The sequence below is a fragment of the Salmo trutta genome, chromosome 21 (genome assembly GCF_901001165.1).
Source record: "Salmo trutta chromosome 21, fSalTru1.1, whole genome shotgun sequence".
In the NCBI taxonomy this organism is placed as follows: domain Eukaryota; kingdom Metazoa; phylum Chordata; class Actinopteri; order Salmoniformes; family Salmonidae; genus Salmo; species Salmo trutta.
Genome location: NC_042977.1, coordinates 8,919,682 through 8,981,453, shown reverse-complemented (window position 1 = coordinate 8,981,453; position 61,772 = coordinate 8,919,682). Strand labels below are relative to the sequence as shown.

Sequence of the window (61,772 nt, the reverse complement as noted above, 5' to 3'; positions counted from 1 at the left end):
GTGTTGGAACACGGTAACAGCTTAGTTTTATAACGACAAAATAAAAAACTATACCCCAACCAAATGATGAAAACATCAGTATCCTAAACATCATAAGCGCCAAGTGGCCTTGATAAATAGTGAAACTCAGCACAAAAAGCAATAATGGCATATACAAAACATTGACACCTTCCTAATGTTGTGTGTGTGTGTTTGGTCAGTAAAAAATATTTTTTAAGACTTTTCAATGCAGACAAAAATGCTAAACCTCCCCAGAAAGAACTGTTGCTGTCTAGGGTCTTGAAACATATTACTTCTTAAAAGGGGAAAATGACAAACCTTGTAATTCTTGTTTATTTCAGCTTCATTAAAACGAGCACCTCTACATGTCATTTGGCATGTTATCAATTTGTGTTTAGTCATTCAACGTGTTAAATCATTTGAAGTAAGTATGTAAAAGTATCCATTGCTAAAGTACCACACACTTTCACTATGAAGTGAATTCCAGAAATAGGACTATAAAATAAACCGGATCATCCCCATCCCGCATAATCAATGTATATCATCCTGTCTCCCTCTTTCTCTCTACCTCCCCCCTGCTCCCTCTTTCCCTCCATCATTGTCGCCTGCTCCCTCTTTCCCTCTTCCTTTTGTCTTAACCCGCTCCTCCCTTCAATGACACCTTCCCGCTCTCCCTCCTTCTGCTCTCTTTTTCTCTCTATTGTCTCTCTATCCCCCAGCCAAGACCCCACTCATCCCTAAACCCTCTTATACAACGTCCTAATTCAATCAAAGCCCACATTTGGTTTATGTCTGCTTCAGGGCAATCCAAACACATAGGCATCAAATCAAATCAAATGTATTTATATAGCCCTTCGTACATCAGCTGATATCTCAAAGTGCTGTACAGAAACCCAGCCTAAAACCCCAAAGAGCAAGCAATGCAGGTGAAAGAAGCACGGTGGCTAGGAAAAACTCCCTAGGAAAAACTCCCTAGAAAGGCAAAAACCTAGGAAGAAACCTAGAGAGGAACCAGGCTATGAGGGGTGGCCAGTCCTCTTCTGGCTGTGCCGGGTGGATATTATAACAGAACATGGTCAAGATGTTAAAATGTTCATAAATGACCAGCATGGTCAAATAATAATAATCATAGTAGTTGACGAGGGTGCAACAAGCACGTCCGGTGAACAGGTCAGGGTTCCATAGCCGCAGGCAGAACAGTTGAAACTGGAGCAGCAGCACGGCCAGGTGGACTGGGGACAGCAAGGAGTCATCATGCCAGGTAGTCCTGAGGCATGGTCCTAGGGCTCAGGTCCTCCGAGAGAAAGACAGAAAGAGAGAATTAGAGAGAGCATATTTAAATTCACACAGGACACCGGATAAGACAAGAGAAATACTCCAGATGTAACAGACTGACCCTAGCCCCCCGACACATAAACTACTGCAGCATAAATACTGGAGGCTGAGACAGGAGGGATCAGAAGACACTGTGGCCCCATCCGATGATACCCCCGGACAGGGCCAAACAGGCAGGATATAACCCCACCCACTTTGCCAAAGCACAGCCCCCACACCACTAGAGGGATGTCTCCAACCACCAACTTACCGTCCTAAGACAAGGCCGAGTATAGCCCACAACGATCTCTGCCATGGCACAACCCAGTTCGACCAGTCCCTGTTCTCAATGTGTCTCTGAGCTTGGACACCATTGATGTGTTTTACACATGTTCTTGATCCAGCTTGTTAGTGTAACAGTTTTGCTTCCGTCCCTCTACTTAGTCCAACCTGGGCTCGAACCAGGGACCCTCTGAACACATCGACCACAACCACTCACAAAAGAATATCGACTTTCCGCACCTACCAATGAATGATGGCATATGTCTTGGCCGGGAACCTTGATCGAACTTTGTGGATGTCTTGAACTATGCTACTTTCTCTACCTCTCCCTTTCCCCTCACCCTTCTCTATCTCCCCCCTCCCTCCCTGTTCAAATCTCATATTCTCTTCTCAGCTCACTCTCCATGGAAATGTAATCATACAGCGCCCTCTACTGTAAAATGGGATGTATTGTGGTTATATTGTGTTAAGCAACGCTGAGCAATAATAGACACTACAGTGTCCTTATATTGCTTTATCATGACTTTTTTAATGTGAGCACTGTGTAGAGAAATGTAAATAATCAAATGAATGAATGTTTGGAAACATTTGCCTGTTAACAAAATGATGTGATGTAAGCACTGTTTTGTTCTGGCTATGTGTTATAGGGTCATAATCCAATCACAACTGGTCTTGGGTCATTTTTAGTTACCTCATTCTTTTGCCTGTTAGATTCCAGGGTTAAAGGAAACAAAACTCTTCCCGTGCTGTGAGAAAGTACTCTATGGTTTTACCAGAAACGAAAAGGCTCTGTGCTGAAACGGTGATAGTACAGTCTTTCTCAATAGCGTACAAGCATTTTTCTGGAATAATGTTGTCGATTTTCAAACAGAGTCCAAAAGACACAGAACTCTGGACTTTTTCAAAACAGTAGTTGCCTTCTCAAAACATAAATACAAAAGCTATATTATACTATCAAAATTGGAAATGCATTAATCAGAAGAACATAACTATCGGCAAAAAGATTAATGCAAGCAGGTAGTCTGTCTTTAGAAAATCCCACTAGATCAATACATTTTCTTTGCATGAACTAAATTATGATGATCAAAACTGGAAGTACAACTATCCAAAGTTGCAGAATTATGGGAAATTACTCTCCTTTTATTCAAATAAAATATTATTAAAATAAGCACATTGTGTGAAGGATTCATTCATCGGTATCATCACAATCCAATTCCATGTATTCAATACAAAGTTTGGTTTGCTCATAGTTTTGTAGACTTTCCATTGGCGCACAGAAACACAATCCACAATAGCAATAAGGAAAGGTAAATACAATGGGAGAACACAACTGATATGAATGTATAGGCATAAATCCACTCCAAAGAAAATCTCTATAATGGAAGGTCACAATGTTGGAGATGATGATTTAGGACTTCATATTCTGTGAACAAAACACTTAACAGTAAATTTGTATTACTAATGACATTTTTATTTCAATTTTAGAAGAATCATTGCTGTTCTGCTATAGATACAGTACATTTCAACACAGATCTAAAAATGTACACAATTGATAAACTGTTAACGCTCTTAACTATATCCCTACCTTTCGTTTTCCAATGGTATGTAGCCTAAGGGGATGAGCATTCACTGTGTAATGCTGATCGCCTTTATTATTAATTACCGGAAACTCAGTCATAAGTTTTGGCATATCTCAGGGGGTCCCCTGTGCAATGCACCAAAAGCAATGGTGTAATTGAACAGCATTATTGCCTGGTTAAAAAAAAAGCCTCATCATGCCTCATCATAATAGACAAAAACACCATCATCCCAATAGTTAGAATTAGAGGTTGACTGATTAATTAGGGCCGATTTCAAGTTTTCATAACAATCGGTCATCTGCATTTGTGGACGCCGATTATGGCCGATTACATTGCACTCCACGAGGAGACTGGGTGGCAGGCTGACCACCTGTTACGCGAGTGCAGCAAGGAGCCAAGGTAAGGTGCTTGCTAGCATTAAACTTATCTTATAAAAAACAATCAATCTTAACATAATCACTAGTTAACTACACATGGTTGATGAAATTATTAGTTTAACTAGCTTGTCCTGCGTTGCAAATGATCAATGCGGTGCCTGTTAATTTATCATCAAATCACAGACTACTTTGCCAAACGGGTGATGATTTAACAAGCGCATTTGCGAAAAAAGCACTGTCGTTGCACCAATGTACCTGACCATAAACATCAATGCCTTTCTTAAAATCAATACACAAGTATATTTTTTTAAACCTGCAAATTTAGTTTAAAGAAATTCATGTTAGCAGGCAATATTAACTAGGGAAATTGTGTCACTTCTCTTGCGTTCTGTGCAAGCAGAGTCGGGGTATATGCAGCAGTTTGGGCCGCCTGGCTTGTTGCGAACTGTGTGAAGACCATTTCTTCCTAACAAAGACCGTAATTAATTTGCTAGAATTGTACATAATTATGACATAACATTGAAGGTTGTGCAGTGTAACAGGAATATTTAGACTTATGGATGCCACCCGTTCGATAAAATAGAAAACGGTTCTGTATTTCACTGAAAGAATAAACGTTTTGTTTTTTCGAAATGATAGTTTACGGATTTGACCATATTAATGACCTAAGGCTCGTATTTCTGTGTATTTATTATATTATAATTAAGTCTATGATTTGATATTTGATAGAGCAGTCTGACTGAGCGGTGGTAGGCAGCAGCAGGCTCGTAAGCATTCATTCGAACAGAAATTTCCTGTGTTTGCCTGCAGCTCTTCGCAATGCTTGAAGCACAGCGCTGTTTATGACTTCAAGCCTATCAACTCCCGAGATTAGATTTTTATTTATGTATTAAGTTAAAATAAAAGTGTTCATTCAGTATTGCTGTAATTGTCATTATTACAAATATATATATATATAAAAATCGGCCGATTAATCGGTAGCGGCTTTTTTTTGGTCCTCCAATAATCGGTATCGGCATTGAAAAATCTAAATCGGTCGACCTCTAGTTATAGAATGGTCCATTGACAATGGAAAATGCCACTTGTTTCTGAGAGCGCTATATACAGCTGACCATAATGGCACAGATACAAAGATGAGGCCTCTTTATATCTCTATGGTGTCAATTGTTTAGATTGTGACAGTTTCGGATTGGACAAATTCTACTTATTTTTTACTGTAATTAATCCCCGTAGCTAGCATATGGCTGGGTAGCTTTCATTTGGACAAATGTACAGTACATCCCAGCAAACATATATTTTAGTCCCAAAACCATACTTTACATATTTCTTGAAATATTAGATGTTCGGTATTGACACTTCTTAAAAATACATGAAGATTTACCAACTTGCTTATTCACTTTCTCAAATGTTTGCAGACAGACTACTCACCATGTGGCCATGCTGGAGAGGGGTGGAATCTCTTTGCCTTATTATATTTGTCGGGGTGTGGCATAAGGCACACACATTCTGGTCTTTTAATGTGTGTTTCGGTAGTGACATCAAAGTTGGAACAGCATTTTTTTTAGAAAGATGTTTAAAAATAAACTAAATGACTAATTATATCAGTATCTTTCAATGTAATAATAGAACAACTCAAGATGTTCTATAGAAATAATAATGTTGAAAAAAATTACAATAATCATTCCTCTTTATTTTCAAAAGCTTAAATTAAGCACTTGTAGGGGGGTACATCCATCAAGAGACAATGATATTTGATATTAATACACCATATCATATTATTATATCACTCATCATTAAGATATTCACAAGCCACAGCAACTTTCATGTCTGTTTTATTTCACCTAAGATTGGGGAGTTCAGCAGAATTGGTACTGGTACCTATTGGTACTGCAAGACATTATTAAAAAAATCTGTCCTGGCCAAATATAGTCGTACTACTCAGATGTCTAGGTTGCCTACGTCACCACCAGACAGTGACCACTGATAAGTTTATGCACAGTAGGCTAATAGTTGATGTAGAACTCAGAGTGAGTCAACCTCTGTAATAGACTTGACATCTGCGTGGTAGGCTATTGGCTAAAAGTTTCTTTACGCTACCCTTTCATCATGACCGTGCATTTGCTCATCTTTTGTCTTTAAACCGTCGGCTGCATCTGACGTAGGTTATACGTTGTCCTCCGGGTTTCCTATGGATCGCGGAACATTGGCGTTTTGATCCCAACAGCTGTGCAGCGTCTCTCGCGTTTGTCTCGGCTGGACGAACAGCGCGGTACCGCATTACCTCATTCATGGCCGTCCCGCCACTTACCCCTGCAGTTTAACTTTTGCGTGCACGCTGCTTGCACTAGGACTCTCTCTTTCTCTCTCCCTCCCCCCTCCCTGATATTACGTCCGCTAGTGAAGACGCGGAGACGAGCTGTACAAATTAGGAGCACATTCTAACGTCCTTGCGTAGCCTAGCCTTGGAAGACAGGGTGTTCTGAATGACCGTCGGTGGACGAGAATAGAAGAGGGGGGGAAAAAAACACTCACTATGCCTCATTTTTGCGTAATTTGTCCTGGAGACTGTGCCCTTCCGGCGTTTTGAAGCTGGTGAACCTAGAGAGCGGCTACTCTGAGTCGAGGTGGCTATACGCTATGCTACCTCACCCAGTGTTGTGATAGTGTGTCCGGATTGCTTGGATTGAGGAAGGCTCCCACCAACCCAAATCAATGAGGATTCTGAGGCCATTCCTTCAGAAAGGAGCGCATATGCTGCAGTGTTTCTGTGGAGAACGATCGAAGTCGACCACAATTACCGCCGGTGAGACATAGCCTCTACCCTTGCATGCTTTCACTCTTGGGCGATGATAAAAAAGAGGGGGGAAACAATTTCATTGGCCACCCGAGTGTGTGAGTAACATCTTCCGAGTCTGCGGTATAACAGGCTCCCCTTGCACTTGCCTCTGTCCCGAGTTTTGCCTCTCGCCCGCCGAAGCGCGGCGCAGTGACGGCAGTGCGCGGGACTCGTCATCCCAACACTACTGTAGAAAGACCCATTTGTGTTCCAAGTCCTCATACAATCTAACACACCTCAGACATGTGGTCTTGTTCATCAGCTTTATGTGAGATACCTGGCATTTATAGAGCTATTTGGAAATGCTATTTTAGGAAGGAGTAATTTACAGCACTGCATATTAAGCAGGCCACCAGGACAGCCAATAGGCGACAAAACGGGTTCACGTCTTAAACTTACGTGGCCTGGAATGTAATTTCATACATTTCATAACACTAGACAGCAACCCAGAGCTTTCAATACGTTTAGGTTTAAGCACCATAGACAACGACTCATATCTTTCTATGTATGCTTGCGTTTCAACACCATGGACAGCATACATAGTGGCAGTCTTGAACTCAGTTTTGCTGGGAGTAGATTCCCCTGCTTTTACCATTTCACTCAATATTTATGTTTCAGCACCATGGACAGCATACATATTCATAGTCTTTGTTAGTGAAAGATGCCAGCATCGGTTCACCCAGTTAGGCTTGAAGACCCCTGGCAAGTCCTGCAGTCCCCTCTGCAACGCTGCTCTCCGCAATGATCCAACTCACTTCCTTCATCAATGACACGAAACACTATTAATATTCCTCATCCCGATCTGATCAAATCCAGTTTCTGTTCAATTGAAACAAAGGCAACACCATCCCTTCACACCTCCGTCTCATCTCATCACATAGGACCTCAAGTCGTTTCAGTTCTAGCGCTGCTCAGATTCAGGGCAGAGACAATTAGAAACTCCATTAAGCACAGTTGATTCCTGGGGGGGGGTAGTTGGACCAAAAGCAGCATCCACACTGGGATCAACTGAATAGAGAAGCACAGTCACTGACTATCCTATACAGCAATTTTGAAGAAGTTAAAGTGAACTTATTAGACTTGTAATTATACGTATACAACAAGAGTCAAATCGTGGCTAAAACGGCATATGATTATGACTGTTTTGTTATAGTATTCTAGTGTCAATTTTAAGACATCACAGATGAGTGGTAAAAAGGACTTAGCGGCTTAAATAGTGAAGATACCCTTTAAGAAGTTGAGTGAAGGGAACTACAACAATCTCCTTCAAAGCTAATTCACCATTTCATTTTGATTGTAATATCATTGATTTGAGACAGATATGCCCCTATAGAGAAAGCAGTATAGGTACTAGACTCCCTGTCTTTTTCAGACAAGATGAGTTACACTTAAGCTTATTGGTGAAACGGTGCCTTATACAGATGTCATGAAATTACACTGTTCCATATGCTTACTTTGTTTTAGGTTTCACGATGAGCATTTTCCATTCTTCCATGTGACAGGAAATGGTATCTTCAGCAACTTGGAAATCTTACTGAAACAACTTGGAAAAATGAACTAAACTCAGCAAAAAAAGAAACGTCCTCTCACTGTCAACTGTGTTTATTTTCAGCAAACTTAACATGTGTAAATATTTATATGAACATAACAAGATTCAACAACTGAGACTTAAACTGAACAAGTTCCACAGACATGTGACTAACAGAAATGGAATAATGTGTCCCTGAACAAAGGGGGGGGGGGGTTAAAATCAAAAGTAACAGTCAGTATCTGGTGTGGCCATCAGCCGCATTAAGTACTGCAGTACACCAGATTTGCCAGTTCTTGCTGTGAGATGTTACCCCACTCTTCCACCAAGGCACCTGCAAGTTCCCGGACATTTCTGGGGGGAATGGCCCTAGCCCTCACCCTCCAATCCAAAAGGTCCCAGACGTGCTCTATGGGATTGAGATCCGAGCTCTTCGCTGGCCATGGCAGAACACTGACATTCCTGTCTTGCAGGAAATCACGCACAGAACGAGCAGTATGGCTGGTGGCATTGTCATGCTGGAGGGTCATGTCAGGATGAGCCTGCAGGAAGGGTACCACATGAGGGAGGAGGATGTCTTCCCTGTAACGCACAGCGTTGAGATTGCCTGTAATGACAACAAGCTCAGTCGGATCATGCTGTGACACACCGCCCCAGACCATGACGGACCCTCCATCTCCAAATCGATCCTGCTCCAGAGTACAGGCCTCGGTGTAATGCTCATTCCTTCAACGATAAATGCGAAGCGTCTCACAGTACGGACATTGCAATTTATTGCCCTGGCCACATCTGCAGTCCTCATGCCTCCTTGCAGCATGTCTAAGACACGTTCACGCAGATGAGCAGGGACCCTGGGCATATTTCTTTTGGTGTTTTACAGTCAGTAGAAAGGCCTCTTTAGTGTCCTACGTTTTCATAACTGTGACCTTAATTGCCTAACGTCTGTAAGGTGTTAGTGTCAGAAAGACCGTTCCACAGGTGCATGTTCATTAATTGTTTATGGTTCATTGAACAAGCATGGGAAACAGTGTTTAAACCCTTTACAATGAAGATCTGTGAAGTTATTTGGATTTTTACAAATTATCTTTGAAAGACAGGGTCCTGAAAAAGGACGTTTCTTTTTTTGCTGAGTTTAGCTAAGTCAATTTTTATTAGACAATGGTGCATGACTGAGATTTTGCAGACTAAACTAGATTTTCTAAAACTAGCCTACTATTGCAGGTTTCTGACTGTATGCAATGCAGATTATTCTTGGGGTTAGCTTTGTTCCCACTTGTTTCCCAATTGTTTCACCACTTCTGTTTGAGAATGTTAGGGGAGGGTTCATTCCTGGCCTCGGTACAACTCTGTGCGGTCATGCCACTCCTTTCCACTCATTGTCATTTGGCATGACAAGGAGTCGACATGATAGCACAGACAGATCTGGGACCAGGCTAGTTCATTAAATAGATACAAGGTACAAATCTGTATGATGTGTATTGTTAGGTTATTCTTTTTCAGAGTAAATATCTCACGGACACTATAGAAGCTTTAACCAAGTTTAACCATTCCCCAAAGGTTCTGTACAGCTGAAAACAGACAGCAAAAGATTTCAGACTTCACAGTTTATATGCATCCTACTTAAGACACTCCCCTTTCTCTCCAATCCTTACATTTTATGGCTCGACAGGAAGCTAATAAAGAGGGTAACAGGATTCCAAACATGTATTACTTTCTTAAGAGAGTCTGTCCTCACCTCCTGACCTCAACCCCTCTTTCATCTAATACACAGATGTCCATCTGTCTCTCCTGTATCAACACATCGCTCTCCTCTCATCCATCAAACACATTCCAAAGCCTTCTGTCTTTCTTCAGAGAACCATTCACTTCTAACATAACGCCCAGTCTCTTTTACTTCCTGTCATTCATTTACTACCTCAATGATCAACGTTTAGCACATTCCAACAGTATAATGCAAATGACCATTTGTGTCAATGAAATATCTATAGTAGTCCCACGAACCATCATTTCAATTTACAATGAAGTAGAAGTACAATGAAGCAGTTAAAACCAAGTGCCCTGTTTTACTAAGTGATTTCACCTGTGCAAAGTTTGCACCTGTTTTTGTTTCCATGTTTGTTATTATGTGCAGTTCAATAGGTGTAAAAGACGGAGGCTCATGATCAATCAGAAAAACAACCGGTATGAAGAGAAGTCTTTCAGTTTTGTTTTGGTGAAGAAATTCTTGAGTTTACTACTAATATATGACCCTTCTTATCGGCAGCTCAGCAGGTCGAGCTCTTGAGAAAAAAAAGAAACCCTCAAAAATATTGGTTATGCCAAACTGTATCAGACACGCATGTGTCCTGTCCATAACAGAGCAATGCGTTATTCTTTTAGGTCCACAAGTTTGTGCCTATATTGGCGTTAACTGGGGACATGGGCTCGGAAGCATGTGAGGTGAGATGGAAGGTGTGTATGGTGATAGACTGTTGGCTATGCCAATTGTCAGAACAGCCAGCAAAGTTTTTCAATGGATCTATCCATAGGGGGAGCCTCTGCAACCAAAATGTCTGACCTTTTCCAACAGTCTGACTGAACATTTGCACGAAAACCAAATTTAGGGACCCTTACAAAAAAACATGAAAAAAATCACGTGTTTTTATTTTATTTTCACGAGTCAGATAAACGATTGCGCCATATAATAACACTATTACTCAATTATACTATTACTCCCCACCACAGTTTAAGTTAAAAGCTGGGGGATGGGGCTGGAGAAATGCAACTAGTCTCAAATCTATAGACTACGCTATCGATGCAAGGACTGACCATTCATGATATCAAAATGATAGTTTTAGGGCTGGATTCAATCCGTACCACTGAAGTATTGCGAATCTTCAGCCCTACGGATTGAATAGAGCCCTTAACCATATTTTTAGGCTAAACAATGGTTGTTTACATTTACTTTGTTTACAAACATTGAAGTAAAACAAGCTTATATTTTTGGTTCTGATTGGGTACAACAGTTTAAATAAGCTCATGAGGCATTTATAACGTTCTTCAAGAATCAAATTGATGTAACAACTAAGGATTACCCGTTTAACAGGCAGTGACCTTCATACAGCAGAACTATGTTGCCATTTGAGATTGATCCATTATCCTGCCCCCCCAAAAATATATTCTGTTCTGTGAATGTCCCGCAAAATTGTTCCGTCCCACATTTGGGCTTTTTAGATGTGGTCACCCTAATTCCACTGGTGGAGAGATTGTTACGGTAATATGTTGACACCATCTTTTCACAGAGAATAACAGTATTTCAACCCCACAAAGTGGGGTTTTGCAACTGCAAATTAGATTTTCACATGATTGTTTTTCATATATGAACTTGCAATTCCACATGTGAAAGTGAGATTTTCACATGTTCATGTTTTTTTCACATGTAAATCTACATATCCAATTTTCATGTGAAATTATATATATATATATATTTATTTATTTTTTCCTTTGGTACTTTTTACCTCTTTTTCGTTTATATTCAATTGGTAGTTACAGTCTTGTCCCATCACTTAAACTCCCGTACGGACTCAGGAGAGAGCTATGTGTCCTCTGAAACATGACCCCGCCAAGCCACACTGCTTCTTGACACACTGCTCGCTTAACCAGCTGCAATGCGCCCAGCCCGCCACAAGGAGTCGCTAGAGCGCAATGGGACAACACCCTGGTCTGTAGTGACACCTCCAGCACTGCGATGCAGTGCCTTTGACTCCTGTGCCACTCAGGAGGCCCCTTACATGTGAATGTTTTTAACATGTGAAACTGCAAATTTCACATGTGAAACTGCAATTCAGATGGGAGGTGGAAACATGTTATTCTCCTGCAATATGAAAATAAATGGGTGGAGGAGATTAATCATAAACCCAAATTGAGAACCTTTTGTTTGATTAACTTTTTACTGCAGTAGACTAAATCAGGGTCACAGAGTGATTCTTGGTAGTCTTAAACAAATCTACTTTGAAACAAAAGTGTACACCTCACACACATGGTTATGGGCTTAAAGAAATAAGACACCTGTACCATGTCAGATATAGAGTATTCAATTTTGAGTTTGCATTCCAATATTACACTTCACAGATGACTGAAATATAACAAAACCGTTTGACATAGATTGTCAAACGGTATTGACCGGATTCTCGGCTGTTTAATTAATAATGTTTAATATTTATTAAAATATAAAAAATATTATTAACATTCCACCCATGAGGCCACTAGGTCATTTGACTGCAGGAAGGGGCTTTGAGTGAATTTGTGCTTGCGATTATATATTATGTACAACCTACCTAAAAGCAAGATATCGCTATGTGCACAGGTAAGATCAGCGTATTGAAACAGGTCAGTATTGTGGTGAAAATGGAAGAGGAAAGACTATGTAATTATTGTGACTTCGAAGAGATAGAGAATTAAATAAATGTTATCCTCTATTGAACTTTCAAATACGATATGCGCTTGCTCTTATTCCAGAAAGCCCACCAGATATACCCTGGTATTATGTGGCTGAGCGATGAGGAGAAACTGAAATGTTTTCAGAATTTTTAGTTAAAGCCTGGAATTAAAGAAAAGCGGTGACCTATAATTAAAGTATAAAAATATTTTTCTTCAGACATATAGCAAAGTGCACATACTGTATGCGTGTAGGTAAAATATCTCTCACACTTGAATCTTTTATTTGTGCCAGACCGGGTTTAAATGCCTTCCTTTGAATTTTTCTGTATTTTTTTTATCCGTGTTTTATTTTAATTGTATTTCTTTCTTTTTTTTTTACTGCTTTAGGGTTATTATTATTGCTTGGATAACCTTATTTACTATAATGTATTGATTTTTTTTCATTATTTATGTGGTGCGCACTGCACAGAACCCCAGAAGAATTATCACTGTGAATCACTGTAATGTTTGTTGATGTGTCAATTAAACCCGTTTGGGATGGGTTGCCAACTGGCAATTTGACACAAAAATGGTCATTCATTCATTCCAAGAGGGACTAAAATGCAAAGGGTGGCACTAAGTGTAAAGACAGATCATATTTTATTGTAAAGTGTAACTAAAGGTGCATTCTGTGATCTGTTCCCCTCTGTAAATAACAGGTTGATACATGCACACAGTTGCAAACTTTTTGTAAATCTGGCCCCAGGTTCTTTGCTACGTCATCCCTTACAGAATCATTTTTGTGAACAGTATTATACTGGTTTTAAAAGGTGGATATGCCTGTTAATATCATACACACTTTAAAACCTAATAGCTAAATGACTTTATATTTGTGGTCACTCTGATGTCATTCATGAAAATGAAAGCAGAGTAGTAACTGGGTTTCATTTAACTTCCCATCTAATTTTTTTGTGACCAATTTTTTAAATTTTCTGTACATTTTCAGGGAGTACAGAGAAAGGCAGTATAGAGCATTATTCACATCGATCCTCCCCATTTCCCTCTCCTCATTGTCCTTTACCACAATTTTAGTCCCAGCATATTATAAATCATATAACAGTTACAAATGGGCTGGAAGCACATTTTCAATGGTGGAAAAGTACGACAGCAAATACTGGAGGACAACATTTAGGCATCCTTTTGATAATCAAACTAAACAAGTCGGATGAGGGATTTGAAACCTTTCACTTTCCCGCCCAGCAACATTGTGTCTATTGACTGACATTATTACCATCTCCAATGATAACACAAATTCCTCATTAGAATTTCACCGGGGCATTCGGGAACAGAATCAATAGTAAAAGATGATAGCAACAAGTATGTAGGTTGCCAGAGATTTGACCCCATCATGGCCTGCTTTATGTCAGAAGTTAACCTCATCGCATGCATACTTGGAATATCCAAACGCTTGTGTGTGTGTGTGTGTGTGTGTGTGTGTGTGTGTGTGTGTGTGTGTGTGTGTGTGTGTGTGTGTGTGTGTGTGTGTGCATGCTCTATTTCTACTTTAATTAACTTTAAAAAGAGGGCTTGAGATGTGTCTTTGTCATTGTATTTCCTTTACTTTTTGAGAGTAAGGACAAAATCTTGACTAGTACACAAGTATAAATGTCTATAAGCAAAACGTTGAGTATTTTTATAAAGGCAAGGCATCTACGGGTAACTGCTATAATAAAGGAAACACCAACATAAAGTGGCTTAATAGGGCATTGGGCCACCGCGAGCTGCCAGATCAGCTCCAATGCACCTTGGCATAGATTCTACAAGTGTCTGGAACTCTATTGGAGGGATGCGATACCATTATCCTACAAGAAATTCCATAATTTGGTGTTTTGTTGATGGTGGTGGAAAATGTTGTCTCAGGCTCTGCTCCAGAATCTGCCATAAGTGTTCAATTGGGTTGAGATCCGGTGACTGACACACACACACACACACACACACCCACACCCTTTAAACAGCCTCCTTATGCTCCTTTGAGACCCTCTCTTTCAAAGTCACTGAGATCTCTTTTTCTAGCGATGTTAGAAAAAATAATGGGCAACTGGGCATTTTTATACATGACCCTGAGTATGATGGGAAGTTAATTGCTTACTTTGTATCCCTCATTTACTCAAGTATGCCCTTTATTTTGGCAGTTACCTGTATCTACTCTGACCTTTCACATAATAGGCGGCAGGTAGCCTAGCGGTTAGAGTGTTGGACTAGTAACCGAAAGGTTGCAAGAACACATCCCCGAGCTGACAAAATAAAAAATCTGTTGTTCTGCCCCTGAACAAGGCAGTTAACCCACTGTTCCTAGGCCGTCATTGAAAATAAGAATTTGTTCTTAACTGACTTACCTAGTTATATAAAGATACAAAATGGAGTTCAATGCCATGGTGCTAAAACATGTGTACTTTATTTCCCGAGGGCACTAAAACTGACATTCCATAATACTGCATTATGTTTATGGAATGGGGGAGAGGGTTGCAACTATATATTCCAATGCCAATAGAGTACACAACGTAACACAATCTAAGATGCACTTATTACTATATCATGAAAAAGTTCAGTATCACACTTCCTCCTTGTGTCATGGTCACATTTCCAGTACAGTAAATACTTTTATATACAGAAAAAACAAATGCAGTATGCTCTAACGACAAGTCAACTGAAATTGAGCACTAAAATACTTGACGCATGACAAAGACGCAATGTCCACAAGATGGCGGTAGATATAAGGAAATCTGTAGTGTTCTTCTTGGAACGCAGTGGCCTGCTGGTGGCACTGCACCGCAGGGTTGACAGGCTCACAGCTGGTGAACAAGATCACTTTGGCCACGTTGTTGTAAATGTTTCAATATTTTCAGAATTTGAAAGAATCTATTAAGTCTAATTTTGTTGGTGATATGAGTTTCCTGTCTAGTAAAACGAGAATCACTCTACAACAGTCTGAATGCTGATTAAAGGCCCAGTGCAGTCAAAAAAACGTGAAATCCTATGTTTTATATGTATTTTTTCCACACTAGGAGGTTGGAATAATACTGTGTAATTGTGAAAATTATGATAATGCCTTTTTATTGTAAACTCTGTTTGAAAATATGGCCTGAAATGTCAAACTGTTTTGATGTGATGGAGTTTTGGCCTGCCTGGTGACATCACCAGGCATTATACATTTGTTAATAGACCAATAAGAGAGTTCCAAACCTCTCTGCCAATAACAGCTCGTTTTCAGTTTTCCCCTCTCCACTCAGACCGATCCCAGACAGTAATAACAACATTTTTGCTTGAGAAATTGATCTTTGCTAAGAAGCAATTTTTGTTTCTTTTTGACCATTTTTATAGAAAAATGTTCACAGTAATATACTTAATTGTTACCCAGAAATTATTTGAAATTGAGGTAAAAACAGCTGCATTGGACCTTTAAGCTTTGTTGAGACAAAAATTACTTCATTTTGTTGATCAACAAATAAAGGAGCATTTGTATCCCACTGGGCAAAAACTGGTTGAATCAACGTTGTTTCCACGTCATTTCAACCCTAAAAATCTTTGATGTCGTTGAATAAACGTGGAAAACTAACTGTAAGAGCATTTCATGTTTTTTTTCACCCAACTTTTAACCTAAATCCAATGACATGGTGATACATTTATTTGATTTTACGTTGAATTCATGTTAGTTGACAACTCAACCAAATGGTAAATCAAAACTAGACATTGGAACTGACGTCTCTGCCCAGTGGGATTTGAACAGTGACAACTACACAGAAAGTATTTACTAACATTTACATACACATATACTGATATTCTATGATATATGTTGATTCATGTCTACAATATGACAAATTATGAAGTAGAAAAACATAAAACATAAAAAAAACAGGAATGACAACAACAAAATATCACTCCCTTGACTCTGATGGGAGACATTTCAGGTTATTGATAGTATAAAATAATGAAGTTCAATGCTATACAGTAAATATATTACCTATAGGGGTATATACTATAGAGCAAACAAAAACAAGAATAGGTCATGTAATAGAGACTGTTTAATGTTGACATTTCAGCACAATAATACAGATTGAATAGAGTTAAACAATGATAACATCCACAAAATGAAAACAAATGTTGAGGGGTTTCTCAACTACTTGTGTTACAGTAAATAGCACCACACACAAGAAGACATTGTGTGGGGACAGATGGAATGAGGCAGTAGGCATCTTGAGGAGAGAGAACTTACATATAATGTACAATTCACTTTGCGTAAAGTAGTTACCCATTAGAGAAAAGCTTATTTTTTAAATATTTTTTAAAATCTTATTGTGACAATGACATATGTCCCATTTGGGCCTGGTCTTTATTCGGCATCACAGTGGAGCCACCATAGAGAGCTATTCTATTTGTATTCTGTAAGAGATTATATATAATTTAATTATGTGGGAGCCACTTCCCCTTTCCAAGAATTCTCCATAATACCCATGAACCCCTTCTCCACGGAACGGTGTGTCAGAGAATTATGTGGGGTGACAGACAGTGGATGCATCCTTCAGTAAATGGCATCCTAATCCCTACATATTGCACTACTTTTGACCAAAGCCCTATAGGCCCTGGTCCAAAGTAGTGCACTATTAGGGAAATAGGGTGCCATTCAGGGCGACAAACAGTAAAAATGAATAATGAAGTCATTTGGGATTTGCTACTGATTATATTTTCTGGTAGTAATTAAATATCAGTTTCGACATATGCGCTTGGACCACCCCACCTAACAATATGCATGAACACTTTGGCACTAACTCACACGGCAAACAGACACACACACACACACACACACACACACACACACACACACACACACACACACACACACAAACCCCTTTCACCGCCCCAGACTTATAAGCTATGGATCCCAAGTGGCCCCTAGGTTGACAATTGTGTCTCTTACTTTGAAACTTACTTGAGAAGACAGGGGGTAGAGTCAAGACAAGGAGCGAGGGAGGAGCTTCCTCAATCATTGATTCCGTTTTCAGAGAAGAGATGTCAAACCCAGACAAAGTTTCCCCCTGAATGTTTCATGCCAACTCTCTGTGGCAGGGAGGCAAGAGGTTTTCCATGTACTGTACGACTCACGTCATTCTCCCTCCCACCCTCTGTGCCACTGTCGTGTGTGTGCTACATGTGGACACGCACGTCATGTAGGACACGGCACCAGAAAAAAAGAACACACAAACAAACACACACACACACACACACACCGCCGTTCATCAGTTAATGCAACAGAGGTCAGGAGTTGGCACTTTCATTGAGAGGGCCTGCCACTGCCAGAACACTTTAACACTGGCAGACTTGATATAACACTTGTTATAACGTGTCGTGACACCCTTGTAATGTAATGACACTGTAATAACGCATGGAACAGAAAATATTACTCTCACCAAATTAAAATGCACATAAAGTCACTGTATTTCATGTGATCCATGTGTGTGTGTGTATATGTCTGTCATTTATTTATGTTGTGTTGTCGCTGCCTTATCAATATGTGCTTTATTTCTACCAGTATATGCATTGCATTGTGCGCTGGGATTCGTATAGGGTGATGTTGCATAAACTCTTTAGCCATCACGTGTCCATTGACACTTCGAAACTAATGTGAGACCCAATTAAATATGGACGTACTTGAATACTGCAGTATACAAAACAATACGATATAAAACTGCTGTTTGCGAAATGAACTCATAAACCAATGGAATTTGAATGGTACAGTGTGAAAACCATTGGGCCAAGTTGTCTCTGTAGCATTAGATGATATGACATTCTTCACTGCTCCATTTCAAACTGAAGAAAGACTCTAGTCCCATTGTCCCATGAAAAAAATGTGGTGCCGACATGCTTCTCAAATTCGTGGACAGTTTGGGGTTGGCCGGGTGTAGGGACGACCACAGCACACCGTTATTTTGGAGATCCGCGCTGACCCTCTCTCTCTTACGCATACACGTACTCTCTCTCTCTCTCTAACAGGCACGTGTACAGACACACACTCTCCCTTGCTCCGCTGCCCCTCCTGCCTCTAGCTCTCTCCGTGCTCCTCTCATTTTTTTTCCGTGCCCCAGAGAATTCCTCATCCAAACCTCAATCACGTATGATTGCGTAGAGTGAAAGAGAGATCGAAAGGTGAGCCCATCCACGCTTGCCTGTCGGCGAGAGCACGCGCCACACATCCATACGGAACGCATTGGAAATACTCCTTTTGGCTACACCGATGGTTTTGTAGGCAATAAGAAAAAAAAGGCGTTTTGGGAAATCTTTATAGCCTACCTACGGACAAATAATAACAACAAAACGCATATTTGTTTTCTCACATCGTAAAAGCCCAATCATCATGTTGCTGCTGCATTCTCGCAGACCATTATCTTTCCCCGACAGTGCTCGCGGGGTCTGCTACTGGTAGAGCGGCTGGCGCGTTGGCACAAATGCCCGTAGTCCCCGGGAGCAAGTGGGGCAGCCAAATAGACAGTCGCCTAGCTCTCGTCGCCTCTCCATTCGGCGTTGTATTTGGCTTAATACGTTGAAAAGTTACGAGGCGTTGCATTAGCGCAGCGGTTGACGAAATTGTTTACAGTGAAGTTTAAGGTGTCTCGAATGCACTGTGGTGCTGGATATTTTGCCACTTACCGACTTTCCGTGCAAATGAGGATTGCACAGAGGGAGACGGTCGATCTTGTCAGACTTGGCGCCATTCATCTGGAATACCTGGGACTCAATTGTGTGCACGCACGCACGCTCCGACCACACACAAACTTATTTACCACTGTTGTAAAAATTTTTTTTGAATAGCCTACATTTTGTAGCCATGATTTTATCCGTGCGTAAATTGGCGGCATATGTTTTATGAGTCAATGGCATTTGACGCTTTCCCTGCAAGGAATTTGTTACTGTAGGCTGGTATTGTTCCCCAAGATGCAGTATGAAGCCCGATGATGCGCGGGACTTGGTGGAATTTGTAAAGGGGATCGGAATGACATTTGAGTAAACCCCCGTGGACCGTAAATTCGATTTTCTCCACAGGGTTCTTTTTTTGCACCAAACAGTCGCACACAACTCGACATCTGTCCAACGATTCTGGGCTCGGTTTCGGTTCGGCTCGCCCGCGAGGGAGATGGCCGCAATCGCCAGCTCCTTGATCCGACAGAAACGCCAGGCGAGGGAGTCAAACAGTGACCGGGTCTCCACTACTAAACGGCGCCCCAGCCCCAGCAAAGACCCACGTTCCATATGCGAGCGGCATTTCTTGGGGGTCTTCAGCAAAGTCCGTTTCTGCAGTGGCAAGAAAAGACCAGCCGCTCGGCGGCGACCAGGTCAGTGCTGTAGTTTTGTGTGCAGCGGTTCCCCTTGTCACTCGACCGAGCCGAGCTAAGGCATTACCGCAGTCGAAAGCTCCAGCTAGCCCGTCCAAAAGGCTGCAGGTAGATTTATCCGCGGTGCCTGACAATGCGATGCGAAAATTCCACCTGTTCCATAGCTCACATAGCTCTGTCGAGAACCACCGCAAGACACAACAGTTTACCCACATCCTGCCGTATCAGCCTCAATGTAAAACTATGTATATGTTGTGGCGTTACCAATATGTATGTTATATTGCTGTGGTCAGAATGATCGTTTATCTTGGCACCATTATTGCCATCCTATCATATAGTCAAATGCTGTGCATTTCTATTAGAAGGCAAGGCTAATATTGGTTTACATATATTTTTAATCCTGATTATAATTTTTTTTACATCTCCCTTGCCGAGTAGAATAATTCTACCTTAAAGAATTCAATAATGAATACAAATTGAGACTTAGTGAAGATAAGTTGCACCGCAGTGCACCAAGGCTTTTGAGATGAAATGTTTAATGGTAAATGTTTCTTGCAGTGGGGATGTTTATTGCAGTTTAGTGAGGTAGCTATAGTGATTAAGAGGCTACCCAGCCGTATTGATGGACACAGGCTCCGTTCCTACTATGCTAAGGGATCATTCTTCCCATCCTCCTGGTGCACAGATAAAGAGGAACGGGCAAATCATTCCTCTCCTTATCGAACCAAAGGCTGTCATGTGATGTACAGCAGGTGCACCATCCCCACAGCCAGACAGGGAGACAGACAGACAGGCCAAAACCACAGACAGACAGACAGACAGACAGACAGACAGACAGACAGACAGACAGACAGACAGACAGACAGACAGACAGGCAGGCAGGCAGGCAGGCAGGCAGGCAGGCAGGCAGGCAGACCAGAACCAAATACAGACTGACAGACAGAACAAAACCACAGACAGACAGAAGAGAAACACAGATGGACAGACAGACCTGAATCACAGACAAACCAAAACCACAGACAGAGAGACCAGAACCATAGACAAACTGACTGACCAAAACCACAGACAGACAGGCCAAAACCACAGACAGACGGACCAGAATCACAGACAGAACAGGACCGTAGACAGACAGACAGAACAGGACCACAGACAGACAGACAGAACAGGTCTATAGACCGATAGACAGACAGAACAGGACTATAGACCGATAGACAGAACAGGACTATAGACCGACAGACAGACATAACAGGACCATAGACAGACAGACAGACAGACATAACAGGACCATAGACAGACAGACAGACATAACAGGACCATAGACAGACAGACCCGAACTGGACCATAGACAGACAGACAGACAGCACATGTCCTTTACCTCATATCCCTATACTGCTATAATGATTTTAGCATTATGACAAACAGCCAATGCTGGAGGAATTTGTCTGTTAAAAGAATCTTGTTTTTCCTTTTATCCCCCGTAAGATGCACCCTCCAAACCTCCACAGGTGTCCCGTAAGGGCGGCAGGCTAGGTCAGTAGCTCAGCCTCCATCCGTGTGTGCTGTGTTTTTTCCCCGTCTCACCCCCCGCCCCATCTCGCGCCCATGTCGATACCCCTGTTGCGAGGGAGGGGAGGTGGGTGGGGGATAGCTTATAGCACCTGTCTGGTGCCGGTGACCCCTCTGCTGATTTTGTTTGACACTATGCTTTCAATTTTGCTTTTTGTATTTGTCTTTATTCCTTGTAACGCTCTCTTCCAGTTAGTCTCTTTTGTCCTTGGCTACTCTCTCCCTCCTCTCGTTTTTTTTTTTGTCTCAGTCTTTCAGCTCGTATGTGTCCGATCAGTTTTCTTCGTTTTCCTCCTTCAGTGTGTCTTTGTTTGTGTTTAACATGTATGTCACATGTGGAGTATTGCTGTGTGACTGGGTGACGGTCTGTTTATTTGTGTGCATCGACCTGCTGTGTTTTCTCTGTCTAACTTGTCGACGATAGTAGTTGAGGTGATCATTCACCATTTCATGGTCATAACGCCATTTGTCAACATACCCAAATGTCCCCGTGTATGTCTCTGCATCGATACACGTAAAGTTGTGCAATTTTGAATGGCTCCAGTCAGCATTCATACACACAGGCACATTCTCCCATACTAGGCATATACCAAGTGCAAAAACAGGTCATTTGCTCCTTCACTGTCCACCCGTCTCTCTCAAACTCATACTTAAACACTCCCTCGCCCTCTATTTCTTCCTCCTCTCACACATACCAGCATACTTCACTTGCACGTAAACGCACCCACACACACACGCACGCACACACAACACAACGCACAACACGCACGTTCATTCTGTTTCCCGCCCCTCTGAATGGAGCTGACGTGCTCTGCTGTCAGTGATTACTTAGCCCTTTATTTACAGAAGTGCAGTTATCACATGTGATTTAGTGAGGTCCCCCCCAGCTAGCCCCCACTCTCTCTGCCCTACCCATGATGGATGATGGCGGGCCTGTCCCAGAGATTGATGGCTCCACCCCCCCCCCCTCCCCAAGGGAAGGGAGTTGTGGGTTGATGGACAGAATAGTGTACAGCTGAGGCGACATGAACCTCCACTGCTGCGAGGTCAGCTTGCAGGCCAACCCTGGGCTCAACTACAGTATGGATCGAATGCCACTAATCTGCTCCAGGACCAGCTCTGGAGGCCTACAGATCCACTGTGGACACTAGCCATGATTCTGATGCTACACCGTCAGCCCTATCTGAACCCGTCCACACGTTCACGCTACACCTCTAAAGATCTGATCTTGACCAATGAATGGTTTGTTTAATTTAAAGACCAAGAAAATTCAATTGAATAATGAACTTGCATCCAAACACAATTTTGTTTGTTTAGCTCAGGCAAAGTGAAGGGTTCATTTTTTTCCAGATTGCGACTTTCCATTCACTCTCAGTTTGATGATGAAGGTTATTTTAAACTTTCACAGATTATACGATGGTTGATCCAGTTGGATCACAACTGCCTTAACTTCAACCGTGCTTCAAATGAACCTTTGCATGACTCCATAAGCAGCATCACTTCCACAATATACAGAGCCTTTGAGACATATTCAGCCCCCTTGACTTTTTCCACATTTAGTTAGGTCACAGCCTTATTCTAAAATCGATTAAATTGTTTTTTCCCCTCATCAATCTACACACAATAGCCAATAATGACAAAGCAAATACAGGCTTTTAGAAATGTATGCTAATTTATAATAAAAAAAAGGATAAAAAGGAAATAAAAAGGATATAGCACATTTACATAAGTCTTCAGACTCAGTACTTTGTTGAATCACCTTCGGCAGCGATTACAACCTTGAGTCTTCTTGGGTATGACACTAGAAGCTTGGCACACCTGTATATAGAGAGTTTGTTACATTCTTCTCTGCAGATACTCTCAAGCGCTGTCAGGTTTGATGAACAGCTATTTTCAGGTCTCTCCAGAGATGTTCGACCGGGTTCAAGTCCGGGCTCTGGCTGGCCCACTCAAGGATTTTCAGAGACTTGTCCCGAAGCCACTTCTGCATTGTCTTGGCTTTGTGCTTAGGGTCGTTGTCCCGTTGGAAGATGAACCTTCGCCCCAGTCTGAGGTCCTGAGTGCTCTGGAGCAGGTTTTCATTAAGGACCTCTGTATTTTGCTCTGTTCATCTTTGCCTTGATCCTGACTAGTCTCCCAGTCCCTGCCACTGAAAAACATCCCCACAGCATGATGCTGCCACCACCATGCTTCACCGTAGGGATGGTGCCAGGTTTCCTCCAGATGTAACGCTTGGCATTCACATCAAATAGTTCAATCTTGTTTTCATTAGACCAGAGAACATTGTTTCTCATGGTCTTAGAGTCTTTAGGTGCCATTGGCAAACTCCAAGCGGGCTGTCATGTGCCTTTTATTGAGGAGTGGCTTCCGTCTGGTCACTCTACCATAAAGGCCTGATTGGTGGAGTGCTGCAGAGATGGTTGTCCTACTGGAAGGTTCCCCCATTTCCACAGAGGAACTCTAGAGCTCCATCAGAGTGACCATTGGGTTCTCGGTCACCTCCCTGACCAAGGCCCTTCTCCCCCGATTTCTCAGTTTGGCCAGGGGGGCAGCTCTGGGAAGAGTCTTGGTGGTTCCAAACTTCTTCCATTTAAGAATGATGGAGGCCACTCTGTTCTTGGGGACCTTCGATGATGCAGACATTTTTTTGGTAGCCTTCCCCAGATCTGTGCCTCGACACAATCCCGTCTCGGCGCTCTAGGGACAATTCCTTTCACCTCATGGCTTGGTTTTTGCACGGACATGCACTGTCAACTGTGAGACCTTATATAGACAGGTGTGTGCCTTTCCAAATCATGTCCAATCAATTGAATTTACCACAGGTGGACTCCAATCAAGTTGTAGAATCATCTCAAGGATGAACAGTGGAAATAGGATTCACATGAGCTCCATTTTGTGTATCATACCAATGGGTCTGAATACTTATGTAAATAAGTATATATTTTTTTATAAATTAACAAACATTTTTCAAAGTCTGTTTTATCTTTGTCATTATGGGGTATTGTGTGTAGATTGCTGAAGATTTTTATTTCTTTAATAAATTTTAGACTAAGGCTGTAACGTAACAAAATGTGGAAAAAGTCAACGGGTCTGAGTACTTTCCGAAGGCACTGTAGGTGCTCCTTTCATTCCTCTGCTGTTCAATCCAAATCTTACACGTGCTTTCATAAAGGCCAAATATTGAACGACCAAAAATCCCAAATGCAAGATAGTTTTTACTCAGAATCTATTTTCACTGCTAAGTGCTACTGGTGATGAGCTCCATCGAAATGAAACTATCCACACAATCAAAATAACGGCATGTGAATCATTCCTGAGAGTTCGCAGATTATTATTTCTCACAACGTGATCTTCTAGCACCCCCACCTCTTTCCCAACGATAAACAGTCTCATTCACACATACATTTTTTTTCTTGCCTTGGGAGAGAAGACTCCCATAGCCTTGGGCTAAAACTCCGTATCCACCTGCTCCCTCACAAGTGTTGATTGCTGCAACCTGAGCCCAGCGCTAGCTCGGCTCTCCTCCAAATATCATCAGCACCACCAAGTTGGAAGGTAACTCAGAGTTATTTATAGATGGTATAACATTTTGGGCCGACTCTCCTCAGGATATAACCATAGCCTTTGATTGGGGATCAGTTGTGGTGTTGAAAGCCCTAAACGGCACAATCAACATACAGTTGTGGATTTTTGTTACTCAAACCCACATTATGAAGTCCCGGCTCACCAATGTTACCAGGCCCTTTTAGGAGCAAACAGTTACTTAGGGCAGAACACCAGTTTGAGATGATTGTTGCTCAACTGTTGTTTTTGCACAAATATCCCAAATATCAGTTCATTATTTACGCAAAAGTTCAGTTAAGCACATAAAAGGTTAAAAGGTAAGGAACGGTGACAATCTGAATATTCCCACAAGGCAATCATCTGATTAAAAATTGTGAAGAACAGTCAAATCTCAACCCTCAAAACCCCAAAACATAGGCCAGTTGCTGTTGCACCATAATATACTGTATTACATTTGAGATTATATCATTACCTTCAAGAACCACTCATTAACATCACCAGTCTACAAGAGTGCAGTAGATTTACATCATTTTTACAGATGCATCCGGATTCGAAGGGTCAGTTTGTCAGATAGATGTTAGGAGATACCTTAGCTAGCAATTTGGCAGTAAAACAAGGTAACAGTTAAGATGCATAGGTTACTGTCGTGACTACGAGGCCCACCCATTGATTCTCTTGAATTTTCTTGTTCTACGCCAAGTCAATTCTAACCCCTGACCCCAATCTGGTACCCAGGCTTTTTACCGTTAACCACATCCCCAACATCTGTTTTACTAGTTTGTCAATGTGAGCAGTAGTGGCGAGGTGTGAAGTGATAGGGGTGTGGTCTGATGTGCCCCTGGGGGGTGGGGCGTGGTGGGGGTCTGTCCTTTGTTTCAGAGCCGCAGCTGAAAGGCATCGTGACACGATTGTTCAGCCAGCAGGGCTTCTACCTGCAGATGCAGCCGGACGGCTCTATCGATGGCAGCAAGGACGAGAACAGCGACTACAGTGAGTAATTGGGTTCGGCACTACGACTCCCAGCATGCCGCATGGCGACCACTAGTCACTGGCCCAATTCCAATTTCTTAAAAGTGTGTTCTTCCTTTCTTGACAGAATACTGGCTAGACATGATTTGACAGGTGAACGCAAGGGCTCCACCACATAGCTTTCACCTGTCTAGTCATTTCTAATCAGTGATTACTTTAAGGAAGGAAGGAAGGATGCACTTTTAAAGACTCTGAACTGGGATACTCACGTTACCCCATTTAGTATGACTTCCTTTATGGTATTGTATGATCAAAGCAACAGCAACAGTCAATTTGGCCTGCTACATTTACATTTACATTTAAGTCATTTAGCAGACGCTCTTATCCAGAGCTTAGTATTACTGTGAAACAAAATGTGTGTGCAGTTTTGTTATAGTTAAGTGCCACCATCTACTGCCAAGATATATAACTATGTAAAATACACCAGCTGCGAACAATCAGTTGGGTCGAACTTTTAAACAATGTCTTGCAGATTAGCAATTTGCATATATCATTTTTTGCCTCTTGTGACAGTTTTAGACAATATTACACATCAGTGTAATATTGAGAAATAAACAGCCTAGAGTTTGTGTCAAATCCATTATAATATTGATTGAAAAGAAAAACTATTTGGATTAAAATTTGCATGTCCAACTGAGAACACTTAAATCTGTTTTTTTATATCAAATGGAAGCACCTCCCGGCACCTAGCAAAACATCCCTTGTGTGCCACTGTGTGGATGTAAGGGCCACATTAACCAGGTTTCCATTCAACCTTTTTATGCAAGTCAAGCACTTTGGATAAAGAATGTCAAAACGCCTGATGGAAACAGAAAATGTGTCAGTAAACGTTCCAATTGTCGACAAAACAAAATATGCTAGACAAGGTTAGGATCTTTTTGCCGGTAAAATGAATTATGCGAGAAATGTCGGTAGAAATGCTTTTATGGACAAATATTTATATAATAAGCACATATATCGAAGTAAACTTGGATTCACGCGGTGACGTGTGGTCCTCCCACTACAACTTGTCGGGAAAGCATGCAGTTTATTAGGCTACAGATTAAATAAGTTATAGTTATAATGAACTTCTCAGGGTGGGGAAAGTGCAAGGTGGTGAGCTTGATGCTCCTTTCCAATAAATATCGAGGGTTTTATTCTGGTCACATCATCATCGATGTTTAGCTGCCGTTTGACAAATTCAAATAATTTTGCTATTTTGTCCATAATTATCTCATAATATAGGCTATACCCACACTGTATCTGTGAGCTGTTGGCTAGAGCACAAGTGAAATACCAGAGTGGGCACACGCTATATAACTCAACATTTGTGGTGAGAAAACCATCAGTAGAGTTGAAAATGCGATGAAAACCCATTTAACTTGCATTTTTTGATTCAATGCATGGGAATTTAACCGCAAAAGGTATTTATATGTGCATTACATCATCACGCACAGCCTTTTATCCGCAACAAGTCAAATTCATGGTAAACCCATCTGGTGGGAAATTGCGCATATTGTTTTAATGCAAATTTTAGAATATTCGCATGAAAATCTGTTGCCAATTGGATGGAAACCTAGTTAGTGTTTTGATTTATTCAGGTCTAAAGCCTGTGATTATCACAACTGCACTTTCGCTGTGGATGTTCATGGCGGGGAATAAATCCAATCGAAGGAACTTCATTCTCAGGAGAAATCTGGTCCAAAGGATCATTCCACGAGTCAATTCCTTCCACTTTTACAGTGGTCGCTCTCTCCAAATCAGTTTACCATGCACCGAAGCAGTAATCTTTACAGTGTCTCCCTAGGAACCTTGTCACAGTGAAGAAACAGCTTTCCCTAAAGGAGTCACCCTGGAGGAAAGTTTCTCAGGGGGTAACAGTCTCTGCATTGTGAACAATCCCTCAGGAATAGGGTAAGCCCCAGGATCAGTATTTATGTCGGACGAACAACAGCTTCCTAGGGGCCAGTGGCGCTACTCAAGGATTACTTTGCCCTCTAGGAACCGTAGTTGAGAGAATGCCAAGAGTGTGCAAAGCTGTCATAAAGGCAAAGGGTGGCTACTTTGAAGAATCTAAAATATATTTGTTTAACGGTTTTTTGGTTACTACATGATTCCATATGTGTTATTTCATAGTTTTGATGTCTTCACTGTTATTCCACAATTTAGAAAATAGTAAAAATAAAGAAAAACCCTTGAATGAGTAGGTGTGTCCAAACTTTTCACTGGTACTCTATATATATATATATATACATACATACATACATACACTACCTTCAAAAGTTTGGGGTCACTTAAAAATGTCCATGTTTTTGAAAGAAAAGCAAAAAATGTTGTACATTTAAAATACAATCAAATTGATCAGAAATACAGTGTAGACATGGTTAATGTAGTAAATGACTAATTTAGCTGGAAACGGCTACATTTTTAATGGAATATCTACATAGGCGTACAGAGGTCCATTATCAGCAACCATCACTCCTGTGTTCCAATGTCACGTTGTGTTAGCTAATCCAAGTTCATCATTTTAAAAGGCTACTTGATCATTAGAAAACCCTTTTTCAATTATGTTAGCACAGTTGAAAACTGTTGTTCTGATTAAAGAAGCAATAAAACTGGCCTTCTTTAGACTAGTTGAATATCTGGAGCATCAGCATTTGTGGGTTCGATTACAGGCTCAAAATGGCCAGAAACAAAGAACTTTCTTCTGAAACTCGTCAGTCTATTCATGTTCTGAGAAATGAAGGCTATTCCATGCAAGAAATTGCCAAGAAACTGAAGATCTCGTACAACATTGTGTACTACTCCCTTCACAGAACAGCGCAAACTGGATCTAACCAGAATAGAAAGAGGAGTGGGAGGCCCCGGTGCACAACTGAGCAAGAGGACAAGTACATTAGAGTGTCTAGTTTGAGAAACAGACGCCTCACAAGTCCTCAACTGGCAGCTCCATTAAATAGCACCTGCAAAACACCAGTCCCAACGTCAACAGTGAAGAGGCAACTCCGGGATGCTGGCATCAATTTTATGTTATTTTAATGTACAAAAAAAATGTGCTTATGTTTCGAAAACAGGGACATTTCTAAGTGACCCCAAACTTTAGAACGGTAGTGTATATAACAATTTTATCAATTGTGTAATTGCGTGAGATGATAGCATTTTGCAAACCATCTCCCCCCATCGCCCCAAGATGAATGGTTCTGACCACAAAAGTTATTCTTCACTACACGCTCCACTGCTTTGATTGGTGTAACGTTAGCTAGAAAAAAGTGTCTATCCAGATATTGAAAAGGCACATGCAAAAGAACATTCAAGGAACTTATAGGACAAGAACTGTGACTTTCTTTCCTCTCTGGAGCAGGGCTCTGCTGAAAGGAGTGATAACTGGAGTGGTGTTAAGTGTTGAGGATTTCGCAGTGTCTGTGACACCCGCCGTTTGGTGCGACGCAGACCCAGTGGAGAGTGTGGTGAAACAGAGAAGACACTATCTGTACTACTGAGTTCAGATAAAGTTAAGTTAGGATGGGTCAGTTATCCCGTGAGAGCTTTTGTCTCGAATCCATGACGTTGTTGTGTCAAGCTTATAGTCATGTGGCAGCAGTGTGTATGAGGGAGTTTCCTAGATGTGAGAAAAGTTGTGTGTGTAAACTGTAGCGGTTCCCATGGTGCTGGAGATCAGAGTTGTCCAGTGAGAGAAAGGCAGGTTGAGGATTCCAGGATCAGAGTAGTACAGAAGGTGTCTTATGATGAGGCAGTGAAGAGAGTAGTAGAGAAAGATGGGTCCAGGGTGAGGGATCTTAAGAGGCTACCTGTGAGTAGACCGAGGCCAATAGAGAGTGATAGGAATAACGTGCTTCAGTAAGGTTGTTTTTTTGGCATTCATGGCCACGGTTGTCAATTGTACCGCAGGACTGGAACGTAAATCACAGAGGATAGATGTTGTGGTGGAAGCTGCAGAGAAGTACTTGGGTGTACGCAGTGGCGATTTTAGCAGATAAATCTTGGTGGGGCAAAAAAAAATATGTGGGATGCGTGCCAGCATAGCCACTACACAACACAACACTAAACAATACATTAATTGCACTATAACGGTGACAAACGGTTAGGGCCTACATAAAGCTGTCCCAACAGCAGAGTCCCAACAGCTGTCCCAACACCTTACCACTGCTACACCTAGCGGAGCCTTGTCTGGCAGCGAAACAGTTCATTCATCCTTATTTACTGCCTTTAAAAAAACATAGCTGATATGGCAGACTTGCTTAAACAAATGTGGTTTCTACTGACAATTGAGATGTACAAACTATGGCATAAGGGGACGACAAGCGGATAAGAGGCAAACTGTAATTTCGATGAAGACATTAATGAGCGAGTGATGACGGACGTAGTCAGTATAACTATTTGTTCAGCACTTTTGAAATGTACAGGGACAGAATTCAGAACATGGGCCGTTCTTCCAGTGTACTCCCTGTACACCAATCAGAACCATAGGATAAATAAAGGGGGCATATAAGCAGACAATGAAAGCTCATTTTCGATGATTACATTTCTCTAAAACAGGTTATAGGCTACATGTGCACCACCAAGTTAGAACAGTAGGCGAAATTAAGAGGTGAAAATAAACCAAATTATTAGAGTGAACCAGTTTGGGTCTTTGCGTGTCAAAAAAGATACACGTCAAATAACACTGATTCCTTCCAAACCACTCATTGTTGAATATGCGATTTCCAATTTGTTGTGTAATGTTTATGTCCGATGGCCGATGAGCACCGATACATTTTATCTATTATTTCTCGTCATTATTTCTCTTCATTTGACAAGGATTAAAAAGGATTTGCCAGTAGATTGTCGACTTGATTCATGATGATGACTGCTAGCTAAGATTTTGAAAGTAAGATGTTGACATGATCAGCTACTGTACATATAACGTGATTTGATGTAATTTTATCTGTGGCCAATGACCTTGAGCCTTCTTGGCTTCTTGGCTCAAGGGCTCTTCTAATGTAACTCTATGGCAGGACCCAAAGGGTATAAATGTTCAATGTTACCCTTACTAAGGACTTAGACTTGAGAGCCAGTTTCTCATGAGAGCCAGTTTCATAGTGCTTGATGGTTTTTGCGACTGCACTTAAATAAACTTTCATAGTTCTTGAAACTTTCCGTATTGACTGACCTTCATGTCTTAAAGTAATGATGGACTCTTTGCTTATTTGAGCTGTTCTTGCCATAATATGGACTTGGTCTTTTACCAAATAGAGCTATCTTCTGTTTTCCACCACTACCAAACGTATTAAGGAAAGAAATTCCACAAATGAACTTTTAACAAGGCACACTTGTTAATTTAAATGCATTCCAGGTGACTACCTCGTGAAGCTGGTTGAGAGAATGCCAAGAGTGTGCAAAGCTGTCATCAAGGCAAAGGGTGGCTATTTGAAGAATCTCAAATATGTTTTGATTTGTTTAACACTTTTTTGGTTACTACATGATTCCATGTGTTATTTCATAGTTTTGATGTCTTCACTATTATTCTACAATGTAGAAAATAGTACAAATAAAGAAAAACACTTGCATCTCGAGTGGCACTGTGGTTTTAGGCACTGCATCGCAGTGCTATCTGTGCCAATAGAGATCCTAGTTCGAATCCAGGCTCTGTCGCAGCCGGCCGTGACTGGGAGACCCATGGGGCCGTGCACAATTGGCCCAATGTCGTCCGGGTTACAGGCTGACTACGCCGTGCGCTCGCATTGCAAAATACATTTAGAAATCTATATTATTCAATTATTACACTGCTCGCGCGCGTCAACGAGCGTCTGAGTTGCCAAGGGCTAAAATAGAAGTCAGTTCTATTTGTGACGCAGATCGCGCTGCAAGTCCTGCCTCTCCCATCTCCTCATTGGTTTATAGAAGCAGGTACCCACGTGCCATCTCCTCATTGGTTATACCCACGTAGGTGACTGAAAGACAAACAAGATCGGTGGTGGTAATGCACCTAATTTCTGAAAGTTGCCAATCGCAATATAAAGTCCAGAGAAGATAAAGCCTGGAAGGAGGAGAGATGACTAGAAATGATTTGGTTGACCGTTTTATGTGTGGATTAATTGTCAGAGTAGAGGACCTTGTGCATTTCAGGTAAAATAACAACTCAATGTTTATATCCCAGGACAAATTAGCTAGCAACAGCAAGCTAGCTAAATAGGACAAATTAGCTAGCAAGTGCAAGCTAGCTAGCTAAATTGCCATAAATGTTTAATGCTTTTCGACCTGTCCCCAAATTAATGTTATTGTTTTAGAGTTTGTTTTGATATTTTAACCTACGTGTCGTGATCACCTTTGGTGAGGGGGGATAAAATACATTTATGCACGATGGTGCACGATGGCGCATGCGTGCAGCCGGTTTGGGTTCCGTGTTAGGGGAGGGTTTGGCCGGCAGGGATGTTCTTGTCCCCTCGCGCACTATCGACTCCTTTGGCTTGCCAGGAGCAATGCACGTTGACGCGGTCGCCAGGTGTACGGTGTTTCCTCCGACACATTGGTGCGGCTGGCTTCCGGGTTAAGTGGGCATTGTGTCATGAAGCAGTGCGGCTTGGCTGGGTTGTGTTTTGGAGGACGCACGGCTCTCGACCTTCGCCTCTCCCGAGTCTGTACGGAACTTGCAGCGATGGGACAAGACTGTAACAACCAATTGGATACCACGAAATTGGGGAGAAAAAGGGGGTACATTTTTTAAAATAATAATAGAAAGAAATAGAAAAACCCTTGAATTAGTAGGTGTTCTAAAACTTTTGACTGGTTGTGTATATATTTTATTTTTTATTGTATTTGCCCTACCTGCCCTGAATGATGGGTCTCCACAGGGTGTACGAGATTTTACTGCAGAAAATATGTTTTGAACGACAGTGTCCCGTCCTCCCAGGCTGCTGGCCTGGAGTAGGATCAGATAGGGCCAAAGTAGTGGAATAGTGGTGAGGTTTCAATGGTTGCAGGGATAGTTGGTAATTTTGCACAAAGTGTAATGAATTCATACTTAAGCAATAAGGCCCGAGGAGGTGTGGTATATTGGCAATATAGCACGGCTAAGTGCTGTTCTTACGCACGACGCAACACGGACGTGGACACAGCCCTTAGCCATGGTATATTGGCCATACAGTATATCACAAACCCCCGAGGTGTCTTATTGCTATTATAAACTGGTTACCAACGTAATTAGAGCAGTAAACGTAAATGTTTTTTCATACCCGTGGTATACGGTCTGATATACCACAGCCAATCAACATTTAGTGCTCAAACCACCCCGTTTATAATACAGAATAGTAGGCTGATACACAGCCAATATAGTAGGTGGCAGCCTGCACCTATAACATCTGTTTGCGGATTGCCATAATACCAAAGAAGAAGAAGGAACTTTCAGTTAGTTATGTGTCATTTGTGGCGTGCATGATCATGAGCAAAGTCATTGTAGCCTATCATTTGTAAGAACCATGAGTCATGAGCACGGGCTGACTTGGCTTTGCTGTACCGCAGCTGTACCGCGGTCCATTACAATGTAGAAAAACGCATATCAGCTATCTTTCCATATTACCAGCGCTTCATTTTATTATTTATACCTATTTCTATGCTAGATTCGTGGCCGTAATGAAGATGACAAAACTTTGGAGAAAACAATAGATGGCGAAGTCAAAGATAGGACAGTGGTTGCCATCTGTGGCAATGTTCTCCCTAAATCAATGCTTATGACAAATCCAGCTCCAGAACCATCCATAGAGCCAGCTGGCTAATCTTTTGAATACGGTGTAGTACATTTTTTTATATCCAACAACAGATAACATTAGCTAGCTACATAAGGTTAGCAAAATAGCTAATTAGCTATCTAGATAAGGTTAGCATGCTAGCTTGCCCTATTAGTTGATGTTCATCAACTCCACTGGTAAATTACCACACCTAATTCTTGAATGTGTATAAGTAGCCTTCGTCATTCTTCGGAGGTGGAACCTAAACATGCATTTCATCTCTAGGACAGGAAATTATGTTGAAATAGTGGCGACAACTTCCTCTGGGGGGTCCTTTAAATGAGTTATTGGGAACAGAACTGTTGCAGTGTTCTAGGAGTGATGCTGCACTGAAAAGGGTTTTCCGTGAATTTGACAGCAAGTTATAGGCAGCTCAGTGGCATGTAAAATTATGTGTTTCATATTACAGTACACCTACTGTAATATAAATACAGTATCAAAGCAAGTACTGTGTGATGACACACAGTACAACACCATAGAATTGACTGTATTTTATGGTAAAAATAATCAGAATTAATTAATGAAATTCATTGAGAGGAGGGGTTTGCATTTCACTGTAGTTTACTGTAATTAGCGCCCAGATAAGTAGATCAGCATCAAACTACTTCAGTTTGGAAAGTTTCCCCAAAAAATCTTTTGGGAAGTGAGTTGTATCAAATCCTAGATTCCGTTGCTTGCCGTTGTGTCCTTGAGCAAGGTACCTAACCCCCCACAACAACAGCTCCCTGTGTGGCCACACCTCTTCAAAACATACATATATATGCGTGTCTATTTTTAAGCGGAAGTTAAATTTCAGTTGGACCTTGTGTGCAATTGACCAATAAAGTGATCTTAATGAATATTTTGTGTTTTATATCACTTACACTTCTAGAGGCCTTAACAAAAGCTTCCAAACTGGCAGCAACTACAGGGCAAAACAGACAAAAAGGCCATGACAAAATGCTCAACCATTTGAGACTTGCTGCCACTCCAATGTGTCCCCTATATATTTTACAATTGATGGGGCTCTAAAACCACATAGGAATAAATACCTCTTACAAAGCAAGTTTATTTGGAATTTAGTAACATACTGTACCTTTTTTTACAGTAACTTACAGGTCACTTGCTTCCAGTATTTTTTTTTTGTGTACCATTCGAAATACAGCAATTCTTTCCCCACCCACAGCATTATCCCACAATGCACCATAATTTACAGTATGCTGCAGTAAAACATTTCTGAGTATTTTACTGTTGATAATACCCCAAATTACCGTATAAATGACCGTTTTCCATTACAGTGTGGTTTGGGTCAGTGGTATCTGGGAAATCTTCTCAATACCCAGTAATGCTGGCCCAGGGATGGAGGAGTGCAGTAAACTGCAGTAAATAATTCAGTATATAGAACTAAAAATACCTCCTTCTCCATTTGTACCAAATTAATAATTCCCTCTGCAAGAAGCTTCATGCTCAGAGACAGACTGAAGACGACACAGAGAGGAAAGGAGAGGAAAAACCTGGCCTAGCTGGCTCATGATGTCTTAATGCTATCATTTCTGTTTAAGAAGTTATTGTATAACCAGATTGCAACCAACTGCACTGTTGTTCATCTGAAGTGCTTTTACTGATTGGAATGATTGAAAATTGCACTTTGGTTCATTCAACCTTCTATTCAATTTTTCTGAAATCAAATTATGATTTTGTCAGATCAATGTGATTTGTTTTATTGAATGAACACTTCTAAGTTGCTTTCAACACCTTGCGCATGTGCGTTGAATATAGGTGGGGGCAATGTAGTGGCGGCAGCCTATCAGAGGAGTTGGAGGCATGGCTAATTTGGAGTGCGGCTTTCAGGTTGTTATTTTATACTAAAGAGCCTGATAAGGTTTCTGTGTTAAGGTAGCCTTTGCTTGGTTATGATATTGTACTTGCTAAATGTGAAGGTCTTCTGTAAATAATATTATATTTTATTATTACAATTTTTCAAGTTGTTGAATAAACTTAGTTTACAGGGAATGTATTTCATTCCAAAGTAAAAACAAGATGGTTTGTATTTACATGAAATATTAGTCTGTGTTTGTTATTTATTAGGTTTAACCAAAGGGGAAAAGTTGAACTTGAAATATAGGTTTGTTAATAATCAAATCTAACTGTTGACATTGAATCATAAAATTGGTTTCAACAAATGTAGTGTCTTTCAATTGGGAAAGACAAACTCATTTACTAGTAACCAATTGAGGTATTTTTGGATGGGTCATTTTTTACATTGTGGTCTCTTTCAAAACCAGGTAAAGATGCATTTTTGCCATGATGAAATCAAATTATTCAAATTGTCATTGTAAAGACGTCATATTTTGGTTGTTATCTGGTTAGATATCCAGATTACAACCAGATAAAAACTGCTTGCTAAAAACCTTTCCCTAGACAACCACTATACAACGTGACCATGATGTCTGTTTTTCCCATTGGGGGAAGGATAGAACATTTTGGAATACAGTAAAAGAGAGCTGGAGAACTGTTGAGCAATAGTTACTAATAGGCATGTAGGGAAGGGAGGGAGGAGGTTGAGAGATGAGAGATCGAGAGGGAGAGAAATGGAAAGTGAATGCTTGGCATTCAGGACCTATGGATCTGTGTGATGGATTATTAGAATAATAGATTACCTCCACCCTTGAACTGCTCGACCTCCTGACCTCTGCTACATTATGTGATGCCGAGATGGCAGGAATAATTTACTTTCAGGAGTCGGTTTGGTTGTATTTTTGGCATCAGCGGAAAAAACTCTAACTGCATACTAGGTGTGATGGTGAAACCAAACAGACATTTCAATTACATTTCTTTGGCCTCTAATTTTCCTCCAATAAAGAATGATCCATGCTTATTCTTTAGGCAGCAAGCTGAAGGCAAATCTGACAAGGATAAACTGTTGATTTCAGAGAACAGGAGGAATGCATGCACAAATACAAAACATTTTGTTTAATTATCCAAAATTAGGCATTTTGTTTGTAAATGTCATGATATTTGTTGGTGGGTTGATAAAGCTGGTTTAGGGTAAAGGAGACTGCAGTTACAGTACTGAGTGGGCGTCTAATTGGTTATATGATTGACTGGTAGGTTAGTACACAATTGCAAGAGAGTGCTGGAAACCACCATTAAATTCATTAACATCTGTGTTCAATTTTGAGTCAGCAACCCGACACTAATTTCATCGCGTATTCGGTTGATCGCTCCTCTATAAGTACCTGCACAAATTGAGGCTCATGAAGACATCGCTGGTTATGGAATACCAACTCTATATACAGTGCTAGTTCTTCGCCTGCTCTATCATCTCCATGGCTAATGCTCTTGTTTAGCATTAGCTGTTAGTGTAGCTGAGAGAGCCTTCTCTATCTGTCCCAGTAAGCCCCCCACTTCCTCCCACCAAATTTCACCCAAAGGATGTCTCTTAGGATTATAGGAACTGCCCTTCCCATTTGCACAGCCCAGCACTTTCTAAACTGTCCCGGAGTTGTATTATCTACCGAGCCCATATTAGAGCATCAAACAGGCTTACCTTCCCTTTTGGATTCGCCTTGGCCGATTACAGCTCCTTCAGAGGGCTGACATTCCTAGGAGTTGGTGTTCTTGAGTCACTTTGACACATTTGTCTGCCCTTTTGATGAATGAATATTTCTGGAAATCTTTTTACACTCGCATATGGCAGATTAGGCCAGCTTTAGCTGTTGTCTGTCAGCTTGGTTTTGTCATCAAAGCAACAGAGGTCTCCGTCAGAAAGTGCAACCGAGTGATGGATGAATGAAAGAGAGAGCAAGAAAATGGAAAAGAAAGGAAACTATGAGATGCTGGACAACCCCGCCACATTGGGCCCAGAGTACAGTAGCTGAAAGATCCAACAAAGCCTTTTCAGTGTAAGTGTACCTCCTGCCTGGAGATCCTCAGGGGACAATTTATACTATAGCTAGGCGAAAGCGGCATGTCGATTTTTATTGAGTGAAATTGAACCTGCTGGGCGGACAGACGTGTGTTGGCACCTCTCTAATCCCTGTGAGCTTTATCTGAGCTTTATCTGATTCCGTCACCACTTAACAATCTTCTTAGTGCTCGTGCTGTATCCCTAACCACTCGACATGGAAATCCACCACTAGAGGAAGTCCACTTTAGGAAAGAGTCCACCTGAGAGAGGGATGTCCACGTTTTGTCATATATTTGCTCTCAGGGAACACTTCAAAAGGAGTGCCCACTTCAGAGGGAATTCTGCCTCAGAAGGAAAATACACGCTGTATAACTGCAATGTCAGCCACTGTTCAAAAACCCCACTTTAAGAGGTGTCATACAGCAACATCAGTTAGGTCACACTGGTGTCAGAAGTGGGATACATCTCCTGGGTAATTCAGTTATAATTGCGCACAGCAGGCCGTTCACAGGAAAAAGTTAAATACTAAAAGTGCAAGGTCAAAAGGTCTCAGATGAGTAATATCTGTATTTTCTCTCTCTCGCTCTCTCTCTCTCAATCTCTCTCTCTCAGCCCTCTTTAATCTAATTCCTGTGGGTCTGAGGGTGGTGGCCATCCAAGGGGTGAAGGCCGGCCTCTACATTGGAATGAACGGAGAAGGATTCCTCTACAGCTCAGTAAGAGCCACCGCCTCTCACAGGCGTGTGTATGTGTGTTTGTGCGTGTTTGTTTATGAGTCCATGCGTGTCTTTTTGTGTGTGTATGAATACATGCTAATGTTGTGCAGTGTGCATGCGTATGTTTTTGTATTTGTTGTTCTTGTTTTGATTTGTAAAATGTTTTCCTTCATTGTACCACATTGGTACACATTGGCCACATTCATTCTACATTCATACGTATTTCAATTTCTGTATTTTTGTGTGGAGCTGTGTAAAACACTTGTTTTATTGTGCAATAATTGCTACCTTGTTCAATGTTTCTTTCTAGTACCGTGCATGCACTTAATGCAAAAACGGGTTTCACTTTATAAAAAAATACTAACTGCCCCTAAAATCAAACTTCTCGTTTTGACAACTGCCTATGTGGCATCGATATGTGTCAGAAACATTTATTCTTGTGTCAAATTTATTTATTTAAAAAAGGTTTTTATTATTATAATTTTTTCTCACCAATTTTGTGATATCCAACTGGTACAGTCTTGTCCCATCACTGCAACTCCCGTACGGACTCGGGAGAGGCGAAGGTCGAGAGCCATGCGTCCTCTGAAACACGACCCTGCCAAGCTGCACTGCTTCTTGACACACTGCTCTCTTAACCCGGAAGCCTGCCGCACCAATGAGTCGGAGGAAACACCGTCCAACTGGCGACCGTGTCAGCGTGCATGCTGACGTGCAGCGTGCATGCCCGGCCCGCCACAGGAGTCGCTAGAGTGCGATGGGACAAGGAAATCCTGGCCGGCCAAACCCTCCCCTAACCCAGACAATGCTGGGCCAATTGTGCGCTGCCTCATGGGTCTCCTGGTCGCGGCCAGATCTGTAGTGACGCCTCTAGTACTGCGATGCAGTGTCCTTAGACCGCTGCGCTACTCAGGAAGCCCTCGTCTCAAAATTGACTACAAAGTGTAAATAGGATAGATTTGGTTATGAAGTCAGTCTCATCCAAAACAGAGTTTGTAAGTGAGTTGGTCACGACTTACTGGAGGGTTGAAGTTGAAAGTTTACATACACCTCAGCCAAATACATTTAAACTCAGCTTTTCACAATTCCTAACATTTAATCTAAGTAAAAATTCCCTGTCTTAGGTCAGTTAGGATCACCACTTTATTTTAAGAATGTGAAATGTCAGAATAATAGTAGAGAGAATGATTTATTTCTGATTTTATTTCTTTCATCACATTCCCAGTGGGCAAGAAGTTTGCATACACTCAATTAGTATTTGGTAGCTTTGCCTTTAAATTGTGTAACTTGGGTCAAACGTTTTGGGTAGCCTTCCACAAGCTTCCCACAATAAGTTCGGGGAATTTTGGGCCCATTCCTCCTGACAGAGCTAGTGTAACTAAGTCAGGTTTGTAGGCATCCTTGCTCGCACACGCTTTTTCAGTTCTTCCCACAGATTTTCTATGGGATTGAGGTTAGGACTTTGTGATGGCCACTCCAATACCTTGACTTTGTTGTCCTTAAGCCACAACTTTAGAAGTATGCTTGGGGTCATTGTCCATTTGGAAGACCCATTTGCGACCAAGCTTTAACTTCCTGACTGATGTCTTGAGATGTTGCTTCAATATATCCACATAATTCCCCCCCTCATGATGCCATCTATTTTGGGAAGTGCACCAGTCCCTCCTGCAGCAAATCACCCCCACAACATGATGCTGCCACCCCCGTGCTTCACGGTTGGGATGGTGTTCTTCGGCTTGCAAGCCTCCCCCTTTTTCCTCCAAACATAATGATGGTCATTATGGCCAAACAGTTCTATTTTTGTTTCATCAGACCAGAGGACATTTCTCCAAAAAGTACGATCTTTGTCCCCATGTGCAGTTGCAAACCGTAGTCTGGCTTTTTTTTTATGGTGGTTTTGGAGCAGTGTCATCTTCCTTGCTGAGCGGCCTTTCAGGTTATGTCGATATAGGACTCATTTTACTGTGGATACAGATACTTTTGTACCCGTTTCCTCCAGCATCTTCACAAGGTCCTTTGCTGTTGATCTGGGATTGATTTGCACTTTTCTCACCTATCTCTAGGAGACAGAATGCGTCTCCTTCCTGAGCGGTATGACGACTGCGTGGTCCTATGGTGTTTATACTTGTGTACTATTGTTTGTACAGATGAACGTGGTACCTTCAGGCATTTGGAAATTGCTCCCAAGGATGAACCAGACTTGTGGAGGTCTACAATTGTTTTTCTGAGGTCTTGGCTAATTTCTTTTGATTTTCCCATGATGTCAAGCAAAGAGGCACTGACTGAGTTTGAAGGTAGGCCTTGAAATACATACACAGGTACACCTCCAATTGACTCAAATGATGTCAATTAGCCTCTCAGAAGCTTCTAAAGCCATGGCATAATTTTCTGGCATTTTTCAAGCTGTTTAAAGGCACAGTCAATTTAGTGTATGTAAACTTCTGACCCACTGGAATTGTGATACAGTGAATTATAAGTGAGTAATCTGTCTGTAAACAATTGCTGGAAAAATTAATTGTGTCATGCACAAGGTCCTAACCGACTTGCCAAAACTATAGTTTGTTAACAAGAAAGCTGTGGAGTGGTTGAAAAACGAGTTGTAATGACTCCAACCTAAGTGTATGTGAACTTCCGACTTCAACTGTGCATGCCCACTTTTGCCGATGAGGCCCAATTGCCCAGAGAAAACACATTGTGGTCTTTCTCCAGCTGCCATGTGGACATTTGTTTCCAAGTTTGCATATGGGTGCCACACACGCACATTTCACTCGGCAAATTGGAGGGACAATTACCTTCCATAAAGTTGATGCAAACTTCCAATGCATTTCAACAATCTTGCCAAATGGCCAGGAATGGATGACCTCCGACACGGTCACTTCTGCCGCATGTCAACCGTGAAACCACTGGTGTTGGTGAGTACTTTAGCAAAGTAGATAGCTGGTACTAGCTAGTAGCGACGTTTGGTTATACAACATTATTTGATAACGCTAGCGAGCCAGACTAGCTATGACACCACAGATGAAAGAGGAATGATACTGTACTGTAGCTAGCTAAATACATAAAGCTAACGTGTAATGTAGCTTGTCAGAGGAAGATGGGCAGCTCACGTTAGCTAGCTACCTTGCTAACAACAGCTAACTGTAGCCCATTGGCATTTAGGGTCAATACAGGGCAGGCACTTGGATACTAGCTAATCAGAGGATATAACAAGCTTGCTTTCAGTAATGTTTTAACTCGAACTGGCTAGTTAACGTTAGCTGGCTGGCCAACTCATTTCAACTCAGGCAAAGATTTTGATAACTTACCCAGATTTGCAAGAGTTAGCTAGCTAGCATTTGGGGTCTTTGTCTGCTAACCCAAAACAACATGCCTGTTCTCATAAAAGTTGATTGTGGATTTTCTAGGGCAAAAATAAATATAGCTATGGCTCTGTCAGCAAGCATTCAGAAAAGTACACAGTTGGTTGCATATTAACTGTCAGCATCACCGGCCTTAATCTATTTTGTCGTGACAGCCCCTCTATTAGCATATAAATTACTTCCAAACTAAAGTAAGTTATTTTTCTCGCTAAATGTTTATTGATGATATTTTATTTCATTCACAGGCTACGTACAAAACCTACCATATCAGGAGCTGTTACAGAAGGCTGAGGCAGTGACCACACACCAGTCAAAGACTCCAGCCACTCAAGTCATAGACCGTTCTCTCTGCTACCACACGGCAAGCGGTACCAAAGGCTCCATAACAGCTTCTACGCTTAAGACTGCTGAACCTGTACCCCCGTACATTGACTCGGTACCGGTACCCCCTGTATATAGCCTCATTATTGTTTTTATAATTATTTTTCTTCACTTTAGTTTATTTAGTAAATATTTTCTTAACTCTATTTAATCAACTGCATTGTTGGTTAATTAAGGGCTTGTAAGTAAGGTCTACACATGTTTTATTCACCGCATGTGACAAATAAAATTTGATTTGATTTGTGTACAGTATGTTGTAAGGAGGTGCCCCCTTCCACTGTGTCAATGGACTACTCCTGGGCCTGAGTGAGTAATGTCAACCAGTCAACGCCAAGCTGGCACGTGTCCCTTGTGAATTGGCTGTGTTCAATCGTGTTTGGCTTCCATGACTGTATGGTGACAGACTTTCTCTCTCCCTCCCTCTGTGATATACGAGCTGGGTCAGATATAGGAGCCTAAGTCAGGCTCCTTTATGACAAGTATCTGTGACAAGAGGGACCTGGAGCAGATCTACGCTGCCATGGACATCAGGTATTGGCAAACACCTCAGAAGGGACAAAAGTCGATAAGTAATAAGATAGTACATCACAAGTATTTAGTAATATCACTCTTTCAATACATGTCACTCATCAACTCATCCTTGTTTTACTACAGATGGAGGACAGAAGAGATGCTTTTGAAATGGAGTCCTCAGGTTGATACTGATGTCTGAATGGGAGAGACATAGATGTTGCACCCAGCATTCAAATTATACAAGATATCTATTACTTGTTGTGGTCTTTTGTTATTATTGAATCGGACTGTACTATCAATGGGGGGGGGGGACCATACAAAAACTTATAATATTTGCACGTTGTTATATTAGCAGAACACTGCTTCTACAGTGTTATGTGAAGTAGGGTTTATTCTACATGGAACTGTTACACTCGAAGGTTATCTACGTAAGTGGCTCTGGATAAGAGCGTCTGCTAAATGACTAAAATATCAAATGTAAATGTAATAAGTTCAGCAATTGCACTCTTCTAATATTAGTGATTAGGCTACTAACCTGGAGGAAGCTTTGAATTGGTCAGTAGCCTACAGAGTGGTATGAGAAGTGCGACATCCTCCACATCGGCCTGTAGTTATTGAACTCGGCCTGCTGGACCCATGGGTTGAAGCAAACTCTTGTCATATCCAGGACGGAGTGTCATGCACTCCACTTCTCCTGTCCCCTGACTGCACCTGTCCAAAACTTCTAAAACATGACATAGATGGAAGGGACTTCATCACCCACTGGAGACTTGAGGACAGAACCTCACCCAGACAGCTGTACATGTCAGATTTGGACAAATAGACAAATAGAATGCCATTCTAGTTCTGGTTAGACCGCTGAAGTTGTACAATACATAAACATTTTTTTATTTGCTAGGTAAGTGTAGGCATACTGTCTTTATCAGCACAGCAATATGATATTTACAGCATAAAAAGTTTTGTCTATGTAACACGAACACACATCATTTTTTGTTGTTGATAAATGTATCTACACTCAAGCTTGGCGATATTTGTACGAAGTTGACGTGTAGCCTACACCTGTTGGGATATTAGTAGATCTAACAGCGGGCATAAGGAGAGACAAGATGAGAAAAACTGCCAGTTAAAGAACTAGTGTTGTAGGAGAGCTGAGCTGACTCAAGACCGGGCATTGAACTCACAGTTGACACCATTTCCACAGTAACATGTCTTTACATGAAGTGATGAAACATTGAAACTAAGTTGCAAGCTATTTTGGTAGCAAGGTGTTGTAGAACAATTGTCTTATGAAACGCATACCAGACACTGGCTCTTGCTATCTTGCATTAACTGATTTCACAGAGAAATATCAGCTAGATAGGCTAGACAGCTACAGCTATCCCCAAGCTATACTAGCTAGCTGCTGTCAGTTTGGCTAAACATAAGGTCAGCACAGGCTTTAGCCTACACATAGAACTGAATTAGCTGACCACCTTGAGATGACAAGTCAGTCAGGAGGGAAGAAGTCCTTCACTTCAACATTTCGTTCTCTCCATAACAAAGCTAGCTTAGTTTACCTCACTGTACTCACTACTGCCTTGTTGCAAAGACACACCCAAGAAACACCCACATCAAACCACACCCACAAGACAACTCTCGTTTGGCTTCAGTCATGGCCGCTAACATTTATTAATGACCAAACTTCAAAACAAGGCCAAATCAGGAAGTTCAGTCGTTCTTTAAATTTAGGATGAGACAATGTTTTTGTGGGACTCAATTGTGGGTGGGGGGGTTGGGGTGCGTGTTTGTGTGCGTGATAGCTGTTCTCATTGGTGACGAATGCATGCCTCTGCACTGACGGGAGAGGCTTGAGCACGTTTGTGGGAATGTGGTGCAGCAGAGAGAGAGAGAGAGAGAGAGGAGGATCTCAGATTGGTTACGTAACGGACAGCAGCACAACTTTCTAATCCTGTTAAAGACTATGTACGGGGAGAAGAGGGGTATGTGGTCCCCCAGGAGTGTCTGACTGCTGAGGGACTTGTGGTGCGGCTGTAATGGTCATCTGATCACTGCTCAGCCGTGACGAGTCTGTCAGAGAGGGTAGCTCGGCTTTAGACGTCTCAACAAGTTCACAGAAATACACATACACAAACGTATGCCTGCACGTACACACACATATCCACACAAATTTATATAAATACATAATTGGAGATACGAATGCTAAAATATTTATAATCACATGATGCTAGTACACCCACATACAGATACATAAATTCACCAATAATTTTACAAATATACTCACACAATCACAGATACACCATATATATACAGAGACAAATAAATGACCACATACACACCAACCAGTACAAACACATTTAAACTTAAAAGATACAGATCACAGATTATTGTGTACATCACATGTGCGTTACATTACAGTTGAATTAAACAGTAATTTAACAAACGTGAACTCAATGCAAAGCTAATTTAAAGAGTTTGTGACAGTGGAACCGCATTTCTATCGTCAGTCAGGTTATAACATTCAATTACCATCATCTTGGGAGCCAGACAGACTTTAACCCCAGTGTCAAACAGCAGCTTTTAAGGCTCTGCTACACAATCCTTCATCATCACTTTTATAGGCCGGAGCACACATCTTTCCCCTTTCACAAAGAGGATAAGGAATCTGTCAGAAGCCATAAAGGCTTTTACAGTAGTGGCTGAAAGACCCATTTTAATTAAACAGAGAGCAGCCATATACAGTGGCCCATCTCTCCAGACATGCATCATGGGAAATTAGCATGACGTGGCAGAACGCAGATCACAGAGGCCTCGGCAAAACAGCCGAACCGGACAGTTAACCCGTGCTGCCCTCAAACCAAGACTGCTAATAATTTATAGGCTGTGTTTCAACATGTCAATTTCAAATTCAAAACAGTTTGAATTGAGGTGTGTTCTGCCTCCTCATGAATTGACGTAGAAGTAGCCCATTTCACTGTTGTGGACAAATTTTGTTTGAGGCTTTACTAAGCCGGACCAACTCCTCTTTTCGAGGAGAGCCCAAACACTTTCACAGTGTTTCCGCAGATCAAGTATGCAGACATTTGTGCAGTCTAGCACAAACTCTTTCCCCCTAGCATATTTTATGGCTGCCGCTCACATTGCCTTCATTGCTGTTTTCCTTATAAATAATAACTTTGGACATGTGTGCGTTCCTAAGTGCCTTATTTTCTGTTGTGTTGTCATTTCTAGTGGAGCATACTGTATGTATGTATAGAGCATAATGTATTTACAGTTTTCTTCACGTTTTCAAGAATTGGGTGACAAGTCATGCATTCCGATTCTTGCATAGATTTTAATGGACACATACAATGTGTGTAAAATACTTTTTGGCAAGTTGTACTGATTATGATGAGCTAATGCTAAGCTACACTACATGACCAAAAGTATGTGGACACCTGCTCGTCGAAAATCTCATTCCAAGATCATACTCATTAATATGGAGTTGGTCTCCCGTTTGCTGCTATAACAGCCTCCACTCTTCTGGGAAGGCTTTCCACCAGATGTCGGAGGGACTTGCTTCCATTCAGCCACAAAAGCATTAGTGAGGTCGGGCACTGATGTTGGGTTATTAGGCCTGGCTCACAGTCAGCGTTCCAATTCATACCAAGGTGTTCGGTGGGGTTGAGGTCAGGGCTTTGTGCAGGCCAGTCAACTTATTTCACAGCAATCTCGACAAACCATTTCTGTATGGACCTTGCTTTGTGCATGGGGCATTGTCATGCTTGAAACAAGAAAGGGCCTTCCCCAAACTGTTGCCACAAAGTTGGAAGCACAGAATCGTCTAGAATGTCATTGTATGCTGTAGCGTTAAGATTTCCCTTCACTGAAACTAAGGGGCCCAAACCATGAAAAACAGCCCCAGACCATTATTCCTCCTCCATCAAACTTTACAGTTGACACTATGCATTGGGGCAGGTAGCTTTCTCCTGGCATCTGCCAAACCCAGATTCGTCCATCGGACTGCCAGATGGTGAAGCGTGATTCATCACTCCAGAGAGTGCGTTCCACTACTCCAGAGTCCAATGTCGGCGAGCCTTACACCGCTCTAGCCAAAGCTTGGCTTCCACATTGTCACAGGCGTCGTAGGGTAGAGACCAAGACGCAGCGGGAAAATGTACACTCATCTTCTTTTTTTATTGGTGAAGAAGGAAAACACGTATACAAAACACAAACAAACTGGACAGTCTTGTCAGGCAAACAGCTAAACAAGAACAATCTCCCACCAAAAACCCATGGAAAACAAACTCCTAATTATAGGACCCTCAATCAGAGGCAACAATAACCAGCTGCCTCCAATTGAAGGTCCAACCCCAATTAACTAAACATAGAAATACAAAAGACTAGATAGAACATAGAAATATATTAACATAGAACAATGACTAACAAACCCCGGACTAATAAATCAAATACCCCTCTACCTAAACACATACACAAAACACACCCTGAACCACATAAAACAAACACCCCTTGCCACGTCCTGACCAAACTACAATAACAAATAACCCCTATACTGGTCAGGACGTGACACACATGGTGATCTTAGGCTTGTGTGCAGCTGCTCGGCCATGGAAACCCATTTCATGAAACTCCCGACGAACAGTTATTGTGCTGACGTATCTTCCAGAGGCAGTTTGGAACTCTGTAGTGAGTGCTACAGTGCAATAATCATTTAGTTCAGTTACCTTCGCTTTCTTGAGCCACCGTTCTTCTACACCTGCATTGCTTGCTGTTTGGGGTTTTAGGCTGGGTTTCTGTACAGCACTTTGAGATATCAGCTGATGTAAGAAGGGCTGTATAAATACATTTTATTTAGATTTTTTTTTTGTACAGGAACAATGGTGGACATCTTTAAGCAAGTGGGGACAGCAGACTGGGACAGGGAGAGATTGAATATGTCCGTAAACAATCCAGCCATCTGGTCTGCGCATGCTCTGGGGATGTGGCTAGGGATGTCGTCTGGGCCGGCAGACTTGCGAGGGTTAACACGCTTAAATGCCTTACTCATGTCAGCCATGGAGAACGAGCTCACTGTCCTCGGGAGAGGCGCTGGCCCACATTGGCAGCACTGTGTTTTCCTCGAAGCGGGTGGAGAAGGTGTTTAGCTTGTCCAGTAGAAAGATATCGGTGTCCACGACGTGGTTCGATTTCCCTTTATAATCCGTGATTGTCTAGAGTCCCTAACACAATCTCATGTCTGAGCCGTTGAATTGTGACTCCACTGTGTCGCTGTACTGAAGTTTTGCCTGTTTGATTACCTTACGAGGGCATAACTGGACTGTTCATACTCAACCATATTAGCAGTCACCTTTCCGTGGTTAAATGCAGTGGTTCGCGCTTTCAGTTTTTTGTGAATGCTGGCATCAATCCATGTTTTTTTGGTTTGGAAAAACATCCCATATACACTTCCTGATGAACTCAGTTACCGTGTCAGTGTTTGTGTTAGTGTTATTCTCAAAGGCAACCTGGAACATATCCCAGTCCGGAATTATCAAAACAGTCTTGAAGCATGGATTCCGATTGGTGAAACATTTACATTTTACATTTAAGTCATTGAGCAGACGCTCTTATCCAGAGCGACTTACAAATTGGTGCATTCACCTTATGATATCCAGTGGAGACCAGCATTGAACAGTCCTTACCATGGGTACATCCTGTTTGAGTTTCTCCCTATAGGAAGTGAGGAGCAGAATGGAGGCGTGATCTGATTTGCCAAAGGGAGAGTGGGGGAGGGCCTTGTAGCCGTCCCAAAAGGGATAGTAGCAATGTTTTTCATGTGTGAATAGCACAGGCAATGTGTTGGTAAAACTGCTGTAGCGTTTCCCTCAAATTTCCTTTGTTAACTTCACTGGGGTATGGGGCAGCATTCGGAATTTTGGATGAAAAGCGTGCGCAAATTAAACTGCCTGCTACTCAGGCCCAGAAGCTAGGATATGCATATAATTGAAATATTATTGATTATTTATGACAAAAACAACCTGAGGATTGATTTTAAACATCGTTTGACATGTTTCTACGAACTTTATTTTACTTTTTTGACTTTTCGTCTGGATGTTGAGAGCGCGCTTTGGGCCTTTGGATTACTGAACTAAACGCGACAATTTCAACTGAGGTTTTTGGACATAAAGAGGGACATTATCGAACAAAACAAACATTTATTGTGTAACATGAAGTCTTGTAAGTGCCATCTGATGAAGATCATCAAAGGTTAGTGATTAATTTAATCGCTATTTCTGATTTTTGTGAGCCCTCTCCTTGGCTGGAAAATGGCTGTATGGTTTTCTGTGACTAGGCGCTGACCTAACATAATCGTATGGTGTGCTTTCGCCGTAAAGCCTTTTTGAAATCGGACACTGTGGTTGGATTAACAAGAAGTTTATCTATAAAATGGTGTCTAATACTTGTATGTTAGAGGAATTTTAATTATGGGATTTCTGTTGTTTTGAATTTGGCGCCCTGCAATTTCACTGGCTGTTGTCGAGGTGGGACGCTACCGTCCCACTTATACCAGAGAGGTTAAACTCTCCAGCTACAATAAATGCGGTCTCAGGATATGTGGTTTCCAGTTTGCATAAAGTTCAGTGAAGTTCTTTGAGGGCTGTCGTAGTATCCAAAAGTTATTTCCGGCTGTATGTAATAATGCCAAAACCTTCTGATCTAATAATATGAGAAGTAACACAAAACATATATATTTAATGCAAAGTTGCTTAGGAGCCAGGAACGAGGCGACCATGTCTATCGGCGCCATCTTGTTCAGGTGAATAAAAATTCCAAGTGTTGGATATCCCTAACTCCGGCTGGATTCCAACAGGAATTACACAAATACTTTGCAAGCTAGCATAATGTGACATGCAAGTAGGGTTTCAAAATTCCGTTTGGAATATTCCTGGAAATCCTTCAACCAGGATTTTTGAGAAAATCTGGGAATTTTAGGAAAGTCTATTCAGAGATTATTTTGAGAAGATGGGAAACTCCATTGGATTCGTTTTGAGGTTGCTAGGCCTCAAACTAAGGCCTTATAAGACACATAATGTATTTTCATAAAGAGTTTCATTATAATGAAAAACTAATTTCACAGTGACTATTATAATTTTGAGTAATGACTACAAAATCACTTTAAGTAACTGTACTCGGGTATATAAGTGCAAAGTGGTTTCCTCAAGGTTTGTCTAATGACACCACATTGGGGTTTACAATGTAGTCAACTTGACCTCTGATTGGCATTAGGCATGCTGCTCATGCTACCACGAATGAGATACTTACATGCACTCACATCACTCTTTTTTTTTTATGGTCCCCCCCCCCTGTGCTCCGGACCATAGGGACTAGTGGTAAGAAGATTCAGTGTTTCTTTGGTTCTTTGGCCTGTGAACTTGGAGAAGAGCTGGGTGTGAGTGTGAGTTAAAGAATTGTGGATGAAAGTGGGAGTTGGTGATCCGCACTGATCTGTGGGAAAGGGTGTTGAGTGATCGGTGTGATGTTGCTTGATGGTGTTAAGGTCAGTGTTGAAGAGGGTATCTTGGAAAGTTAAATGTTTTCAGTTGAGCAATTATATTCTAAGGTTGGATATTGTCCTGGAGATCATTTCTGGTCCCCAAATGTATTGTTAAGTGTAACAACATCATTTTTGTGGGCTTACATGTTGTGTTTTCAGAGCTTGGCTAAAAAGAAAGTGACATCTGTGGTTTTATACAAGCTTAAGTTGGTAATTGGTAACACCTCATGGAAGGCAATTAAGTTAACCCCCTGGCCAGAGGCTTGCATTTTTCAGAGCAAGTAAAATACACTGAGTGTACAAAACATTGTGAACACATGCTCTTTCCATGACATAGACTGACCAGGTGAATCCAGGTGGAAGCTATGATCCCTTATTGTCACTTGTTAAATCCACTTCAGTCAGTGTAGATGAAGGGGAGGAGACAGGTTAAAGAATGATTTTTAAGTCTTGAAACATTTGAGACATGGATTGTGTATGTGTAGCATTCAGAGGGTGAATGGGCAAGACAAAATATTTAAGTGCTTTTGAACGGGGGATGGTAGCAGGTGCTGGGTTTTTCCGTCAAGAATGGTTCACCACCCAAAGGACATCCAGCCAACTTGACACAGCTGTGAGAAGTCAACATGAGCCAGCATCCCTTTCAACACCTTGTAGAGTCCATGCCCCGACGAATTGAGGCTGTTCAGAGGGCAATGGGGGGGGGGGGGGTGTAGCTCAATATTAGGAAGTTACTCTTAATGTTTTGTACACTCAGTGTTTGCCATTGTGTATGTGCCAAACTCACTACCATGCGAGTGGGATGTTATCCTGATTTCTTTTTAAATATAGCAATTTTCTTTTTTTAGGGAAATGTTTGGGTAATAGTGGTACTTGCTGCAATGCTCAAGAAAACCGGTTCCACCTAAGACCATAAATGACATCATGTCAGCTGTTCAACAAAGACAGCAGGTGGCACAATTTTTGGTTTGATTCTTTGCATTCATCCCAGGTAAATATCACCACGTTTCGGTTTCGTTTCGATTATTAAACAATAATCACCGTTTTCAATTTTTGTGTTTTTTTTATTGTGACTTTTTCATTGAATGCACTATGCATTATGTGGGTTGAATGCTGTAACAACACAGAATAAAACAATACAAGGACAAAAATACAATGAATGGTAGTGACTGCCTAGTACTGCTAGTTTTATTTCATTACTTTATGATTTAATTCCAAGACATCTCATCTCTATAGAGATGCTGCCTATACTGTCTGACAAAATCACTATTTACGAGATCTAAGTAAATAAGGCATACTTGAGTGATGAATATCAACTATCAATCACTTAGATCCTGTATTTTCAGGTAGAGATACCTCGCGAAGCAAATGCTTTCTATCCCTGTCGATCGCGCGTTCTCTCTTCTCTGTTTGCTCTGTCTGCTCCGCACTGTTCCTATAATTGTCTCTACTTTTGGATATTTTTGATAGTGAATTTTATCAGATCTTCAACCAAAACCTAACATTAGATAAAGGGAACACGAGTGAACAAATAACACAACCGTTACATACTTATTTCATTTATTTCATAAACAAAGTTATGCAACACCCACTACCCCTGTGTGAAAAAGTAATTGCCCCCTTACAGTCAATAACTGGTTGTGCCACCTTTAGCTGCAATGACTCCAACCAAACACTTCCTGTAGTTGTTGATCAGTCTCTCACGTTGCTGTGGAGGAATATTGGCCCACTCTTCCATGCAGAACTGCTGTAACTCAGCGACATTTGTGGGTTTTCAAGCATGAACTGCTTGTTTCAAGTCCTGCCGCAACATCTCAGTTGAGATAAGGTTTGGACTTTGACTAGGCCATTCCAAAACTTCAAATTGGTTGCTTTTTAGCCATTTTCATGTAGACTTGATTGTGTTTTGGATCATTGTCTTGCTGCATGACCCAGCTGCGCATCAGCTTACAGACGGATGACATGACATTCTCCCGTAGAATTATCTGATACAGAGCAGAATTCATGATTCCTTCTATTAAGCAAGTCATCCAGGTCCTGAGGCAGCAAAGCATCCCCAAACCATCACACTACCACCACCATGCTTGACCGTTTGTATGAGGTTCTTACTGTGGAATGCAGTGTTTGGTTTTCGCCAGACATAATGAGACCCATGTCATCTAAAAAGTTATACTTTTGAATCATCTGTCCATAGAGCATTCTTCCAAGAGTCTTGATGATCATCCAGGTGCTTTTTTGACAAACTTGAGTCAACTTTTTGGACGAAATGGGTCCCATAATGCCTGGTGAAAACCAAACACTGCATTCCACAGTAAGAACCTCAATCCAACGGTCAAGCATGGTGCTATATTAGGTTTTGGTTGAAGATCTGATAACATTCAGTATAAAAAATATGCAAAAATCAGAAAGGGGGCAAATACTTTTTCACGGCAATGTAGCTGAGTGCTCCACACAGACCGGACAAGTAGATAGGAGCACAATGGATTATGGTCATTGTAGTTAAACTATGTTGAATATTGGCCTCTTACAAACTACAACTCCCTACTACATCGCACAGTTCAGGTTTGATCTGATTTATCTCTATAGAAAAACGGCACATTGAGCTCACAGAAGAAAAAAAACGGAGCAAAGTGGAATTAAAATCATTGAACTGAAGTCGGTCAATTAGTTGTTTAAAAACCGGTTAATCACTCAGCACTATAAAACGGCCACCATATTTCAACTTTTTCAACAGAAATCAACAAACTTAGGACGTTCGCTTTTTGTGTGTTATTTTGAGTACTGTATATGTTGAAGTATTGAGATTATTGACTATCAGTCAGTACAGTGTGGATGTGAGATTACGTAGTTCAGATGTTGAGTACTGTAGATGTTGAGTACTGTAGCTAGTCTTGGTGTCCTACAGTCTATGGACTTGGAATCCAGAACGATGATCAACAGTGCTGATGTTGGTTTGGTTTGAAGGGTGATGCCGATGTTGAGAGCTGGGATGTGTGGGGGGTTCATCTCCAGTGAGGAGATCTCCATTATTTATAACACTCACTGTGACCTACTTTGCAGCACAGCAGTAACCACTCGCTCGCTGTATTTCAAAAAGCATCTATCTTTAACTAAGGGACAGGGGGGCGCGTACTCACTTACACTCTCAAGCAACATACATGCGCACATGAAAGTGAAGCCTTATAAACGCAAAGCCTCACATAAAGCGTACAGTTTATGTGCAACCTATCACTCGAGCACTCATACATACAATTAGGCAACTCACACACACACATTTACACACACACACACAGACTGCTGATAATCCCGCCCTGCATCTGCCCTCTCTCCTGTTGTACCTGGCCTTCTAAATGGTGTCTAAATTGTTCCCGTTGGTTCTCTCAGTCACCCACTGACTTTATTGCTTCTTATTTATGCCTGTGCCGCCGGAGACAAAAAAATTGTGCCGCAGTAAAACCATAAAGTGGAGGCTGTGGGGAGGAAGTGACCGAAGGGAGGAGAGGAGGGGAAGGCAGGACTCCAGATTTTCTTTTTAGGGATGGGGCCACCACACCGCAAATGAGAAAATATCATTTTTTTGCGAGGGAGTGCTGTGCAGTGCCTCTGTTCTCCAACCAAAGACGGATGTGAGTATGTGGAATGGAGAGGATTACTGTGAAGGTGCAAGCTCTGCAGTCTGATAAAGCGATAAGACTGTGTTGCGGCTACTAATGAGATGTAGCCTGGTGGCCTTCTGTTAGAGAGAGAACACTGGAACAGAACTATTCATTTCATTGTCTCTCAGAGGGAGCCCCATAAAAATTGTCCTTACTGTAAAGTCTGAGAGTGTGTGTGTGTGTGTGTGTGTGTGTGTGTGTGTGTGTGTGTGTGTGTGTGTGTGTGTGTGTGTGTGTGTGTGTGTGTGTGTGTGTGTGTGTGTGTGTGTGTGTGCTTGTGTCTGTTTTCGTCTGTGTGTGTGCATATGTGCGTTTTCTGTGTGTCCGTTTTCATGTGTGTCTGTGTCTGTCTGTTTGTGGGTGTGTGTGTTTGGTCATTAACTGTGTAATATATGTCCTCTTTGTGGGTTCTGTGTCGTTCCCACACTCCCAATGTCACTGAGGTAGCTGTCTAGACTAGAGTGGTACAGCCCCGAGCTGGAATAGTAATGATACCGAGTAGAGGGGATTCAGACCCACAGAACAACAAATCTCGATTCAGATTCAATTGAAGGGCCTTTATGTTCTGATGTCGTTTCAATTGCTGTATGGTTTCAACACGAGAAGGGGAATTCTAAAGCCTGAGGAAAGGTATGGGCTAGTCAGGCAACGCAGGATTTTATATTGGTGAGTCAACTGGATTCACTCTCTTGTCAGTTTACACTGAACTGGATTCACTCTTAGGCTGGGAATCAATCTGTTTGTGCGTTGATTGAGATATACAGCGTTTCCTGTGAATGCGATCTCTGTGAACACTGCTGTTAAAAGGCACATTGACAACAACGCGCTGTTGGATCGCATCCCAGCCTTAATCTATTTACACTGAACTGCATTCAATTTCAGTCTGTTTAACTGAACTGGATTCACTCTCAGTCTTTCCACAAACTACTTTACATTCTCTACCCTTACTGTGCGCTTGGTCTACCATGTTTGCACCACACGCTGTGCGTATATCTACGCATCAGTCTGACTATTGTTTACATACGGTATATGTTGATGCTCCGCATGTACAGACCCCTCGGTCTTGTTTGTATACTCTGTGTCCATTCTGTGTCCATCTGCTCTATTTCTATCTCTCGTCTGTCTGTCCTGTCTATGTGCTCTACACTCTTTGAAGTAAAGGAGCCTGGAAGAACCATTTGTGGTTCTAAACATTGCCACACTGGAGGAACCTTTCCAGTTCAACCCCCATGTAAAGGTTCAAACCGGAACCTTTTTTATGATGGAAGGGTTCAATTTTGAACCTTTTAAATAATATATTGTAGAGGTGGCAGCCTATCAGAAGATTGGAGGCATGGCTTATTGTTGGCGTGGCTTTTCAGCTAGTTCTTTTGGCCACCCGTTACAGTAAATGTAATTCTTGTTCCTCATGTTAAGTTTGTACACTGCAGCTTTCAATTTCCTTGAATATTTACACATATTACATGTTTGAACATAATGTTAACATTGCTGATATACATATGGTAATAAAGTGGTAACTATTTACATTTTGGGATTTGAAGCTGCAAAACTGTCAGTGTTCAACTTTAACATGTGATAACAATACAACAGAACAGGAAGGACATTTACTCCCACCGGTGGCCTAAAAAGATCTAGCTGAAAGCCACGCACCTACTAAGCCATGCCTCCAGTCCAGGGTTTCTTCTGGAATGGTTCCTTGAATGACTCCAGGGTTCCTTGAGGATCTCTAGGGTTCATCGAATCACCACTAATTCTTAGAGTGTATATCTGCTCTTCATGCATTTACCAGTTGTTTGCTCTCCACTGTTTCTCCACTGGGCTCCAGGCTGGTCCACCCAGCTTGCCCCAGTGCCCCGTAATGGAGGCGCGTGAGAGCCCCCTCATGTGCCCAGTTTCACTAACAAGTTCTTTCCTTCTCCTTCAGAATTGGGGCTGAATATAAATGAGCGTCCTTTTAATCAGTTTAAACTCTCCAAGCACAGCTTGTTACTCAGAAAAATGGCGGGGTGTTTTTTTTTCTTCCCCTCCTCGGTGAGCTAGTAACAGCTTCTCTTCATTATGCATTCCTGGCAGAGGAGCCAACTTTTAGCACGGCACAAGACCTGTTTACATGTGTGTTAATGCAAATGTGGGTTCTTATCTTTTTGTTTATACCTGTTTTTTCCCCCACAAACTGGTGCACAATGTACGCTCATGTCCTTACAATCTCACACCTCTTATCACCATCCCATTCACAACATACAAGATAACAAACACCATACACACCTCGATCATTCCCCCATCGAAGCCTCCTACGTACCGTATAACCTTCCCTGCTATGCTACAGGAATAATAGACATTAATAGAGCGATGTCCTTGTGGCCAAGTTTGGAGGGGATTTCAGAATATGTCAGTGTGGTTGACAAAGGGAGGGGTGGTTCGGGGGTGTGGGAGCAAGGTGTGAGGGGACCTTGGCATAGATGGGGAAAAAGGGAGATGGAGGTGGAGGAACCCTGGCTGAGTTGCCCACCGTGGGACAGGAAGGATGTGACCCCGCGACCTCCCACGTAGAGAGGCGTCTGCTTTCTGACAGAGTGTCATCAGGTCCAGATAAAACCGACCACTCCAACTCCCCACTGCGGCTTGTCCACAGTCACACGCCTGCTGACCGGCTTACACGCCCCACACGTACCGAGAGTCCTTCAGACTGCCGCCGCGTGTCAAACACCGCCAGGTGTTATAAACGAGCACTCACGCAAACAGTGTGAGGTAGTGCCATGCAGTCTCATGCACGCGCCTATTCACATATTACGTATTCATATTGAGGCTTGAATGCACAAACATGCATCTCTCTCTGACTCTAACACACACACACACACACACTCTCTCACTCACACACACAAGTTTGCCTGTGGATCATCTCCAGCAGTGAGCAGAATTGGGCTGTCAGTCAAAGGGACATCCTTAAAAGGGCACATAACCCTGAAGGAGACAGAGATGAATGAAATATCACCACACACACTGCTGAATCACTTAGCCCAGCAGTTCCAAACAAACTCATTCACCTGGACCATACACAGTCTGATAAACCAATTCAAGAGAACCCAACCAAACCTTGTCAACACACATACAGTAGCTAGTTCCATCTCCTTTTGGCAATGGAGTTTTGTTGGATTTGAATGACGGCAGTGCCTTCTACCCAATATCATCCTCAAAACAATATAATCCAAAGCGATTTCTCATAGGCTTGTCTATTCCGCCCATCTCTCCATCATCTGTTGACCTGTGTCCGTTTGTCTGTCGAGTGCCTTGTGGATCACCAACGTCTCGTAACTCAAACCATCTCGTTACCGCAATAACAACTCTCACTTGCCTCGTCATGTTCAGTGGGGAGAAAACAGTTTGAAATGTGAGAGTGAAATCTGACTTTGTCTAATAAGAACACAGATTTCCAATTCCGTTGGCAAAACGTTTTGGGTGATGTTCCCTACTGAACATGATCCGACTTCCTGAACTTTGATCCGACTTCATGAACATTACTCTAACAACAAACTCCCTTTGTTGTTTGGCACCAAAACAGGAAATGTTCACGCCGGAGTGCAAGTTTAAGGAGTCGGTGTTTGAGAATTACTACGTGATCTACTCGTCCACTGTGTACCGGCAGCAGGAGTCCGGTCGGGCCTGGTTTCTAGGCCTTACCAAGGAAGGCCAGGTCATGAAGGGGAACAGGGTCAAGAAAACCAAGCCCTCCTCACACTTTGTCCCCAGGCCCATTGAAGGTAAGGCATCTGAATGCATCTGCCATCTCATCTGTGTATTGTCTTTTGCAGGTTTTGATCGCCTGGAGTAAGTTGGTTGAAGCCAAGCCCTATATGGTGAAATCAGGGCCCTCTTTTAAAAAACATTTTCATGCACAGATTTGATCGTACATTGTGCGTACGATGAAATCCACAGCAACATTGTAATTTATAAATCTTAAACTTGACGAATGGAAATAAGTGATATACTTGGATTTGCATGACATTTCATGATTTATAAACGCAACGCTTTTATGTGATATACACAACATTATTAGTGTAAACTAATTTTACAAATTGCATTTCCTCACACTGCCGCTACAGTTTTCCTCATTCTAATATTAAGCATAAAAAGTTTTATAAACATGGCCCCTGGGGGATAATGTTTGACCTATGTTCGTCAAATACTTTAGCTGTATTTATTTACTTTGCACAATGGAACCAATTAAATACTCACACAAGTGGGTAACACCTCATAATTATGTCCGGTAATAAATAATGTATATGTTTTTTTAGAAATAGTCTGCCCACCATTTTAGTATTCATTACTCCTACACTTTTTTATGTCAGTAAGCTAGTTATTCATGCATTTATAAACATGTTTTTAAACAATGTATTGCTGGTTTATAAGGCCATGTAAAAGGTGTTTAATATAAATACTTATTTATATTAGACGTTTGCAGTAGGCTACCTGATCTAAAGAAAGCACTATCTATACTTTATAAGCAACCTGTTTATAAAGGACCTGAGTAATACTCCCAAAACGCTGGACATGCCATTAGTAGACATTCCAGCAGTACCTGAGGTCTCAAAATTACCTAAAACATATCCATGGTGAAAGAGTAACCACCCAACACAGGTAGTTACATTTGTAAGGACAGATATTTAATATTTTATACCAAAACAGGTTCCAAGAGCAACTTCCTACACTCTGTGGGAGTCCCTGAGCTCGATCTGACTTTGTCTCTCTGTTTGCCCATCCATCTCCTCATTATTTGTCCTCCATGTTCTCCTCTATCCCCCACTGCTTCCTGCTTCGTCCTCTACTACATACACTGTCTGCAGTGTGTATGTACAGGGAGCCGTCGCTGCATGAGATCGAAGAGAAACAGCGCTCCAGGAAGAGCTCAGGGACTCCCACCATGAACGGAGGGAAAGCTGTCAACCAGAACTCCTAGCAGCAGGGCCCCAAGGGTGGGGGGGCACTAGGGGGGCCTGTGTCCCCCCTCTCTTAAATAGAGGGGAGAGAGGCTACAGACCCCCCTCACCACCATGCCCTCTGAAGGGATGGACCGCCACGAGGGGGAGGAGCTACACCCAAGATGACTAAAAACTGAACTCGCCTGTGAAAATCTTTTAGACGAATATCAAGATAAACCCAGAGGAAAACAAAAAAACAACGACAAACATTTTCAATCAGGAGTTGACCTACGTTTTATGCAAAAAAGAAGAAAAAAAGCTGTGACAAAGGAATGGTGGTCTCTTCACAATACAAATATCTATCGTTTCCAATTTAAGCTGTGAGAAATTAGCTTTAAAGACATGTTCAATTTCCCATGCATTGATTTTATGAACGCTATGGCACCCTCACATGCTTAATTGTGTTACTGTTGTCCAATAATAACAATATTACTTATGTGTTGATAACTCTTCATCCCAATTTAGTATCATGGGTATTCTGTTTTTCATTTGAGACTGTAGACATGAAAAAGTGTTGGTATTTTTTATTGCTTGACATTGAATGCACTTTCACACTGCATACACTGGTGTGAGGGTAAAGAATGAATATATATGAGAAGTCGCTGGTGGGCTCGGTAGGAACAGGAATGGGTGAGTGGGATGGCTTTTGCTCAGGTGATGTACTGTCGGTGTGGAATAGGTTGTGTGGATCTTGGATTCCTTTCCTATCTCCACATATTCTTTGATATGACAGGACTAGACAACTAAAAGCAATATGGCTGCTACTCCACCAAGCCTCATAGTAGTCCTCTAGCATATTATGGTGCGTTCGAGTGCTGATGGAAATTTGGAAATACGAGTTCCTGACCCAGGAATAATGATTGAACGACCCTCAAAGTCTGAGTTCCAAGTGGGAAACATGGTCCAGAATGAAGATACTGAAGTTTACGAGGTGTGACGTTTCATCACTGACCTTTCACCTTTTCGACCACTAGACGATAAAAGAAAGCCATTTACAACCTTAACCATCTGATTAATGTAGCTCGGTGGATCCATACGGTATATAGTTTGACATATTGTCAACATAAGCAACGTTAGCTAGATTAGCCATCTAGCAAAAATGCCATTGGTTGAAGAGCACTTGAAAGCACTCATGTTGTATTTACAACTTCACCAACTGGGAAATATCAGATTCCGAGGACCATTCGAACGCACCATTACTCTCAATGATCCAGTCCTGTGAACTTAATGGTCAAGAGGGAAAGGATAGCCTTGTAATATTATCAATACTCTGGCAAAGTGGGTATAGCCAGGAGGAAAAAAGATTGATAGAGCTTCTGGTTGTTTTTGTTTGGTGTGCCCAGTACTAATAAGGGTATTTTTTCTAATAAGGTCTGGGTTGGCCAATCCTAGGGTGAAATGCAATATTCTCTCCAGAAAAGGAAACTTGGCTAGCATCCGCCAATCAAGGATTCTTTCATGATTATTTGGAACAGGTCTACTTCACCTCTTTATGAGCTTTGACAATACTTTCTTCCAAGTGCGTCAGAGAATGCTTTTAGCCGGTACAAATAAATGATGAAAATGTCCTTGGGAAGGCACGTTGTTGTGGCTTGTGTAAGGGCTCAGCGGACTCAGGCTGCTTGGGGCTAAGGTGATTGTGAAAGCTATCCAAGTATTCGTCCCAATACTCTTAAGATGATTCCTCTCCTTGTGTCTTTATCTTTGTTATCAGTACACTGAGCAGACTCGAAATGTCACAATCGGTTGATGGGGTGTAGCGCATTCGTTTTATGTAATTAGTCTCTTTATATCTGTGGCCATGAGGGAAAAGAAACAAAGGAAGTATTTTGAGATCATTTTCGACGAAGCCCCTGTGAGCTCATCCTCTTCCATCATTACCCTTTCACCTACGACACTAATCAACGATAACCTAGCACAACGCAACGGGAAGGAGCCCAGCCATCCAAAACCAACAAAAACAAAATTTGGATGCCGGAAGGTTCGTTTGCCCTGAGAGTCTGTAAATGTTTCACTTTTTTGTACTTACAGGCTGGCATCCCAATGGCTTCCATCTCAGTAGGTTTTGTGAGCCATGAAATTAGCCGATTGCTGCATTGTGGAAATGAGCCCCCGCCATTTCATAAATCAAATGTAGGAGAGTGGCTGTATATATACGAAGAGTAAAAAGGCTGGTTAAACCAGTAGGGAAGGCAGGGAGGAATCTCCCCCATCACCAAGATGGAGAAGTCACCGTGTCCACTGATCCTATCGTTCGTCTAACTCAGGAAGTCCCACTCCAGTCTAATGAACGGAGTCTGACAACAAGGCGGGCCACCCTTGCCCAGCACCTAATGCACAAAGCCTGGCCAAAGGTGTGGTCTTGGGGGGGGGGGGGGTTGGGTCAGGGGTGTTGGTGGCAGAGTGGGGGGTCTGGAAGTCTTGGGATCTGGCCAGGGCATGAGATAGGGGATGTCAGGGTGTCATGTCAGACACTTCCTCAATTAACTGCGGCAAGTCATGGCAGAAGACCAGCACAAGTCTTCCACTGGGATCAGGAGAGAGCTGGGCTCAGTTCTGCAGTAGTTGCTCCAGTTTAAATAGCCCAAAGGCACAGATCTAGTAATCGGCTTACTCTCCCTCAGTTCTAACCTTAACCATTAGGGGATAGGGACGCAAAACTGACCTTGGATCAGCATCAACTTCATACGACTCAAAAGGATGTACTTTACATAACCTGCTGGCAGAGAAGAAGGGAGGATAGAAATGAGGGGTTAAGAATAGGGAGTGAGAGTAAAATAGGGGATATGCGAGTGAACTAAGAGAGCACTTTTGGGGGACAAAATTAAAATGCCAGAGCGATAGCGCAGGGGCTCAATACTGTTTAAAGAGATATTATATTTATGTTTGTTTGCAAATGATTTCACCGTAAATGGAACTCAAGCATATATGCATTATGAATTGTGAGATGAAAAAAATGCATTGATATTTAAAAATCAGAATGAAGTTAGTGATTGTTTAAGAATAAAAATACATTATCAAAAGCTTTCACTTATTTATTGTACCGCTGTGTTCTTGTTGATAACCTTGTGCACTGTATTCTTCCCCCTGATAACAACATCCCCAAAAAGACTCTATTTCATGTAGAGT

At 41.8% G+C, this 61,772-nt stretch overlaps 1 protein-coding gene and 1 long non-coding RNA gene across 4 annotated transcripts; both read left to right on the top strand.

The window, feature by feature from the left end:
- The first annotated feature begins 5,975 nt into the window (after window positions 1–5,975).
- Window positions 5,976–60,803, top strand: LOC115156615 (fibroblast growth factor 12). 3 transcript variants are annotated; one of them, XM_029704114.1, is made up of 6 exons: window positions 17,848–19,700; window positions 21,183–21,230; window positions 25,710–25,820; window positions 38,124–38,227; window positions 57,227–57,425; window positions 58,509–60,803. In XM_029704114.1, the coding sequence occupies exons 1-6, from the start codon at window positions 19,502–19,504 to the stop codon at window positions 58,619–58,621; spliced, it is 774 nt and encodes a 257-aa protein (XP_029559974.1). In that variant the 5' UTR covers window positions 17,848–19,501; the 3' UTR covers window positions 58,622–60,803. The 3 variants fall into 3 exon arrangements, with proteins under 3 accessions (XP_029559977.1, XP_029559974.1, XP_029559976.1); XM_029704117.1 differs by lacking the exons at window positions 17,848–19,700; window positions 21,183–21,230 and adding an exon at window positions 5,976–6,356; XM_029704116.1 differs by lacking the exon at window positions 21,183–21,230 and having other exon boundaries at window positions 17,850–19,700.
- LOC115156616 (uncharacterized) lies at window positions 40,842–42,734 on the top strand. The gene is made up of 4 exons (XR_003868298.1): window positions 40,842–41,139; window positions 41,832–42,022; window positions 42,218–42,498; window positions 42,622–42,734. It is a non-coding gene; the product is annotated as an uncharacterized LOC115156616 (long non-coding RNA).
- Window positions 60,804–61,772: the final 969 nt, after the last annotated feature.

Coding starts and splice junctions, on each gene's coding strand:
- LOC115156615 (XM_029704114.1), top strand. CDS start 19,502: ATGGCCGCAATCGCCAGCTCCTTGATCCGACAGAAACGCCAGGCGAGG. Junction 38,228..57,226: donor AAGGATTCCTCTACAGCTCA/GTAAGAGCCACC, acceptor GCACCAAAACAG/GAAATGTTCACGCCGGAGTG. Junction 57,426..58,508: donor TGTCCCCAGGCCCATTGAAG/GTAAGGCATCTG, acceptor CACTGTCTGCAG/TGTGTATGTACAGGGAGCCG.